This window comes from Polypterus senegalus, chromosome 4 (assembly GCF_016835505.1).
Source record: "Polypterus senegalus isolate Bchr_013 chromosome 4, ASM1683550v1, whole genome shotgun sequence".
Lineage (NCBI taxonomy): Eukaryota > Metazoa > Chordata > Cladistia > Polypteriformes > Polypteridae > Polypterus > Polypterus senegalus.
Window position 1 is genome coordinate 203,577,031 of NC_053157.1, and position 72,089 is coordinate 203,649,119.

The 72,089-nt window shown below is 39.5% G+C and overlaps 1 long non-coding RNA gene and 1 pseudogene across 3 annotated transcripts; both read right to left on the reverse strand.

Annotated features, from left to right (window-relative positions):
* Window positions 1–2,881: 2,881 nt before the first annotated feature.
* Window positions 2,882–50,785, reverse strand: LOC120527922. Of its 3 annotated transcripts, none has more exons than XR_005633435.1 (4): window positions 49,941–50,785; window positions 35,865–35,907; window positions 14,026–14,111; window positions 2,882–3,291 (listed from the first exon to the last, which is right to left on the reverse strand). It is a non-coding gene; the product is annotated as an uncharacterized LOC120527922 (long non-coding RNA). The 3 variants fall into 3 exon arrangements; XR_005633433.1 differs by having other exon boundaries at window positions 2,882–3,294; XR_005633434.1 differs by lacking the exon at window positions 2,882–3,291 and adding an exon at window positions 5,015–6,352 and having other exon boundaries at window positions 49,941–50,784.
* A 7,002-nt stretch (window positions 50,786–57,787) lies between these two features.
* LOC120527923 lies at window positions 57,788–59,634 on the reverse strand (annotated as a pseudogene).
* Window positions 59,635–72,089: the final 12,455 nt, after the last annotated feature.

Here is a 72,089-nt window from a genome sequence, read left to right on the forward strand (position 1 = left end):
CAAGCCTTGCAGAACAACCATGCGTTTGTATGACTATTATGAACATTTATATGATAAAAATAGAGCTGAATGACTAATATAGAAAATGTTATCACTGTGGAACAATGTGGACGGCTGGGGTCTTTGCCCGGCTAGGACGCCTTCTAGCTGGAAGACCTGGGGGAGCAAGCGTGGCCAGCGTGGCAGCCTCCCTGTGTTGCAACGGTGCCTAGGACTCCCGGAAGGGCTTCATTGGAATAGAGATTTGGTGCAGCCCTGTTGGGATCCATGGGTGCCACCAGGGGGTGCTACAGCTGTTCCTGAGCCTGTATGGGCGATTCTTTCATCACACCCAGAAGTGCCGCAGGAAGTAGGTCATCAAGCACCTGGAATACTTCTGGGTAACGTATAAAAGGAGCCAGCAGATACTACTTGGGGAGCCAGTATCAGGTGGAGGGTGGATGAAGCTTGCCAAGGAGTGGTGGAGAAAAGAAAAGAGAAGGAAAGGGTTGTGAAGTGTTTTGTGCTTTTGACTGTGTTGTGCCTGTGGGAAACGAGGAAGGTGTTTCCCACAAGGTGAAGAAAATTTGAGTTTTGTGTCTGTCTGTGTCAGGTTGGGTGGCTGGCATGCCCCTATAGAAGTCACAATACAAAAACACAACTGTGAGTAGTTAATCGACTTGCCTTTTTTCATAATATAAATAGTTGAAAGCTAATAAAATGCATATTAAAATAATATTACTTACCTTGGTAATTAAAAAGCTATAAGTCTCTGGAGTTCAGTTTCAAGTTCAATTTCATGTGACGAATCTTTAATGGTTGAATTTTCCAAGTCATCTAATCCCAAAACAAGATCATAGGAAGATTATCTCAGCAGCGTCCGATGCAGGAGAAGTCCTAACCCTGAGCAGGGCACCAGTCTTTTGCAGGGTGAACATTCGTGCATCTCTACCGATTCATACCGGGGTAATTTATAGCCAGCAATCAACTGAAAGCACACCTTGACCACAAATATTTCAGATGAGGGTGGAGAAACTGGACTATGCAGAACTAATTCTTTCAGGCAGGTGAGGCTTGTCCATACTTTTATTCCACAACCTTTTTCAAGGTATGCACATGCACATTTAAACATTAACATTGTATGTTGTGCTGCTGTCAAAATAAAAGCAATCCATGATGGATACATACTTTTTTTAACATAATAACAAAAATACCCAATCAAATGAAACTAACATAAAAAGTACCACAGTATGTTCTGAAGGCACTTGACAAACTCAACACTAACCTCTCATCTGGCTACTTCTTTTGACACTAAGTAAGTGACTACAAATGAAATTGCACAATGAATCAAAATTCTCCCACACTACAGTTCTCAGATCACAACCAGAATGAAAAACCTACGGTAATCAACTCATTCTCCCCTCTGCCAAAACTGATCCCTGTTTATAATGTGGGCCTCCTGCAAAAGTACTATATCTGCCTTTAATAACATAAGATATAACACTTAATATCATGACGGGGACCTTTACTATTCCAGCCCAGAAAATGTTTTAATTGCCTGGGGTTCAAATACAGTTTTTATGTTTCTTTTCTCATATTTTATGCATTTTATGTTAACAGTGTTGATTTTTTAGTTTCTTAATATCAATGTGTATTGTGTTATGTTCTGTATGTCTTGTGGGTGGTCCCCCAAGTGACAAGGCCACCTGCTCATCATCACAGGAGTCTGCCCTCAGCCCTACAAAGGCTGATGAAGGACTCTCTAGCAGTTTATTGAATACTCTTGTGGTGGTTGTAAGCTCTCCTGTGTCAACTACTTTTTTGATTATACTGTTTTCTTTTGTTTTTTTTGCTTTTTGTGACCCTTTTGCTCTTTTTTTAATTTCATCTCTGGAAATTTGTATTTGTACTGGTATTGCTCCAGATTTCCTATTCTGAATGGTGCAGAAATTCTTACAGAGCCTTTATGAAAAATTAATATTTAAATTTTAATTTCTTCATTGCCATTTGTGTGACTGTTTTACCCCCTATAGTGGCCATATTGAGTATTTTCAGGACTTTACTGTGCTTTGGGACTCTCTAGTTCATAACAATACTATTTCTACCTTTAAAAATATTTTGATATTAGATATTAGATGGATATTCAATTTTAGCTTTGTTACCTGTTCATATCTGTCACTGCCAGGCATTGCAACTAAATAACTGCTAAAGTAGAGTTGGAAAAGACAAAAAATAATAATTTTCTCTCTTTTCCTTCTCCTAACGCACACACCCATACCTTCCCCTGACCATAAATATTTTTAAAAACACCACAGTGTTATAACTTGAATTGAGCACAGTGTACAAGTAGCTGATAAACCTCTGGAGAACCACTGTTCAACGAATAGGACCAAAAAGTAATGATGTGCTATGTGGCTTAGAAAAGTGTGCAGAGTCTTTCCAGAAAGTTGCTTCACTAATTATGATGAGAGAACCCTACTTCACTGTGAGTTTGGCAAAATCACTGAAATGTTTTTCGAGAACTTTGCTAAACTTCCCGAAATACATTGAAGTCAATGGGGGAAAGGAGAAACTGGAGTGAGAGACTTATAATGGTGCAATAGTATTTTTCATTGTCTTTGAGGATTAGGGAAGCATGTGTCGACTATGTTGGACTGATTATTGTGGCCAAAAGTGTGATCTGAGCAGTGAGGAAAGCAGTGCTAACCACTACACCTAAATTGTCTCAAACAGCAAAAGACTCAGACAGAATGATAATCACAAACAAAATGCAACAAATTACCACAAACTAGCAATTAGTAAAAAAAAAGACATAATGTACTTGTGTGAATTTGCAAAAAGAGGCCAAATGGCAAATGTAACAGGCATATTTCAAAGAATAATTAGAAATAATATACACGGATTTCTTTGCTACATAGCTCAATGGTCAAATATCTTCAAAGCACATTCATTTTAGCGATTGTTGCAATCAGTGTCCTTGAACACTCACTCCAAAAGGATGTTTTATGGTGTGAAAGATAGAAAGGAAGAGACAACACTCTTACAAAGGTTTGGGGTTTTCCTGCCCCGTATAGTGTGAGGACCGCTCGTCTTATCAAAACTTTTGTATGCATAAAGAATACAGCCAGGGTGACATGTTGGTATAACAGGTGGATTTATATAGTGGACGGTCAGGAAGTACAAAGGTTGATGGGAAAAAATTCCAAGGGACGTCTGGGTGATGTAGGAGCGTGGAACCAGAAGTAATGTCATCAGACAGGGAAGGGGGTCGCTTATAAACACGGAAGGGAACTCAAGTGCGTGACTTCTTTCCTGCTAAACAAAAGAAAGAGGAGTTAGCGCTCTGCTCCAAACCTGTTCCCTGCGAGATATCACACTCCATTGAGCCGTTCAGCTGCTCCCTACTCGCTCGTGTGTGACAATGGATATAGCCACCAGATGACGTTTGAAACATTTGTTATAAAAAGTGTATCCTCAACTTGCAGGACAGCATTTATGTTAGCCTGGACTCTTGCAGTTCTTGGGTCCACTGGGAATTTGCCTCATCCTAAAATTACTATTATAGGTACTGTATAAGCAGTTCTAAGTAAAAGTCAGGCAGCAATCATTGGAAAAAAATACACAGAAGAAAAAACAAAAACCTAATCCTTGTCCTAATCTAATCTGGACCATTTGATTACGTTGTCATACACAGTGGGTACGGAAAGTATTCAGACCCCCTTCAATTTTTCACTCTTTGTTATATTGCAGCCATTTGCTAAAATCATTTAAATTAATTTTTTTCCTCATTAATGTACACACAGCACCCCATATTGACAGACAAAAAAAATGATTTTTGAAATCCTTTGCAGATTTATTAAAAAAGAAAAACTGAAATATCACATGGTCTTAAGTATTCAGACTCTTTGCTCAGTATTTAGTAGAAGCACCCTTTTGAGCTAATACAGCCATGAGTCTTCTTGGGAAATATGCAACAAGTTTTTCACACCTGGATTTGGGGATTCTCTGACAGTCCTCCTTGCAGATCCTCTCTAGTTCTGTCAGGTTGGATGGTAAACGTTGGTGGACAGCCATTTTTAGGTCTCTCCAGAGATGCTCAATTGGGTTTAAGTCAGGGCTCTGGCTGGGCCATTCAAGAACAGTCACAGAGTTGTTGTGAAGCCACTTCTTCATTATTTTAGCTGTGTGCTTAGGGTCATTGTCTTGTTGGAAGGTAAACCTTTGGCCCAGTCTGAGGTCCTTAGCAGTCTGGAGAAGGTTTTTGTCCTGGATATCCCTGTACTTGGCCGCATTCATCTTTCCCTCGATTGCAACCAGTCGTCCTGTCCCTGCAGCTGAAAAACACTCCCACAGCATGATGCTGCCACCGCCATGCTTCACTGTGGGGACTGTATTGGACAAGTGATGAGCAGCACCTGGTTGTCTCCACACATACCGCTTAGAATTAAGGCCGAAAAGTTCTATCTTGGTCTCATCAGACCAGAGAATCTTATTTCTCACCATCTCAGAGTCCTTCAGGTGTCTTTTAGCAAACTCCATGCGGGCTGCCATGTGTCTTGCCTCTCCTCAGTGTGTGGAGACAACCAGGCACTGCTCATCACTTTAATCCTGCTGAAGGTTGCAGAGAACCGAAGCCCCATCCATCAGCAACAGGTGCGCGCAAAGTTTGCGATACCCACAACAGAATTAGTCGTATTTATTGTCCTTTCATTCACCCATCCATCCAGTGGGGAAGCTGGACAAGAGTTGTTTATTGTTGTGCATAATTTTAGTCGCTTGTTTTTACAGGGAATGTGGGCAATTTCTACAGTGTCTAATTTGTGTCGAAGACATTGATTTACAGTTCATTGACGTTGTAATTTGGGTCACTATGGGTAAATGCACCATGAGCATGTGAAAAGAACCATATAAATAAAATGTATTACTACTACTACTACTACTACTACTACTACTACTACTACTACTACTACTACTACTATAATAATAATAATAATAGTAATGATAATAATAGTACTAATATGTGTGAGCGAGTAGCACCTGTGTTGATGACGCTCCCGACCATGGCTGTCCCGGGACGGGTGTTGCGTATTCGAAAGCTGTCAAATTGTATGTGTTCAAAATGTATGTGTGTGTGTATGTATTGTCACACATGAGCATCAGAGCACCTCCTTATTGTCTCTGTCGTATGTTAAGCCACCAGGCCATGTATAGCCGCACTAACCCGGACACAGACAAGCAGGAGACAGATTTTGCCACACAACCGTTTATTTAAAATTGGGGAGCGTTTAACCCTGCTCGTCACAGCACAGTGCACCAATCACCAGACACCCAATAGACAGTTCAATCCTTTCCTTGCCCCCAGTACTTCTCCCTTCATTCCTTGTCAGGTTTTGTCCTATTCCTCCTGACTCTGACCCATAAATGGTGGGAACTGACCCCTTTTATAGGACCCCCGGAAGAACTCCAGGTGCCCAAAGAGCTCCTTCTGACCACACTTCCGGGTGCAGAAGTGTGGCCAAATAAGGTCCTGAAAAGGTCTATGCGTCCCCTGGCAAAAGGTTTGAGCTCCCATAACCAGTGGCCCTGCTGGAAACCAAGGGGACTGCCTTATATTGGCCCGGGAGTGAAACTGTCCCAAAAATACTCTCTCCCCTAGTCCTTCCACACTCTAGGCATTCCGGCCGGGCAAGAGTTCTGGCTGCCTGCCACACATGCTATTTAATAACCTGCTGGAACAACTCTATTGCTAACATTATCTTCTCCTTCTCTCCCTGCAGCATCGAGAAACTGCCCAGTCAGGGCATTTGACTCTGTCTCTTCCAGTCCCAAGATTTGCTACAAGGACAAACCAGTAGACAGAGCTCCTGATAGAAAGAAACCTCACAAGATGAGCATTATTTTGTTGTTGTCTGGTCTGAAACCAAGGGCAATTACACCAAGATTAGCATTACTTGATTAATTACAATAGACTTAATCTGAAATTTCAAAACCTAAGACACATAGCACCCATATTTGCTATATTAAGTCCTTCAGCAGTAACAGTGTTGAAGAAAGAGATTTCAATAATGAACAGATGAAACAGGCTAAATGACATTTAAATTGCTCACACACTATGAAAAACTAAAGGCACTTCTTCTGTTGTATTAATAGAGCCCATTTAAGACTCATCAGAAATTGCACTGACAAGTTTGCCACCGAGCTGAAGCTTTGCATTTTCTTTGACACTTTCTTTGTAGCCGGTTAAAGAGTGTGTTGCAGAATCTCCTCTGTAAAATTTAACATCAAGGAGACCACAGATCAGTTTTGGTGGTTGCTGATAGTTACACCCCAGCAATTCCATGCTGCTCCCCTCTATGTCTTCTGCAATTAGAACCTGAAAATACAAGTGGGATATGTTATCTCATTCATTTCTATTTATACAAATGCATTACAAGTCACTTGGCACAGTTTTGGGTTGTATCTTATTTGAATTGTCTTGATGCTGTGGCTTGATTGACTTGTTTTGAGGTTATGGGGCGTTTAAGTGAACTTGGGTCTGCGTTAAAGAGGTTAAAAGAGAGGTGAAAATTTGTCTGTAGAAAGTTTTCTGTCAGCTTGGAAAGAATATTCTTCACATTCCTCAGCTCCGTTTCCTTTACACACAAACAGCAAACAAAGTATATTTAATTTTCCAAATAATGGATTAGTTTTTATGATAGAAATTAATATACACATTACAGAATACCTTGCCTTGTTGTTAACTCCGAATAAGTAACTGGTTTTCAAAAGCTGGCTGCAAGCAAATGTGCAGCTAGGAGCAAATCAAAAAACCAGGCAAATACATACCTAAATTCTGTTTCATGTTCATTTGGAACTTAAGAGCAAGTACTGTTGTTTCTTGTTTTCTTTTTTTTTAATTATATTTGAAGAAAATAATATTCTATACAATCAATTTAAACGTATACAATGAAAAAAATAAGAATACATACAATCAAGTCGAACTTAACAAAGCAGAATCGCCAAAACAGCTTGGGCCAAATTAAAAAAAAAAGGAAAAAAAAAGAGGAAGAATGTCCTTTTCACCAATATAGATGCTTATTCTTTAATTTAATGACATATTACCCACTGATGTATAAAAAGTGGTGCCAGGAATCTTCCAGTTGAGCAAGATAAGTCTATACTGTGGTATAGGCAATTACAATCAATTTGTTCTTCTCGACTTTAAGCTCATCTTTGTGCATGTGGAGATAGAGTGTGTTCAGTGCTTTGCTGTCTTCCACTCCTTTTTTGAGATATTTCAGTGAAAGATTCTTTTCACAGCAATCCATGGGATCTTTGAAAGGGAGAGACTTTAATATATATTTTTTATATTGTTGCGATGCTGTCTTATTCTTCAAGACTGATCAGTATTTCTTCTGGAATAGAAGTGGGTGGAAGCTGTGAAAAATTGGGTAAGTTCCTTTTTTAGCAAAATTTCTGATTTGAAAGTTGTGGAAAAATTGTGTTGCTGTGAACTTAAATTTAAAGCATAATTGTTCATAAGATACACAAACATTATCTGTGTACAGTTCTCCAAATGTTTTAAGCCTGGGACATTTCCAAAGATTAAATACTGTACAATGTAGGTTTGAGAGGTTTGAAAAAATGGTGATTATCATGTAGAGGTGCAACAAATAAAAGCTTCTCTGTCTTAAGTGCGTTAAGTGCTTCCTGCACTGATTGATGGACAATTGGGTTATTACAATTCTGACAACAATTTGTATTTACTGCGGCACAAAGCAGGGCATAAAAAACAATGGTGATAAAGTGCACCTTTGTTGAGTATCACAGTTCTAGTGTGAAGTAGTTTGAGATAATGTTGTTAATACAGACAGAGGCTACTGGACTGGTATAAAGTAATTTTATCCATGCACATATATTTGAGTTAAAACTAAATTTGTTCAATGTGGTGAATAGGTAGCTCCATTCAACTCTGTCAAAGGCTTTTTCTCCATCTGATGTTTTAGATTTTATGGGTGAGTATATTACATTAAACAGACACAGAAGGTGTGAAGCTAAGTGTCTGTCTTTATTAAATCTGGTTTAGTCTTTGGTTTTACAAAAGGAAGCACTTTCTCAATCCTTCTAGCTAGACCAATTTCACTTCTGAATAATGATGTGAAGATACTCTCAAAAGGGCAAGGACTGTTAAACCACTAAAATTAATGAAAACAGATTTAAAACAAATATTAAGGAAAATAAATTTAAAACAAATATTCATTGGGAGTGGCAATCAGCCTTGGGTACCTCCCAGAGTAGAACTAATCCCTTCCAAAAAAGGCTTTAATCATATACATTCACTTTTGTACTGAAAAATTAAGTGGCACTTTCCTTCATAAAAAAGTGAGAGAACCATAGAGGGGAAACCACTTGATACCACTTGAAAAGGGTAGTTATTTTAGCTTTTTAGGAACTCAAGGTCCTCTTATTCCTTTCAGCTCCTAGAATTTACAAATTAAAGAACTTATTTGGTGGTCCCCTAGGGGACCCACTGTTTGAGAAGTAGTACAACTTGTAACTCCTACCCATTCTTCTGTATACCAGCCTTTGAGTTCCTTTTCCTTACCCCTGCCATTGCTGCCTAAGATCACCTGAACAACCAATATAGTTTACAGGCAGAGCTGATAGAGCTCTGTAGAACATACAAGGTTGCGACAGGATATATATATACAGTATGCATGCAAACCAACAGTAAATAATCATCAACCAATAGTTTGAACAAGTAAACCAACACACACAAATGTGTGATATATGGCCTACTTGGTTCCTCATACGCTTCATGCCACATGCAGACTTTTGAGGATTCTTCCTGATTGTTCCAAAAAAAAGATCTGAACTTTCAAAATTCTTGGCATCTGTTGGTTTACAGAAACTATAGCAATCATACTGAAAACAGCCAACAGAGCACAACAACCCCTCAATGCAAGACATGGGATGGAGTGGGAACTGGTGTGGGCAGAATCGGATGTCAGACCTCAACCTGGATTCAATTATGTTCCCCTCTCTGTGTAGATGGGATGGAGTACACCAACACACCCCAGCTGTTTTCCTGTCTTCCTGAAATAAAAACAAGTACTTTCTTCTTCTTTAGTTATCTGCCTTTTGATCACCAGCTTTTCCACTGCTTTTTTTTCATTTCTTGGTAGGATTTTCCCTCTTTCAAATAATATAACATGTCCTGCCTTGGCCTTCCTCTTGATTCTTTCCCTGCAGCTTACCTTCCACCATCAAAGAGCAATTCCACAGAGTCACAAGTAGGCCAATCGAGTTTAAACAACTGTGACTTTTTTGAGCAATAATAACTTATTAAAGGCTAGCCGGTTGAACAAGCTTTCTAACATCACCTGTTTTGTGGAGCCCTTTGCATTAAAAAAAGACAGACATCTCTGAATACCCTAGTTTTTCATAAGTTCAGTACCTCTATGCACATTAATGCCATTTTGACTAGGTGTTCTGTAATGTAATAAGGCAATGATATCACTTCTGCATTGCACTGTAGTTCATTTTGGCTGGTGGCATTTGCCATTGTGTACAGTAGTGCTTCTCATAACTATTTTCTTCCAAGGCCCCCTAAGCCAACACAAAAATCCTCCTGGCCCCCATTCCCCTCCAAATGAATTAAGTTTAAGGAATTAAGGAAAACTCATCCATTCATCCAGAACCCAACCCGCTATATCCTAACTACAGGGTCATGGGGGTCTGCTGGAGCCAATCCCAGCCAACACAGGGCGCAAGGCAGGAAACAAACCCCGGGAAGGGCGGCAGCCCTCCGCAGAGGAAAACACATTTAAAACAAATATTCATTGGGAGTGGCAATCAGCCAATCAGTGAGGCTCCTGGTGTAGAACTAATCCTTTCTGGATATTGCTTTAATCATATTCATTCACTTTTGTACTGAGACTAAGCTCTGTGTTTAGTAGACTGAAAAATTAAAATGCACTTTTCTTCACAAAAAAGTGAGGGAAGCACAGACAGGAAAAGAGGGGATACCACTAGGAAAGGAGAATAAAGGGTAGTTGTTCTAGACTTCTATGAACTCAAGGTCCTCATATCCCTGAAGAATATCACTTTCGGCTCTTAGAATTTACAAATCATAGCCCCTCCTTTGGTGGTCCCCATATGGTGTTTGAGAAGTGCTATAGCATTTCTGATTACTAGCTTTGTTTCCATGTCTTGTATTGTTTTTACTTATTTAGGTGGATTGCTGTTTGGCACTTGTAGTCACACTCATCCCTAAAGATGGTTACTCAACTGGATTTCATCCCTTGTAAAATGCTTTGGATAAAAGTCTCTGCTAATGAACAAATTGTATTACAGGGTTTCCTCATTTAAATTGGCTGTGTGGATGGATCACACATCTTTATCAAAATGAATGAATGAGACAATTGTGTTGTTGTTTCATATAAGTCAAAGTCAAAGTCAAAGTCAAAGTGATAGAGCATAAATAACAGTCAAACTGACATTGTGGTCTTTACTTATTACATGATTATTTTATTGCATTCACATTAACATTTTTAATCTAACAACATTGTATAATAACCCCTACATGAACATATGCTAAACACACATTAACTAAGAACCTTGGTTACTCAAACTCGGCTACTTCTGCAAATATACTTGCTGCTTAGCCAATCACAGCAGTTAGTGGACAAAATATCTGATATAATTATAACAATATAAACAGAAAATCTGTTCATGGCATCAGTGTGAAAGCCTAAGTTTCTATGCAGTATCGCCCCTACCCAAACTGGGGCTCTTAGCTATTCTTCTTGGCCACCCCCCACCCCTTCCTGAATCCACTACATTAGTATTTATTATAATAGCTTTAATTCTAAATACATAAATAAACAGATAAACAAAGAAGCAGTCATCACAAACTTTACTACAAGTTTTAATGTCAAATACAAAAACTTTTTTTTAAATGATGAAAATTTTAAATTGAATGTTTAAGGGTTTCTTCAGTTTCTTTACTGCATATTACCACAGCACATATCTACATATATTGAAGGCAAAGCCATCTATTAGGTAATCCAACGACAGCTTCTGTGCAAGGTCTGAGTTGATGGTGGCGATAGCCAAGCTGCTTATATATTCTTGTGCTATGGATAACCTCAAGTATGTCATGATGAGCATAAGTCTTGAAAAACTGGTAACTGGAAGGGTTGCTGCAATCTGGTGGGCAATATCAATGTATTTGTTTCCTTTATAAATAAAGATCCAATCCTCTGTAATAAAACCCCCTGTGTGCGTCTGTGACGATGTGGGTTCTGGCTCCACACTCCCTTTGATGTTTGGAAGCACTTGAACCCAACACCGTCGATAACGTAACCGAGTGAGCTAGTCAATGGAGGCAAACAAACATTTGAGCAAGGGGTGGTGCACAAAGTGAATAGCGCTTTTATTTAAAATTGTCCATCAAAACAAAACAGTGTTCCAATAAATAGTGCAGTTCATTCAATAAATAATCCAATAAAAGAACGTGGAGGTTAAAATCAATAAATAGAAAAAACAATCCTTTAAAACGAGAGGTTAAAAATCTTCTTTAGGAAGCAGTCTTAAAACAAAAAACAAGCTCGGTGTTTCTTTTAACATGCGACTCCCCTGCATCTCCCTGTCCAGGCTTCGTAACAGAGGAGCCACACTCTCTATGCAGCTGCCCTCCTACAACACACATTCGAGACTGGAGACCTTCCGATCCCTGGCTCCGGTATGGCACTCATCCCAGCCTCGGAGAACTTGGTTTCCACCAACGGCCAGGTCGCCCACGTTGGGGATTCCAACCACCAAGTCTCCCGACTTCCGCTGCCTTTCCGCGGCCTCTCTGCGGCCAGTCGCCTTCCCTTGGTCACTCCCGCTACATAATCGCTCAGCGGGAGCGACATCCAACTCAAACGCCTGGGTGTAGGCCCAACACCCCAGGCCCTCGCAGCTGCCCACGATCGCGCAATTGCGCGCTCTCCACACGCACGCACCGCCTGCTTCCTCGCTCCCTGTAACCTCCGTCTTCTTTTCTTCTCTCTCTTTTCTCCTCTTTCCATTTTTTCCCCCAAAACCGACTCGCGCTTCTTTTTAAATGACGAGGGCCACAGCAGCTGCAGCATTAGCCATGGGACAATCACGAATGTGGGCAGTTCCTCACCTGTGCACTTGGTGAGAAACGCCCACACCCTATGGATCGCCCCACGACTCGCTATGGCCCAACGTCCCCTCGCTAAACCGCGAGCACGGTGATCATTTATTTAAAATGAAATGGCCTTTGCTCAATGAGCTGTGGACCCACTATACCACAGCGTCCATGTGTCTGTGTGTGTGTGTTTTCTTGTGAAGTGAACATGCGTGGGGCTGTATGTGTTCAGTCTCTCCCTGTGCATTCCCTGTGCAGAGAGAGTGAGAGAGAGACACACACACACACACACACAGGCGTGTGAGAGAGACACACAGGTGCGTGAGAGAAACACACACACACACACAGGCGTGCAAGAGAAACACACACACACAGGCTCGCGAGAGAGACAGACACACACACACACACAGGCTCGCGAGAGAGACAGACACACACACACACACAGGCGGCACGTGCATTGTTGCAATGTTACTTTTCTTGGTTGTTTATTAAATTACGGATTTTTCAAATGTTATTTTTTTTCCCTGTGCTTAAAACTCACAAAAAAAAGTGTTTTTAGCAAGCGGTTCGTAGCAGTATAGCGCAAACTCTTACAGTGTTAGTTTTCTCTGTTGTTCAAGGTTTTCTCAGTGTTATGCAATGTTTTTACATTTAGTTTACTATTACGCTGTGCATTCTATGGTATTATTAACTATATTTGTGCTTAAAAACTTAAAAAAATATATATTTACATACAGTTCGTATGGTCTGGAACGGATTAATTGTATTTACATACAATTCTATGGGGGAAATTACTTCAGTTCACGACCAAATCAGGTTACGACCAGAGTTTTGGAACAAATTATTTTTGTGAACTTAGCTTCCACTGTATTACTGTCAGAGAAAATTACAGGCATTTTACGGAAATACAAACCAGTATTACTGTGAGAGAAAATTAAAGGCACACGATACAGTGATTCATATTACAGCCACATACAAGGTCCCTTGCCATTTAATATAGACTGCTCCTACTAATGTTTATGCACTACTGTTCTAGCGCCCGTTATTGTAACGGGCTTAATGTCTAGTTAGTAATAATAATATCAATGATGGTCAAGGCTATCAGTGTGCTGTTACTCTTTGTTACTTGATACAGCCAACAGTATCACATAATACAACAACAAAAACAATTTTAATACTACCACTGCTAATAATAATAAAAAAATACTACTACTACTACTACTACTAATAATAATAATCAAGATAATAATATAAAATGCACCCACTACTACTATTAATAACAATAACATAAATTACTACTTTGAATTATAATAAAATGTAAACTTGCTTAATGCAGTAGATACAGGGTCAAAATGAAGCTGAAAATTAATATATTTTAAAAATGAACTTATGAATATATCACCTACACTTATGCATTTGTCTAAACGTTATTTTGTCATTTGAAAGATAGCAAAAAGACATTAACTTAATCAGCAGTTTTAGCTGCCAATAAAAAGAACCAACAATTGAAGTTAATCTGAGCTAATTGTTCTTTTTGGATGTCATAGTTGGTTTAATGGTGATTTTCCATAATTCAGCTAATAACTAACTAGTAAGTGTGTGTTGTTGTATTAAGGACACATTTGTAAATGTCACCAACACTCGGACCAATTCATATGTTGATTAACATTAGCAGACTTTAACAAATGGTAGAGCCCCTGAGGTCTATATGACGATAACAAATAATCCACAACCATGAATCAGCTAGGCACTGTAACATCAGATAATTTCTGTTAAACTATTACGCATAATGCTGCAGTTACCCCATTGTTACTTCAGTAAACAGGTAACTGCAGTGTAGCTGTAAATGATGTAACGTTAGGCAGCTTACTGGAAGCTTGACAAAGTTAGATTTCTAAACACACCTGCAAATGCTGCACAAGCTGCTTCTTCATTCCTTCATTTTTTTCTTTTCTCTGCTTCTGACTGGTATTGACTTGAAGCCATATCTCTGAAAAATTATCACAAAATGATTGTCAATAATCTTAATTTTATAATTCATGAAACAGCTAAAAGACCAATAAAGTTAAGCTGTGGACCTCCAGAGCTCTGCTCAGTTGATGAAGTTGTCACTATGCATTATACATCAGTGACATTATGTGATAAATTCAATTACACTATGATTTAGATTAGGGCTTTGGGAGGATTTATCTCACTTAAGTCAAGTACACCAAGTAACAAAAACATGTAATCCAATTGGCTGTCCATCAAAAACCCTGAATCATGGAGGTCTGCGCCACCCACAAGAGGCCTCTTCACATCAGTCTTCTGATCACAGGCTCTATGCACAGTGTGTGACCTGCATTTAGAAAGGGGTGCCTCTGTGTGCACGTCAAATTCTCTTTTACAAATATATATGTATCCTGTTTCCTATGTTTAAGATGTTTCTGATGACATGCACATACAAATGTTGCGGTCAAGTATCCAGAGTGTCAGGTCTGAATAGGGTAAATTACCATTCAAAGATTTGAAACTGTTCCAAGTCTTCTTTTCAAATTTGTACTTAAAAGTAATGAAGCTTTTAAGATCATTCAGACTCAGACTACGAATGCAATGAATATACTTTAATTACTCTGATCTACAGGCTGTCAAATAAACAAACTAAACAAAAGGCAGGGCAGAATCAGGTGGGGCCAAGATGGGAGCCTGGCCTTAGGTATCCTTCATGGCTTGGAAAGCGCACTGTTCTTCTGGTCCCCAGTGGAAATACTGGCGTTTCTTTGTTAGCTGGTGAGGGGTGAAGCCACTATAGCGAACCTGGAAACAAAACGCTGGTAGTAGAATGCCAATCTGAGGAATCCACAGATTTGCCATACGTTAACTGGGGTCGGCCAGTAATGGATCACTTGTGTCTTGCTGTCTTCTGTGGCCCCCTCCCTTTCACTTACTCGGTGCCCCAAGTATGTGACTTTTTGGCGGAGCAATTGGCACTTATCAGGTTTGTAGCTTAAGTCCTGCTTCCCGCAATTTTGCTAGTATGGTTCTAAGGGAGTGCAAAGCAGCTTCAAACTTGTAATCGCCAAAACCCACCCCCGGTTGAAAATACAATTTTTTCCTTGGCTTCCAGGGCCAACTCCACCAGCCAGTAGCCACTTCTTAAATCCAGCGTGGAAAACCAATGCGACCCAGACACCAGATCAAGGGCCTCATCGATTTTAGGAAGCGGATACAAATCTTTTCGCGTAAGTGCATTGAAACTGCAGTAATCAACACAAAAACGCCATTCTCCCGATTTCTTTTTAACCAAAACAACAGGGTAGCACCAAGGAGAATCTGATGGCTCGATAATTCCAGAATTCAACATCTTGAGTACCAACCGATCTGCCTCAATCTGTCATGCCAGGGGAATGTGCTATGGATATTGTTTAATCGGGCATGCATATCCTGTGTCAGTGTGATGGTGGATGAGGTCAGTTCGGCCAATGTCCTTAGAAAAGGTGGCAAAACAGTCTCCGAATTCCTCCAATACATTCTTAAGTCGTTGTCACTGAGGTTCCTTTAATCCCTGGCAGCTTCTTTCCCAGAGTCCTTCCAGAGTATTGTTCTATTGACCACCATTATTGCTCGCAGGGGTGGGGGAGGCTCCCAGTTGATTGAGAGCGGGGAGACGGTTCCGACTGAAGCTGACAGCCCATCAATTGACAGGGTGCACTGCCAGGCATCAACAGGGTCCCGTGGCCGAAGTCAATCTGAGCCTGGGTTTTATTCAAAAAGTCTACAACCAAGATGCAAGCTTCTCTAATTTTTGCTACACAAATGGGGAATGTCCAAACAAGTCCTCCTATTCTTAGAAGAGTGGTGGTCCGGCCCTCCATCATAACATGCTTGTCCATGGCACTAACAAATTGCCTGGGAATAGCTTGTAGGCAGCAGTTTTTAGAAAGCAGATTGTGTTGCAGTACAGTAGACATAGCCCCAATATCTATCAAAGCCTTCACATCAGTGTACCAAATTCGAATAGGCAAATGACAATAATCTTCACAGCCTAGCTGTCCTAAAAGGATCACCAACTCGTCCCGGCCTGCATTTATTGTTGGTCCCGCTTACTCCGAACCCAGGCTGTTTTCTGCCATTTCTCTGGAGCCCAAAATAGTTGCTGGATGGAAAGGACAAAATCAACGAAGGTGCCTGGGTTGGCCACACTGCTACCAAGTAGGGGGTGTAGCGGCCAAAGTTGATGCTCTCACAAGGTTTAGCCCCACCAGGGGAGTTCTTCCTGAGGGCTCCTCTCCCAGGCACAACACATGGTCGTGCAGTAGCTTTCCTTGGCACAGCCTTTCCTGTTCCCTCTCGCAACTGTTCCGTATAGGCCGATTCCACCTCACATACCAATTCGAACACTACAGCACGCTTAAGCGCCTCTTCTAGAGTTGCTAGTCTGGCAAGTTGAGCATCGTGGCAGTGCGCTTTAGGCTCAAGATCACGGAGAAATGCATCACGTGCCAATTCATTCCGGACCCCGCGGGGGAAAATGTGCATAGGCTTGCCCCACCAGTCCTAGCACTTCCGTAGCAAACATTCCTAGACGTTCTCCAGACCTCCGAGTTTGTTCATGCAGTTGCCATTGCAGTCCTAATATGGTTTCTCTCCACCTGAAAAAAACGCTAAATGGCCTTCTAAAGCAGTCCTAAGCTCGTTAAATCCTCCAGCGGAACATCATCAAGGGATGCAGTTTGCATACCAGGAGAAGGTGGGAGCGGAGGATGCCATCATCTACATGCTACACCAATCCTTCTCCCACTTGGACAGAGGCAGTGGTGCAGTAAGAATTATGTTTCTGGACTTCTCTAGCGCCTTCAGCACCATCCAACCTTTGCTCCTTAGGGACAAGCTGAAAGAGATGTGTGTAGATTCATACCTGGTGGCATGGATCGTGGACTGTCTTACAGACAGACCTCAGTATGTGCGTCTCGGGAACTGCAAGTCTGACATTGTGGGCAGCAGCACAGGAGCGCCGCAGGGGTCTGTACTTTCTCCGGTCCTGTTCAGCCTATATACATCAGACTTCCAATACAACTTGGAGTCCTGCCATGTGCAAAATTTTGCTGATGACACTGCTATCGTGGGCTGCATCAGGAGTGGGCAGGAGGAGGAGTATAGGAACCTAATCAAGGACTTTGTTAAATGGTGCGACTCAGACCACCTACAACTGAAAACCAAAAAAAACAAAGAGATGGTGGTGGATTTTAGGAGGCCCAGGCCCCTCCTGGACCCCGTGATTATCAGAGCTGACTGTGTGCAGAGAGTGCAGACCTATAAATACCTGGGAGTGCAGCTAGATGATAAACTGAACTGAAAAAATGAACTGAAAAAATGATCAGAACAGTCTGACACCACCCTTGTTGCAAAAACTGTGGAAGTCAATAAGCCACAATATTATAATTTAACAAAAGGAGGTCTTTAACAGCATTAATGCTGATCCAGACCTTTACATTAATAATGAATACCAGTTAAAGCAGTCTCCAGTTTTTTTTTTATAGCTGACCATTGAATTGATCTTTTCCAATATAATGGCCATTATTGAGCTCTCCCAATCTACAAACTTTTATTACTTTTATTAAATCATCCCAAAGGTTTATAAAACCATTTAGCTGGGATTCTTCAGTCTTATTAGCAATGTTTAGAGCCCATTTAACTTCACTTTCTGGAATGTCAGGCTGTAGATGAATCAAGGTGTCACTGTAGTTATCTTTGCCACTTGAGTTCTTCCTGTATAGTTGTTCTGTATATTCCTGCCACCCCATCTTGATTTCTTCTAATTCTGTAAGGTTATTTTCATCTTTGTCTTTTACCATATTCATTTTTGCACAATATATTTCTTTGACACCACTGAGCTTATTAAATATCTCTGGTAGCATCAAATTTTTGACATTGTCATTTTTAGATATGCCTCCTTATTTTGTTTCGTGGATTGCTGTGTTAAGGTGGGCACGTGTATTATGATCTCCATTGGCTTTTGCTTCCCATTTCTCAACAACATCCATGACCTCTGCAGACAGACATTTTGAATTTCTTGATCTTTTTGTTCTGGATATTTTTGTTGTCACTGACTTTTGTCCAAAGTTCTTCTGGCATTCTGGCTTCCAGGTTTAAACCATTAAATCTGTTCTTTACATCAACATATTCCCACACAGCACGTTCTGTCTCTTCCTATTGAACAGAAGGGTTGGGGTACCAGTTGGTAAACCCCATTAAATAATAATGGTGAAAGAAGGGAAAACAAATGGCACACTAGGGTACAAAAGGTAACTGTTATTTAGCCACTCAAAACAAAGATGTGGGATTGATCCTTCCAGCTTACTCACTGGTCCTGTTATGAATATCGCCTTCCAGTGTTTCTGTGAAATTTTAACCCAGGAGGGGTGGAAGCCACAGGAAGGAAACAAAAGCAGAGTCATATCATCTGACTGGTGCGTGTAGGAACTGTGAATGGAAAAGCAAGAGGTAATTCAAAAGTGACTAGTTAGCATTTTAACACTAAACCCCCCCCCTAAAAAATGATTTCCTTTGATTACCTTATTTTTCCTGACACCTGTGAGGAAACGCATATGGTGTTATCAGTGCAGCAGGTGCCCGCCTTTGTTTTGCAAATGTATCATTTAGAAGCGCTGAACCTGCACTTGCCAATCCCTCATTTAGTCAGCCGTTTGTCCCACCTGACACTTAAACTCTGTTTGGCACCTCCTGCTCGAATCCTTTCACTTACAGCTCAACTCTGCATTGAAGATTTTATATGGCAAAGACTTGTAAGGACATTTATACAGTAAGTAATGATGTATCATTATTTGAAAATGCATATATTTCACGCCTTCCATGTCTACAATGATCTGTGTAAATGTATGAAAAGCAAGAAATGTTAGATATTGTAGACACAAAGAAAATGTATGTGTTTTATAAATTGACCATCGTGCTTCTGTGACGTCAACCGTCATACAGCCATAAATTGTTTAGCATTAACTTTTCAGTAGGTCTGTTTGTTGCAAGACATGTATTTATTACATGCAGTATGACTGCTTGAAAGTGAAACACACACACACATCTGCATGCAAATGTCGTTATTTGGGGACGCTATTTGGACTTCACAGTCACAGTAAGGACGCAAGGGTGCTTTTATCCAAGAATAAAATGAATAAATTGTTCAAATGACTTCTTAATGTGAAGCAGGGTTAGAACGTGACATGATCTCAATATATACTCTATAAATGTACCACAAAAATGAAAACAAAATAATAACCGTGGCAGATGGGAGGGAGCGTGTATGTGTTTTGTGAGTTTTGCACCAGTATTAGCCAGTGACAGTGATGTGAAGAAGTTGCCTTTTCTTAATAAGGAGTTGCATTGAATGTGGACTTTTCGAGTGTCTTTGCATCTTTATTTCTGAAGAGGGCCTGCATTCTATTGAAAAGCTACAGATCACTTTGCATATAAACCCTTCAGTGGCTACCAGTTGTCTCACAGGGGAGGACTTTCCTAGAATATAGTTATGGAACCATTTCTGGACAAGGGCAGAAGCGTAACCTGACAACTTTTTCACATCGCTGTCACTGGCTAATAGACTGCGGCATCTTTCACAAAACCCCTTCGTGCCATCCTCCGATCTGACACTTTTTTATTCATTCAGAAACGACTCCATATATCAAGCTTATTTCATGTTGAGGCAAATATAACGACACTGAATGTATTTTTAGGGCTGAACTGTTACAAGTATCATAAATTTACATAGACTGTTAGACTCTGATCAAATGCATATTTTTATTTTATGCATGAAAGTGTTTTGTAAATATTATAGCAGTCTATTAGCCAGGAACAGCGATATGAAGTTGTCTGTTACGCTTCAGTGTTGAAGATAAAACGGTTGTATTAGATATGATAAACTCATTTGCTTTATGTCTACATGACATCTACAAAACCTAACAGTTCTTGTTTCACGGATCGTTGTAGACATGGAACACACCTTAAATGTGTTTCAAGTAATGATATATCATTACGTAAGTCTTCTTACAAGTCTTTGCCATATAAAATCTTCTATGCATACTTGACTTGTAAATGAGAGTGTAAGTGGCAGGAGAGGCAAATGGCTGGTTGAATGGGGTATGGGTGGGTGGAGGTTCAGCACTGCTGTTGACACATTTGCAAAACAAAGGCTGTTATTTACAAGCAGTTGCTGCACTGATAAAGAGACGATTTTCCTTGTGTGTGGTTGGGGTAAGTAAGCATTTCAGGGAGAATTAAATTTTTTTCACAGGCGTTGGGAATTCTAGTGTTAAAGAAATACTCCCCTTTTAGATTATAATTGTCCTAGAACTGCTGGCTTCCAACACAATGATTACTGGCAGCATTGAGGCACAAAGCAATATAAGTCAATCATTAGAGGCAACACATTGACTCCAAGGCTGGACAACATGATCAAACTGGTGGGGACACCAAATGCTACCACAAAATTATGAGACGAGAAAACAAATCAAAATGATTAATTACAACATCAGAAAAAAAACAATTTTATGGCGATAATAGGCCATTCAGCCCTATTTTGGGGGGTTAACCTTATGTTTGTGCAATATTTACCCTGAAGTTTACAACTATGTTCTCATGTTCATGGTGAATGCATTTTAAAATAACAGTAGCTACTGTGCTAGTTCTTTTCATAATGTATCAACATGGGTGTGCTGGACAGGGTGGATTGGCTTTAACACTTTGGGCAAGAAGTGACCACATCTGCCACACTCTACTCCAGTTCTGAGAGCTGACCCACATGCAGGGTCAACATCTGAGAGTCTCTGGTGGCCATGCCCCCAAGCCATTGGATTCTCTTAGTGTCCTAGCTGCACCTGCTTCCAGCACTGCTCACAAAGTGACTTTTATGGCCAGCTTCTGTAGGTAGCCTTGTGTCATCTGCCAGTGCTCATCCACCTTAGGAATGTGTCCATCTCAGTTTCAGACCTTGGGTGCTACAATAATTTAAATTTCAGTCATGTCATTTTTTAATCTTTGTTTGCTTAACTGCTACTTATAGCTTTGAAGGTATGTTTTCCTTAATATAGTTCTGTCAGTAAAATTGTCCAACTTTTTAGTGTTCTAGTAACTATAACAGAAAATTTTATATGAGAAATTAGTGGATCAATTAAGATCTCAAAATGCAAGATTATTTGAATGTTTAGGGTACTTAAAAAAAAATTAAACACTTTATACAGAAAAACATTTTTTTCAGTTGTTACATTTATATTTGTCGCTTGTATCTAAAGTGACGTACAAAAGCAGTCAACTAATCGAGTAAATATCAGTCTGGGAGACTGTTGAGGAACAGGTGGTATAGGACAAGCTTACAAAATTGATCACCACAAGTGAACCAAAATACAAAGCTAGTCACAATTCTTCAAATGGAGATGGGCAGCTCGTTCCATGAGCTAGGAGCTGCACGTGAGAAGTCTGGATTGAGATTTGAGGCCATGCACAGGTGGAATCGCTAGATGCTATTCATCACCAGACCTCAGTTGTAGAAGGGGTATAAGACCTCACAAGGGTCGCCATATTATTGGTGATGACCCATTGACTACTCTTTAGGCAAGCATCAACAGATTTGACCTTAATCTCTGCTGCTACAGTGAGCCAATGTAATAATCTGAAAAGAGAGTAGTGACATGTGGCCATCTCAGCTGGTTGAATGCTAGATATGCTGCTGCATTTAAAATTGTCTGCAGTGGTTATGTGATCTATGCTGGTACTCTTGCCAGGGGAGAGTTGCAGTAGTCCAGCCATGATAAGACCAAAGCCTGCTGCATACTGCAACAGGAAATGTCTGTTCTTGAGGATGTTTTATATAGTTAATCTGACTGAGAGGCTGTTGTAGCATTGTGAAGAACAGCTATCTTCGATCATCACTCTGAGGTTGCATATGAACTTGGCAGATGTTAGCTATAAGCTGAGCTGAACAGAGAATGGGTGCTGAATACATAGACAATTTAGGATAAGAAGTTCCGTCTTTGTCAGGTTAAGATGGAGGTGGTACCTTTTCATCCAGGTTGCAATATCAGTGAAACATGCAGAGATTATACCTGATATCGTGGTCCTTTGAAAGGAGCAACAGGTACCGGTTTGCATCATCAGAATAGCACTTGTTACCAGACTTGGGTTCATGGATCCTGGGCCAAGTAGAAGTTAGTGTTGTTATAGAGGTTAGGAACACTCACTGCCGCATTGCCGCACCCACCACACGACAAACCAACTCAGGATCCCAGATTAGGACCCAAGTGCCTTCATGCGACCGGTGATACTTCAGCACCACACTAGTTCAGATGGAGTGGAACAGTGTGAGGTTTTTTATGGTGGCTGGAGTGCCAATTCTGCCACCAAACCCCAAACTTTTCCCTGCAGGTTGGAGGGCCAACATGCAGGGATGGATGCAGATTAACCTCATAACCAGGATGGAGCAATTGCAGGTGCCTTGCTCAAGTGCCCAACAGAGCAGAGTCCCTTTCATCATTTACGGGATTCCAACCAGCAATCTTCCAATTGCCAGTGCAGATCCCTAGCCTCAGAGCCACCACTCCGCCCTGTTGTCATAGGGGGCAGCCAAAATGATATGATGATGCCAAAAGCATTCTGCAAGCAGCAGTTAGGAGTCTCCGACCATACTATTTTTTCTGATTTACCCAGAGGCATATACATCACCTGTTTCAGTCTCTGCCTAGATCAACATGATGTTCAGTTAAACAGTTTTCTGAACAATAGGGTGTGTATTAGTTTTCTTTTCTTTTCTGAACAATAGTGTAAACACATGTTCTTTGATTACACAATAGAATTGTTGTCAGCTATTTGAAAATTTGCCTTTTCACTTTATATCCCAGTCTCAAATAAAAGGTGCTTGTTGTCATCTCTTGGCTTTACTGTACATTTATTATGTGTTTTTCCTTAAACACACAGAAATCTCCTTTTCTTTAAAACACCAATTTATACTCAATTACAAATTGATAAGAAACTGTGGGACAGGATGATAGGACCTAGTGAGGAGGTGTATAGAGAGAAGAGAAGGCCATCACTGATCCTTCGGGCACCCCCATGTTTACCTGGTGCATCCTAGACAGCTCTTCTCACCAGAACACATGATAGGATCTGTCCAAGAGGTGGACTCAAACCACCTGATAACAGTCCAAGTGATGCCAAAGTTCGAGAGGGTGGTAAGGAGGATCTGATGATTTGACTGCATTGGGGGAGAAAGAGATACAGTGGTGTGAAAAACTATTTGCCCCCTTCCTGATTTCTTATTCTTTTGCATGTTTGTCACACAAAATGTTTCTGATCATCAAACACATTTAACCATTAGTCAAATATAACACAAGTAAACAAAAAATGCAGTTTTTAAATGATGGTTTTATTATTTAGGGAAAAAAAAATCCAAACCTACATGGCCCTGTGTGAAAAAGTAATTGCCCCTTGTTAAAAATAACCTAACTGTGGTGTATCACACCTGAGTTCAATTTCCGTAGCCACCCCCAGGCCTGATTACTGCCACACCTGTTTCAATCAAGAAATCACTTAAATAGGAGCTGCCTGACACAGAGAAGTAGACCAAAAGCACCTCAAAAGCTAGACATCATGCCAAGATCCAAAGAAATTCAGGAACAAATGAGAACAGAAGTAATTGAGATCTATCAGTCTGGTAAAGGTTATAAAGCCATTTCTAAAGCTTTGGGACTCCAGCGAACCACAGTGGGAGCCATTATCCACAAATGGCAAAAACATGGAACAGAGAATGGGTGCTGAATACATAGACAATTTAGGAGTGGCCGGCCGACCAAAATTACCCCAAGAGCGCAGAGACGACTCATCCAAGAGGTCACAAAAGACCCCAGGACAACATCTAAAGAACTGCAGGCCTCACTTGCCTCAATTAAGGTCAGTGTTCATGACTCCACCATAAGAAAGAGACTGGGCAAAACGGCCTGCATGGCAGATTTCCAAGACGCAAACCACTGTTAAGCAAAAAGAACATTAGGGCTTGTCTCAATTTTGCTAAGAAACATCTCAATGATTGCCAAGACTTTTGGGAAAATACCTTGTGAACTGATGAGACAAAAGTTGAACTTTTTGGAAGGCAAATGTCCCGTTACATCTGGCATAAAAGGAACACAGCATTTCAGAAAAAGAACATCATACCAACAGTAAAATATGGTGGTGGTAGTGTGATGGTCTGGGGTTGTTTTGCTGCTTCAGGACCTGGAAGGCTAGCTGTGATAGATGGAACCATGAATTCTACTGTCTACCAAAAAATCCTGAAGGAGAAAGTCCGGCCATCTGTTCGTCAACTCAAGCTGAAGCGATCTTGGGTGCTGCAACAGGACAATGACCCAAAACACACCAGCAAATCCACCTCTGAATGGCTGAAGAAAAACAAAATGAAGACTTTGGAGTGGCCTAGTCAAAGTCCTGACCTGAATCCAATTGAGATGCTATGGTATAACCTTAAAAAGGCGGTTCATGCTAGAAAACCCTCAAATAAAGCTGAATTACAACAATTCTGCAAAGATGAGTGGGCCAAAATTCCTCCAGAGTGCTGTAAAAGACTCATTGCAAGTTATCGCAAATGCTTGATTGCATTTATTGCTGCTAAGGGTGGCCCAACCAGTTATTAGGTTCAGGGGGCAATTACTTGTTCACACAGGGCCATGTAGGTTTGGATTTTTTTTTCTCCCTAAATAATAAAAACCATCATTTAAAAACTGCATTTTCTGTTTACTTGTGTTATATTTGACTAATGGTTAAATGTGTTTGATGATCAGAAACATTTTGTGTGACAAACATGCAAAAGAATAAGAAATCAGGAAGGGGGCAAATAGTTTTTCACACCACTGTAGTTAGAAGGAGGAGGACAGGTGCCATGTTGGTAGTTCTACCCACCCATATCGCACTGGCTAGAGTAAGTAGAGCCCTCTCAGTGACATAACCCCTTTTGATGCCTCACTGTTTAGGGTCAAGCAGTCTCTTCTGCAGAAGAAATTACTTCATTATAGAGAAGGCACATTCCAGTATTTTGAATAGAAATAGGAGGACAATAATTGAAAGTAATATTTAACTAATCAAATCTGACTATTGAACCTTGAAGAAGAGAGTGATTGATTAGCTTTTGGTGGACTTTGCTTTTTTTTTTTTAAAGGTGCTACTCTGCATCTGTTGATCTTTATATGTCATATAATTAAAAATCCAGTGGTTTGAAGAAATGAAATTTTTACTCCCAGGTCACAAATTGGAGAATACTTCACATGTTTACTGTCCTTCTAAACGAGCATTGGACATATGATTTGAAAAGTTTGAAACCAATCTGCATTTTCATTAATTCATAAGCTGAATACAGTAACACACATTATGAAGAAAAAATGTCTATTTTAAGTAGTAATTTTTTCTAAGCAGGATTTGAGAGCCCCCTAGTGTTTAAATGCAAGATGGTCAGAGCTGATTGCTCCTTTTTCTAAAAGGATTTTCTGTATACCTGAGTTTATCATTCAACCAGGCCAGTGTGTTGTCTCATGAGTAATACTGTGTTGGTTGGGTGGGGATCTGAGTTGGGGGTGACAGTAATGTAACTTGCCTCAGGAAGCATTATTTAATGTACCAACTATGCAGTCAACTGTCATGCTTTTGCTGAAGTGTTTCATTTAATACTACTTTGTTGAGGTTCATATTTAATTCAATGACAAGACTGCTCGTAAAATAAAGTCAAGTCAATTGTAGTGACATGTTTACATAGTACAATGAAATTGGAACAACTGTAAAATAAAATACCATCAAAAGACACAAACAGAAGTGCACATAGCATACATCATGTATATAGGGTGGTCCAGATCTAATTATGCAATTTTCATTATGCTATAACTTATTCAGTTTAATACATAGAGAATTCAAAAAATTTCTTTTTGTTGCCAATAGATGGCAGCACCTGCTATGTATTCCAAAATGGCAAGGAGATGGTTGTCAGTCAAACAGCGGGTGCAATGTGTTCACCTTTTCATAATTGCATAATTAGATCTGGACCACCCTGTATAATCTATACAATATGCAGGTAAAATTCTGTTACAACAAATATCTTTACAACAAAATTGTCATTACAATGAAATATTTTTATGGTCCTGACATTTCCCCATATGACACGAGTCTATAGAAATCTTGTTACTATGAAATACATTCAGCAGATACTTTCGTTACAACGAAGTGCACAAAAGACCTTGAAATGCCTGAATGAATAATCCACAGAGCAGTTAGTTCTGTGGTCGTAGCTCAGTTGTGCACAACGATCCCCAAACAGAAACATTGTAAAAAAAAATTCTTTCTTCGAACTTTCCTCATACTGTTTTTTTTTTTTTTGCTGTTTTTGTTTTCGGTGGTTTTCAGTGATACCCTTTGCTTATTGTTCGTCAACATTTGAAAAACATCCATTGGAATTTAACTCATTGTCACCCTCCTATAGTAACGGCAGACACGAAAAAACGATAACAGTTCATATTAGAAAAAAAAAGTTACATTTTTGTGTCTCTCGATTCCGGCAAAAGAAAAAAAGACGCTGCCAGTGAATTCAAAATTTTGCCATTGACACTGTGAAGAAAAATCTTGGGTTGCAAATGTATGTGAACTGCTGCATTTGAAGACACTGAAAAAGCAGTTTTTATGTGGTTCAGTGATGCTCGTTCAAGAAACATTCCTATTAATGTGGCACTCATTCAAGAAAATGTGAGGTTTCTAAACACTCTTGGGACCTCCTCCAACTGGACAACACACCAAAGAACGTCCCAAAGTGCGATCACCGCGTCTGTGGAAGACTGTTTATCCATTGCCGGGGCAATAGCAAGCTCACAGCTCTGGTATGGCTCTTCACTAAAGCAAACAGAAAAGATCTCGATGGGTGATGCAAGGAACAATGTAAATGCAGGGAATTTCAAATAATAAAGCTGGTTTTGCTAAAGTACTGAGACTCAGCCTCGTATTTTGGGGTGCAAGACAGGGACTTCTAGTGTGACCCCGATCTTTTAGGATTCGCTTCTGTGGTGCTTCACTGCAGTGCTGTGAGCCTGTGGTTGCCCTGCCCTGGCAACGGACAAACAATCTTCCACAGACATGGCCATCGTACTTGGGGACGCACCTCAGTGTTTTTCCCGTTGGATGGGGTGGGATCCCAAAAGAGTTCAGAAACCTCACAATATGAAGAAGAAGAAAAGGATGATTCGGCTTCTGATTGATACCTGTGCTGCCTACAACATGCTTTCACATTTAGATAATGTTCGTGTTGAAATCCTGCCACCCAATTGCACGGCAGTGCTTCAGCCATTGGATTTGGGCATCAAGTGTATTATTGCAAGGAAATGCTGAGAAACATTCTTGTCATCATAACCTGTAGACAGGAGAAGATTAAAATGAACACGAAAGAAGCTCTTGAAATGAATGCAAATGCCTAGGCACAAGTTAAAGAAAGTACTATAGTGACAAATACAGAATCTCGTTACTACGAAATTTTCATTACAACAAAATATTTTTTAGGTCCCTGGCAGTTTGTTGTAATGGAATTGTTGTAACGGAATATAACCTGTATAATTAATTTTTAATATTGTTTGGAATTACATGCTTTTCTTCACGTTCCTTTTCTATATATCAAATATAAATAAAGGTTAAGGTTGAGGTAAGCCACTATGTCTCCTTGCCACACATTTTACAAACAATTTTTAAATCATGTGCAAACATGAGATTGGATTGATGTAAATGTAAATGCAGTAAAGGAACTGATCACCAGAAGGAATTGGGGAGATTCTGACATGAAGCAGCAGATTCTGGCATATTGATTGCAGGGTCTTTTGCTACCCTGACTGACTTGACCAAGAGCTGTGCAGTCTTTGCTAACGAGTTCAAGTCAAGTGCGCAATTCTGCCATCAAGTATAAGATATTAGTGGGTGGATTCTGGTGCAGTGCCAGCTGCTTTGGGGAGCGAATGGCTGCAACTTCTGGCTGGAGCAGGTTAGGCCAGAGACAGACTGTCATTCCAAACAGTGTCGGACTGAGTAATACAGCCACATCTGGGCGGACTGATTAAGATCCAACTTGGAGAAATCTGCCCAGTTGAGGTCCCGAGTGTATTATGGTACCTGGAATGGAAATGGCGTCATTTTGCCTTGAAGTATAAATTATTAATGCGTGGATTCTGGTGAGGTTGGCTGCAATTTCTGACCCAAATTGCTCAAAATAGAGCTGGCCAGTCATTCCAAACAGAGTGGGATATATCTGGGATGACTGATAAGGATCTGGTTTGAGGAAATCTGTCCACGTGTGGCCCGAGTGTATTTGGCTAGCTGGGTTTTTTGGTATTCGAATGCTAAATGAAGTAGAAAAGCTGGTAATACTGAAGTATCATTTTAATTATATTTCTGAAGAAGAGAAACATCTTATTTGTAATCGAGCAACACCAGGCCTAATGCTTTCCCAAACAGTGAGGGCAAGAAGTACTCTTTTTTTTTCCCCAAAGCCTAATCTCTCATAAAGCTTCTTCCCTTCAAGTTGGATCACAGATGTGCACACCACTGCACTTTGGAAGCCATTTGCCTGGGCAAGATCAATGAGATCTCTGCAGAGGACTTTCCCCGGATACCCTTGCCCCTGTATCACATTCAAACAGCCAAGCATTTGAAATCCAAGGCTCCCACCAACTCTTTAAAAGGCAGTGCTGTGATGGTTCCCACTACTTTCCCATTGCACTCTGTTACCCAAAAGCAAGAATCACTGGTTTCCATGTAGGTTTTTTGATATCCAACAGGTCATCTTTTAAGGCTACTTCAGTCCAACACTGATATGCTGTGCGATTCACTGCCAAGACTGTTAAGGCAAGTACTACTGAAGATAACAAAAAGGAGGCAGAATTCAGGAAAAAGAAGCAGAAGACAGAGAGCAGAGCCAACTGTATCCCGGGCTGCTGGAGAGCACATCTGAACAATGTTGAGGAATGTTCATTCTGGCCACTGATTAAAACCTTCAGTTCTTCGTAATCTTTGTCTTCAAATCTTCTAATCCAGTAGTCCTTCATTGTTCAAGATCTAATGTACAGTATAAAACAGTAAAAAGTCACTAACAGAACTTAAAGGACATCTCTTAGACCCTCAATCTCAGTAGAGGTGCTCCAAATGGTTGTATGTTATCCCCACTCCTTTACTCATTACACATCAATGCCTGCACATGCAGACTGGGTAAGAATATTCCGGTTTGTTGAAGACACTGCTCTTGTGGAGCTCTCCACCAAAGTGCAACATGTCTGTGTAGTGACAGCTAGCTTAACTGTTGAAATGGTACCAGCATATCCACTCCAAAACAGACATGCCAACATATACTGTACACAGGCGAAAAAAGGAAATGGGACTTAGTAAAAACAAATCAAGAGACATCTGACTGGTAATATAGCAAGAGTGTGTCATGTGATTTAAAAACTGGAGGTATATGATCATTTTGCTTAGTTGCAGTTGGCACCCTTTCTGCAGTGTTTTATGTAGTAAGTGATTGATTCAGAAAGCATACCTATGTCACAATAAAAGTACAAAGTACAGCTTCAAAACCCTCCTTAATTTTGCAGTATTGCAAAACTGAAAAAGGGGATTTTGAAAAGTGATAAATGTTAAACATGGTAAATGTTTGATAAATTAAGCAAAATTTGAAATTCAAGCCTTCTGAAGTAAGTTATTTAATTATTGCTATACTATTCACAGTGTGGCAACCCACAAAAAGAACTTTTGCTTATTTTTGAATTTAAAGTCAAATTATTATTCATTCACTGTTTTACATCAACTTTGGGAAATGTGATCATATTTCTTGCTAAAGTGTTAAGAAGGATTTTAGACAATTTTATCATGTTGAAAGTGTATGTTTAAACTATTTTAATTGTATTTTACTCGTACTTCTGATCTCTATTAACAGCATGTCTAACCACAAAAACAGGAGATTCTAGTAGGGACAGCAGGCCTAAAGTTAAATTAGACTTCCCTCTGTAAAATGGTCAATTTAGCAAGATAAAAGGTTAGAACTTTACATGTTAATCTGGTCATTTTCTAGATTTTCCACATGCATAAAACTGAAGCTCTTGTCTTGAACCATCGATTATGTTCATGCCTGCACACCTTGTGATCATGTACTTAAATGGTCTGTCAAAATGACATTGGCCAGAGAAAGGCTAGGGTTGTGTCACTTCACCCCTGAAAAGCTTTTGAATGGTTGATCAACTCAGGAAGAGATAGTGAAGAGCCAGGAATTCGGAGAAGGAAAAACATAGCCATCATGATGACACGTGCTGTGAGAGTAACAATGTAAACCCAAATCCACACACTTTGGGAGTGTTGGACAGCTTCATCTATGACAACTCCTGAGATATTCCAGGTTGTATCATTGATATTTCCTCACTCATTTACTTTTTATTTGCTCTCACTTTTTGGCACTTAATATTTTTGAATGTAAAAAACTATAATGAAAGAACAAAAGTATACTACGTGCTCCTCTTACTTTCTTGTTCCTCTGGCTTGCTTCTTAGGGAACAGAGGAAAGAGGAGACATCATCTGATAGAAGAAGTTAAGCACAGTAGTAGTCAGTCTTAGGTGAAGTTGGATTTTCTAAGACCTAGCTGCAGGAGTGTTGGCTGTGGCTTGTGTCTCTTTCGTAACGAAGTCAGTAGAAAAATAAGAGAGCAGAGTGGGAGGAAATCTGTGTGGGTCTGCCTAATAAAGAATCTGGATGTAGGAGCAGAAGTATCTAATGTTTTAGGATATGGTCCCCACCAAACCGCTCCACAGTAAAGAACTGAATGTTGCAAATTTAAGAAATAGCAACAAAGCATAGCATAACACTGCAACCTCTGCTAGGAACTGCAGGTGCGAAGATGAGATGAGACCTAACTTAATATAAAGAGCTCTCCATGTTTGGGACAAAGACACATTTTTCTTTGAATTACTCCTCTGCTTCAGAGTTTACAAATCAAATAATTCAGGCGTGGCTAAAAAGCACATTGCAGACTTTAGTTTAAGGGAATTTGTATACATTTTGCTCACAGCATGTAGAAATTACACTTTTTATACGATCCCCCGATTTCAGGGCACCATAATATATGAGACATCACAATGGTAGGTATATTAAAGCAAGGTATACTTAGTACTTGTTTGCATAACCCATGCATGCAATGACTGCTTGAAGTCTGCAATTCATAGACATCACCAACTCCTGAGTATCTTCTCTGGTGATGCTCTGCCAAATGTCTAACGCAGCCATCTTAAGTTCCTTCTTGTTTGGAGACTTGTCCCCTTAAGTTTTCTTTTCAATATATGGAAGGCATGTTTAATTGGATTTAAAATAGGTGACTGGCTTGTCCATTCAAGAATTTCCCATTTTTTTAGCTTTGAAAAACTCCTTTGTTGCCTTAGCAGTACATTTGGAATCATCTTTTTGTAGGTTGAAGAGCCATCCAAGGAGTTTGATAGATAGATAGATACTTTATTAATCCCAAGAGGAAATTCACAAAGGGGGAATTTATATTTGGAGGAATTTACTGGAGATGTTTCTATATAAGGCACCTCAACATTCATTATGCAACTACCATCAGCAGTTACAGTCATATGAAAAAGTTTGGGACGTTTGGGAACCCCTCTTAATTCTTTGGGGTTTTGTTTATCATTGACTGAGCTTTCAAAGTAGCAAGTTCCTTTTAATATAGGACATGCCTTATGGAACCAGTAGTATTTCAGCAGTGACATTACGTTTATTGGATTAACAGAAAATATGCAATTTGCTTCATAACAAAATTAGACAGGTGGATAAATTTGAGGAACCCAACAGAGATATTACATCAATATTTAGTTGAGCCTCCTTTTGCAAATATAACAGCCTCTAGACGCCTCCTATAGCCTTTGATGAGTGTCTGGATTCTGGATGGAGCTATTTTTGCCCATTCTTCCATACAAAATCTCTCCAGTTCAGTTAAATTTGATGGCTGCTGAGGATGGACAGCCTACTTCGATGATATTCAAGTCAGGGGACAGTGACGGCCATTACAGAACATTGTACTTCTCCTCTGCAGGAATGCCTTTATAGATTTTGAACTGCGTTTTGGGTCATTGTCTTGTTGGAATATCCAACCCCTGCATAACTTCAACTTTGTGACTGATGCTTGAAGTATTTCTTGATATTGGGTTGAATTCATCCAACCCTCGACTTTAACAAGGGCCCCAGTCCCTGAATTAGCCACACAGCCCCCCAGCATGATGGAACCACCACCAAATTTGACAGTAGGTAGCAGGTGCTTTTCTTGGAATGCGGTGTTCTTCTTCCGCCACGTCAAGCGCTTTTTGTTATGACCAAATAACTCAATTTTTGCCTCATCAGGCCAATGCACTTTGTTCCAAAATGAATCTGGCTTGTCTAAATGAGCATTTGCATACAACAAGCGACTCGGTTTGTGGCGTGAGTGCAGAAAGGGCTTATTTCTCATCACATGTTATTTGTGCAAATTGCACTAAATTGTAGAACGATGTACAGATACACCATCTGCAGCAAGATGTTCTTGCAGGTCTTTGGAGGTGATCTGTGGGTTGTCTGTAACCATTCTCACAATCCTGCGCATATGCCGCTCCTGTATTTTTCTTGGCCTGCCAGACCTGCTGGGTTTAACAGCAACTGTGCCTGTTTTTTACAAAAATAAGTTCTCAACTACAGCTTGTTAGACATTCACATAGTCAGTCACTTTATATCATATTAACCAAGGTTGGCTAATCATTTAAGAGACCTTCAGAGGGGAAATTACAAGAAAGTTAGAGATGTCTATATTGTGGTAAGCAGAGCAAAACATACACGTCTTAATTATACTGTGGTAAACAAAGCGAAATGTATACATTTCTAAAACACATTTAGACTCTGAGAGTAAGAAACGCCAATTAGTGGCATCTCTTTGGACCATGAATGGAAACCACAAAAACCGATGTCAGGATTACCTAAATGTACATACATGTAAGACTGCACATGGGCACGCAGTGTCAATAACAGGTTTGAAGTCCAAAACCTTCAGCGATACAACACACTGCCTGCTTGTAGTATTAACCCTTTATGGTATACAGAAAAGCACTTGGTTACAAACAACTTCTTAAACACTTGGTAAACCGATGGCATTGTAACTGATGCCTATTGGATTACGAAATTTCCCAGGTGAAACTGGGCAACACAACTAGTGTATATGTATACACTGCTGTGCACCTTGTAAGGAGTAGCCACTTCATAACAAAATTAGTTTTCTATGTTTTCTTCAAATTTTTATAAAATGCAGTCTGTGGACTCTATATGGCGTAAAGAGATACACCAGGATGCAGCTCGGTGTCAGCTCCACAGTGTCCAGTTATATACACGCATCCTGAGAATGTGCTCTTTAATAACTGAAGCCATAGTAAAACAACCAATACCTCCCTCACACTCATGCAAGAAATATTAAAACAATGAAATATGAGGCTTAATAAAGGGTACTGTTAGCTTGTGTTTAATGTGGCTTACGCTTCTGGATACAAACAACTGAAAAAAAAACTCATTGAACAGCACAATATCAAAGTGGGTTCTGAAAATGGCATGTACTGTACTGTTCAGGTGTGCAGGAGACATTGTCCTTGACATGAGCAGCAGGGGATGAATTACTGGTATTGAAATTCCATAGAGCACTTCCAGCCGTTTTATACTCCTGGAAAATTCCTGTGGCACCAGTAACCCTAACCCTAATTTCATGTACTTTTTCCATTTCCCAGAAGCAAGCAGATACCATTTACTCCCTTGGCAAATTAGGCACAATAAAGCAGGAAGCACTTTATTTATGAGCCTTATTAACTGTCAGCACATATTGGTATGAAATTCAGGTCAATATTATAATATTAGCACTTATCACATTTAAAACCCTTCTGTTTTTACATTTTACTTTAGTCTGTTATGAAATATAATCTATCCACTGCTGGCCATATTTCCAGCCAAATTACAGCTGAAAATATGCCTAGTGGTCCAAGATAATGAATGACGCTGTTGACGACTAGGGGGAGTGTTTGGACTGTAGATGTAGTTTTGCCACTGTTGATGTTTTCCACCTCAAAGTTTAACTTGTATCCATGTTGATCATTATATTGCGGGTATGGGGGGCTGGCTTGGTTTATCCCCTTAGAGCTTTGAGGCAGCCATACATAACAGCCCAAAAACTCGCACACTGACCAATCAAAAGTTTTGCCCACAGAACGCATTCAAAACTACCCCAGTTTGCTGTGAAAACCACACATCTGTCAACGCGGCTTCCAGTCATCGTATCACTATTTCTGTAATGTGCTAATCATTGTATCTTATCTATTATTGTCAAATTGATATTTTCCATGTATATGGATGTTTGGTCTAATCAAAGGAAAAATATTAGCATAATCTTGAAAAAATGAATATAATGCATTTTGAACAATTCAGATTTAAGTAAGGTGGCAGCCATTTGTTTTGATGGCAGAACATCAACTCTGCCAGCTCATTCGCCATTGTACTTTTCTACTTGCACTTTTTCTTTGCTCTCCATTGTAAGTTTTTCTACTTACTACAATTGACTGTGAATTGTAGTTTAGGAATACATACATGATACAGGGCATGACTGATCAGGGTAGGGTGGGTATTATACAATTTAGAATCTGTTTTAAAAGTAGAAAAAATTGTTGTTTCATCAATAGCTGACCTTTTAAAGAATTTTCTTCATTTTGAAGGTTGATCTTATTAAACATTAAAGAATGTTGCCGTAGTTGCAGGTGAACTTTACACTTCTCACTTTAGAAGACTACTAAGGAATCTGTCACATTTGCTAAATGAATCTTGGCCCAGTGTACTAAAGTATAATCATCTATAGCAAATCGGGTTTATTGTATAGAGAGGATGGAAACATTTTTACTTGCATATCTGGCCAACATCCTTCACTTCATAACTTTTTAAATCACTACTTAACATATCATAGCACCAAAGATTCATTGTTATGCACAATGACTGTTTTAGTCCTTTGTTTAGTTTGTGTGGGTGTGTGTGACGAGAGAGCACATCTATATTCAATCTTCTTCAAGTTGAATATCCTCCCCATGAATGATGGATATACATAGATCCTTCTCATTGTAAATCCACATACCTCATAAAATTTCCTTGCATCATACCGGAAAGCAAATGTGCTTAACATTACAGTCTGGTAATCATTATCTGAGGCAAACTCTAAAACAGTTTTACAGAGAGCTCTTCCGATTCCTTGACATTGATTTTCCTTTTTCACATACATACGCTTCAGCTCTATGGCATCAATCAATTCATTTGATGGCACAGCTGCAACTGTGCCAACTACTTTGCCATTGTACTCTGCCACCCAGAAGCATGAATCCTTGGCTTCCATGTAGGTTTTCCTAATATCCAGCATATCACTGTTTAAAGCACTTTCAATTCGTGTATTGTAATACACAATAATGATATAATTCAACAATGACAACATCAGAAAGATGGACAAAAATGGCAAAATAAATGATTGGAACATGAGGTATAGCAGGCATGATACAGAAATGAAGGTGAGCTGTATGAATGGCTTTGAAAGCACATAAAAAAAGCTGTTTGGCCAATGACTACTGATGCCGCTGACAAACAATTGCCTCACAGTGTCATAATCCTCATTTTCATACCTTCGAATCTGAAAGGCTGACATTCCTTCTTTCCAAGACCTATCTGAAGAGAAATAAGAAAAACATGAAAATTAAAACGTGTGTCAGAATATGCTTAGAAATTACTTGCATTTTAAAATGTATGCATTCTGAAAAAGATTATGGGAGTAAAAGGCTAAGCATGGTTCTGAAGTTGCTCTGGAAACTCGAGTTTCTTTCTATCTTTCCAAAGATTTGCAGGAGAGCTTGCTCAGTGGTTCTGAATGATGTGCACCCAGTAATACACTGGTGGTGTCCTGGACCTGAGCCTGCTGGGATTATCCCCCCTTGACTGTATATTGGAATGAAGAGACTTGGAATATTGAATTAACATAGGGGACATTTTCATTAACCAAAATCTAATTTTAAAGCTCATAATTCAGTTTAGCATTGTACAGGTATGTCCAATTTGAATATTTAAGTATTTTAATTTTAAAGTCATTTTTGTTTTGTGCTCTTTGTGACAATCTTTACCCTAACCATGTCAGTGAGCCTATAATTTATTATTATTATTTTATTTATTTATTTATTTTTTAACTCTTTCAGTGAACTTATCTGATTAAAATTAAGTGTCTGGTCACAACTATATTCATTTTTTTTTGGACTTAAAATTTTATTCATCACCAAAAATAGCAAAGATTATCCCAAACCCATACATCTGCGATCATAAATTAGCATCCTGTACACTGGGTGGACCCAAGCCAGTCCTGGAACCCCATATGGGGTGAGGGTGGTTTGAGGAAGGATTTTAAACATTTTCACTTTAACTTTTGCTGTGTGAATTAGTTCATTTCTTACAATTCACACCAACCATTTTGTATTTCAACGCTTCTCAAAGGAATAAAAATTAGTAGTTTTGAATGAATCTATTGTGGTAATTAGTCAATCGTCATTTATTGATGCGGATTGTTATTTTTAGTTTTGTTTTGAGTCTCTATTCATAAATAAATGGAGCTTAAGATCCCAATAATGGCGGATATTCCACATGCAGTGCATTTACTTTGCAATAACATTTATAAATGCTGATTCAACTCAGAAGCATGAAGGTGAGAAACAGTAAAGAGCTTCTATGCAACACTGGATACAAATAACTTCTGCACAGAACACTAAAACAGACAAATACAGGATATACAAAGAATTTAAATAAAATAAGACAATAAACCAGAGTAAATAAATTACTAGAAGTATGTCTTAAACAAATAACATAATTTGAGATATAACACACAAACAAATTATAATCAGCCTAAGGTCAGAGAGGTAAATTGGAAAAAAGATGTGCAAGTTATATGCCATCCTGAACAGATGAGATTTAGTCTCTCTGTTATAATAAAATAAAAAATAAAAAAAATCTTTGGATGAGATGTGACTTTTGGAAGGAAGTTTCGCGAGATGGAGACTTTTAACATAAGATTCTTTCAAGTCACGCCCTACTTACTATTTTCAAACAAGACCACTGTTATCAGGGGCATTCAGGCACTTAGCCTGGACAGACAACAATCCATTAAAGGGCTTACTTATGAACACACATACATACGCACACTTACGAAGCTGTATTAAAAATTGGTCTAACAATTCTAAAATGTAAAATTTTAACAGGCGAGATCTTGATATACCATTTGTATTAAAATGTTTACAGTTTCCCGTGAGAATAGCTTGTGCTATGACAATTAACAATTCACAGGCACAAACATTCAAAAAAGTTGGTTTATTTATTAGAGAGAAAGAAACAATATTCACTCACAGGCAGTTATATGTTGTGTTGTCAAAATGTAAATCCCAACAAGGAATCAAAATTCAATGGGACCTTGAAAAGTTAATTCCAAATATTGTTTGAACTGAAATTTTAAAGTAAAAGTGAAAATAATGCAAATGTAAAAATTCCCATGAAAATAACACTCTCTTTAAATTGTACATCCTGTTAACCAAACCCGGGTGTTGGTAAGTAAATCCCACTTGTTTTTTTAAAAGAATGAATGGAGCTGGCTGGTGGAATTAATTTTGTGAGGTCATTCAAAGTCTGGGAGCTATAGCTGAAGGCCCTGTCGCACACAGAGCACCACACTTTGGGGCAAAACAAGAATGCCAGAATCAAAAGACCTTAGGTGGTGAACAGGAGCATAGTGATGGAGAAGATCACTGATGCAGTGCGATGCAAGGCCATTTAAAGCTTTGTAGGTTATTCATTTTAATTAAGGAAAACAGGACATTCCCAGTTCTCCATGATGCAAAGAAAACTGCTCACAAATCAGGCATCAAGCAAGAGTGGGCAATCAAAATAACGTTTTGTCTAGTAAACCACAAAAAGATTCAAATCAGTTGTCCCAGAGGCTGCAAACTCCGTCAAGGCCAATTCCAAAGTAATATATCCAAATTCAATACAAAAAGTAACCAGTTGCATCCATAAACTATACATACAGTAAGAGAATGTGAAGTGCAAAATGTGCAAGGTTTTTTTTTGCCCTTTTGTATCTATACTAATAAAAGGCAAAGCCCTCACTGACTGACTGACTGACTACTAATTCTCCAACTTCCCGTGTAGGCAGAAGGCTGAAATTTGGCAGGCTTATTCCTTATAGCTTACTTACAAAAGTTAAGCAGGTTTCATTTCGAAATTCTACACATAACGGTCGACAACGTTCGCCAGGTTGAACTCTCTTATTTATGGCCCCATCTTCACGAAATTTGGTAGGTGGCTTCCCTGCACTAACCGAAACTGATGTACGTACTTATTTCGGTGGTATGACGCCACTGTCCGCCACCAACGGTCTTTGTTACTTATGGGCCCATCTTCAAGAAATTTGGTACTCAGGCTCCCAACGCTAACTGAATCCTACTTACGTACATATATACGTCCATAGCCTGCAGCTCGGTCACCGTGTGAGGCGGGGTTGGGTCCCCCATCCCAACGCCTCCCACGTTGTTGGCTGCCTGCCTATATAAGTCCGTCACTCCGGTCTCTACATTCCCTTCCTTGCTTGCTTCGCCACGGGATTCACATCTCCCTGCGGATAACTGCAGCCCTTTTATTTAATCCACAGCTTCTCCGCTGTTTTATTGTTCATTTATATCCGGAAGAACATTGTGTCTTATGTATTGAATGACTGGGACAGGTTCAAGGTGTGAACTGATGACGGTACAAGAGATAATTATACTACACAGGAGCACTACAAGAATGAAATGCTTAAGCCCTTCACCTATTGTTCTGCATGCGAGTTGATGGCTGCCGCTGAATTGTTCGGTTGTCGCTTTCAAGTGTAACCGCCAATGCCTCTTAAACATCTTAGATTCACAGGTGACAATTCCAGTAGTAGACACTTTGATGTTTATGAATGTTTAAACTCTCAAAAGCTGGATGCGAAGTTATCGATGAAACTGGTTGTGCCGAATGTCACTTCCACACAAGTCCTGCAAATACTAACTTAATTGAAACAAACCATGAAACTAAAACCAATTATGACAGCAGCAATCCAAGCTGTGAGATTTGAGACAAGATTACTTTTCACATGGCCAACTGTACGTTGCATGCTCAAGAGTAAGCTCAGGGCACAGCTTGGACATATTACAACCGGAGGGTGGAACTGACAATGTGGTATACCGAGAGATCCTTAACAAATAATTATTGGTATATTTTCCCTCAGTTTAAAAAGGTTTAATTTTCTTCTTAATAAAAAATTTAAGGCAGTACTTTGCCACTGCGAAGCACGGGTATTTTGCTAGTTATTAATATGTAGCCTTTGTCAGAATGCCTCAAATCTTAGACTTACCACTGTTTATAAGGTATTGTGGTATATAACATCTCCCCACCTTCCCTTCTACATTTATAACCTCAGGCAATTAGGTGTAGTAAAAGTTTAACTTAATTAAGTTACAATTTTAAATAATGTATTATTGATAATATTCATAAATATGCAAAGCACATTTGAATATTGGCAACCATACAACCTGATAAATGGTGATGTGTAGTTTCAGGCAGCAAACAGACTTGTTAGTTACTTAAAATGTCTCTAGTTAAGGCATCAATATGGCTGCCGAGCTGTGCTCTTCATTGTGTTGTCCTTTTCAGTTCATGGTGTGTCAGATGGTCTTCCAGTTTGGCAATAAGGAGAGAGGGGGGTAAAGCAAGCAAATTTATAGATTGTCCAGCCCCTAGAGCCAATAGGGCATCATAGTGCTTAAAGGCTTCTGATGCAAGACAATTCCAAACAGCCATACTTCAGACCGATGGGGGGACAGAATACATTAACACCTGTTCTCCAAGCCATATGTTAAGGTAAAGCTTGGCAGTTAGGCAGCCTGGCTTTCCTGAGGGGGTTGACTGAGACCTCAGCAGAGAAATATTGGCCAAACTTGTTTGAGGCACTTCACTCAACCCTGTCATAAAATTACAAAGACTCATTTCTAAAAGGGGGGAAATGGGTTCTTAACCATCAAACCATTGCTGTTATTATCAATATTGTAACATTAATATTACATTGCTTTGTCGAAGTTACAAATATAGACTAAAAAAAATAAATAAAAATGTGTATCCTTCTGTGTTATACTTTTCCCCCCCATCACTGTTTTTTAACCAGGTTTCTGTTATTGCTATAATATAATTATGCTCCTCTACATACAACGCCAACTGATTGGTTTTATTTTTGATGCTTCTAGCTATTTTTAAATGAAGCCATTTTTAAATGTGTTACTCGTTTTACATTTACATTTAAACATTGGGTTAGAATTTAAATTACTATGCATTTTTATTTATACACTATTGTCCCTCCATGTACAGTTCTAAACCTAGCCTGTCCTAAACCTGCACCCCCATTCCCTAGTTTAAACAATTCTCGACTAACCTACTCACACTGTATGCCTCCCAAACACATTGGTGCCCCTCCAGTTCAGATGTAACTCATCACAGCAGAACAGGTCCCATCTGTTCGAGTGCCCCATAAACCTATACCCGTCTATCCTGCACCAAGATTTGAGCCACTTGTTAAGCCTTCTAATATCCTCAATTTTACCTGGACTGGTGCGTGGCAAAGAAAGAACTTCAGAGAAGACTGCCCTGTCCGTTCTAGTCCTCACCCTGGCACCTAACTCTTTGGATAGCAAAACTGACAGTCTACCCTTATGTCATTTGTTCCAACATGGGCAATGACAACTGGATTCACTCCCGCTCTGCCCAAGAGCCTATCCATCCTTCCAGGGAAGTTTCCCACCTGTGCACCCAGAAAGCAACAGACTGTAAAAAACACTCCGTCTCTGGAGCAAACCTGTGCTACCTCTTTCTTTATGATAATTGGTTTTAAGTTGGCCCGTTGGGGCTCCTTATCCCTGCTTACCACCTCAGAATCTTCAGAGATCTCGCTCAGCTTTGCAAGAAAGTGAAAATGGTCTGACACTTCGAATTCTGGGGTTGATGCCCCTTGGCAGCCTGCACCCTTTACCTTATGCCTTCTGACTGTGACCCACATCTCTCTACCTGTATGGTCTGGATTCTCCTCCCGTGCCACTTTAGTGGCGCACACAATCTCTCTAAAGGACACCTGGGCCAAGTCCTCTAATTCTCTTCTACAACACGTGCCAGACAACTCCTCCTCCATTTCAACAATGCTGAGCTCAAAGTACTGGATCAGCTGGCATTTCCTGCAGATGCAGCCCTCATAGAAGATTGGCTCTTCCAAGCTGTCATCTAAAAAGTCCAACATCCAACAGCAATTGCATTACATGGACCTCATTGTTAAAATTTATTTTATAAAACTGACTTTTTTTTTTTTTTAAATAAAATTAAGTTAAATGATTTAACTTAAATGGTAAAACAAAAAATGTAATTATAGGGTGGCACAGTGGAAGTGCTGCTGCCTCGCAGTAAGGAGTCCTGGTTTCACTTCCCTGGTCCTCCCTGTGTGGAGTTTGCATGTTCTCCCCGTGTCTGCGTGGGTTTCCTCCGGGTGCTCCGGTTTCCTCCCACAGTCCAAAGGCATGCAGGTTAGGTGCACTGGCGATCCTAAACATTGTCCCTAGTGTGCGCTTGGTGGGTGTGGGTATATGTGTGTGTGTGTGTGTGTGTGTGCCCTGTGCTGGCTGTGATTGGCTCCAGCAGACCACCGTGACCCTGTGTTAGGATATAGTGGGTTGGACAATGACTGACTGAAATAAATTACAGAGCTGCTATAGTTATTTTACTTCTTCTGGTCCCCCTAAGCTCCGGTAATCTTCTCCAACTTGGCTGCCTGCTGTTGTGTTTCTGTGAGGTTACTTTACTTTCCTCTGTCTGTTCTCCTAAATTAGCACGCCTCTTACTCCTTACATAGTCCTTATTCCTATGTACAGAGTGCAGTGAATGTCCTACTGAAATATCCAGCCAACATGCAGCACTTTGCCATTCTCTGGCACCATCTTAAACAAGAACATAAAGAAATATGGAAGTTCATTTCATTTAATAACAAACACAAATCAGCTTACCTGATATACCCATTACCCTCATTTCCAGTGGTTCCGTTATGCCCCCAGCTCCTTAAGTCTTGTAGAAAAAACCCTGACGTATTTTAATTATTATATATATATATAAAAAAATAAATAAATAAAATAAATAAATAAATAAATGATATACAGTAAGAAAAAGTGAATGATTAACTTCCTTAGTGTCATGTTTACCCCCGAAAAAATGTGCCAAAAAATTGAATCCCAAACAAGTAAAAATGTTGCATGTAAAATGTATATACTAGAACATCAACATTAATACAGCAGGGTAGTGGCCATTGCTGTACTGATGCAGATTTAGTACCCATCCTCTGTGTGACATGTTTTTAAACACTCACTAACTCAGTCACATTTGAAGCAGTAGAAGCCTGTTTTAATATGCACTTTTCTTATATTTTTTCTCTCTTTCTTGCACATGAGATGATAGGATGTCAGTCCTGAATTATGTGATTGATGCACCCATTGTGTTATTGTAGATAACCACAGTAGAAGACTTTGTGACTCCCAATTTTTACCCGGAAACATTGACAGTTGCTACCCAAAGAACAGTGTTTACAAGACTAATGTCTTTCTTGTCCTTCAACTTGAAAGTAAAGTTTTTTTCCCTTCTTTGTCACAAAGCTACTTGCACAATGGTGCAACTTGACCGGACCAGATTCGCTGGTGGTTTGGTTGTACAGTACCATACGCATCACTTTCACCATTTGTGTCAACGTCTGATGACCAATTCACATTGTTTTCATTATCGCCTGGTTCAACTAATGGTTCACTTTCAGTTTGTTTTAAAACCTGCTTTAAAGTTTCTCGTTTACCAAATTAACATCATTCTGGACCAAAATCTTTAAGTGCCTATCAGACAGCCTTGGTGTCACACTCCCTCCTAACCCATTAACAGCTGTGTTTGGAGAACTCCCAGATGGGCTTAAAGTGGAGAAGGACAAACAAATTGTGATTGCCTTTACTGCACTATCGGCACGCAGACTTATCTTGCTCAACTGGAAGAATCCTTACTCACCTCTTTTAGTCAGTGGGTAACTGATGTTTTATACTATTTGAAATTGGAAAAAAAAAAAAATCAAATTCTCAGTTAGAGGATCGGTACAGAAATTTAAATCCTGGAAGGATCTAAATCAATAATATTTTAGAATAAGCTTTTAAAGCACTAAGGAAGCAGATTCTCCCCCCTTTTCTTTTTCTTCTCCATTTATATTTATTCACTTATTAATTCATCTATTTACTTATTTTTACTAGCTTTAAGTTTTACTCTGCTGGCTTAGCTCTCTTTCTCAGGTGTGGGGTTGATTTGTTTTCAATCTTATGTTTGTATAAATTGATTTATTTGTATGGATTGTTGTGTGATTTCAATAAAATAAAATAAATAAAAAAAAAAAAAAAAAAGTGTTTCTCATTTACACACCATTGTGTTTTGGTTGCGGCACTACCCTACTTATGAATATTACTGATTTACCTTAGATTGAAAAAATGTTTTTTCATCTACTAGATGGCAGCAAAAAACACTGTCCCAAGAGTCATTCGGACTTTACATTGTAATGATGATCATTAAACATCATCCAGAGTCTGAATCTGGTTAACTGTAATAACACAGAATTCATGCCCGGGGTTAACACCAAGGAGGTTAATGTAGCAAGTATTATCACTGTGGAACAATGTGATATCAAATACATAATAGCAGCTCAATGTGATATCAAATACATAATAGCAGTTATGAGTAAGTTTTTGACTTACTTTTTGTATAATATGAATATTTGGAAGCTAATAAAATGCATATTAAAACAATATTACTTACCTTGTTAGTTAATAAAGCTAAAAATCTTTGAATTCAGTTCCAAGTTGTTCTATTTCATGTGACTGTTCTTTAAGGGTTGAATCATCATTTTTTTTTCTAAATCACCTAATCCCAAAACAAGATCATGAGAAGACTTATTTCTGCAGTCTCTTGCAGGGTGAACATTCGTGCATCTGTACTGATTTACGCTGGGGTAATTTATAGCCACCAATCAACTTTAACCACAAATATTTCAAGTGATGGTGAAGAAACTGGATTATCCAGTTAACTTATTCTTGCAGATAGGTGAGGCCTGTTCATACTTTAATTCCACAACCTCTCTCAGGGAATGCACATGCACATTTTAACATGAACATTGCATGTTATGCTGCTGTCAAAATAAAAGCACTCCATGATGGACAACAAAGGAGCAGTCAGTCAGTCATTTTTTAACCAACTTAGTCCTGAACTGGTCTCTGGGCATATATATATATATATATACATATATATATATATATATACACATACATACATACACACATATACATATATACACACACACACACATACAGTGGTGTGAAAAAACGATTTGCCCCCTTCCTGATTTCTTATTCTTTTGCATGTTTGTCACACAAAATGTTTCTGATCATCAAACACATTTAACCATTAGTCAAATAACACAAGTAAACAGAAAATGCAGTTTTTAAATGATGGTTTTTATTATTTAGGGAGAAAAAAAAAATCCAAACCTACATGGCCCTGTGTGAAAAAGTAATTGCCCCCTGAACCTAATAACTGGTTGGGCCACACTTAGCAGCAATAACTGCAATCAAGCGTTTGCGATAACTTGCATTGAGTCTTTTACAGCGCTCTGGAGGAATTTTGGCCCACTCATCTTTGCAGAATTGTTGTAATTCAGCTTTATTTGAGGGTTTTCTAGCATGAACCGCCTTTTTAAGGTTATACCATAGCATCTCAATTGGATTCAGGTCAGGACTTTGACTAGGCCACTCCAAAGTCTTCATTTTGTTTTTCTTCAGCCATTCAGAGGTGGATTTGCTGGTGTGTTTTGGGTCATTGTCCTGTTGCAGCACCCAAGATCGCTTCATCTTGAGTTGACGAAATGATGGCCGGACATTCTCCTTCAGGATTTTTTGGTAGACAGTAGAATTCATGGTTCCATCTATCACAGCAAGCCTTCCAGGTCCTGAAGCAGCAAACCAACCCCAGACCATCACACTACCACCACCATATTTTACTGTTGGTATGATGTTCTTTTCTGAAATGCTGTGTTCCTTTTACGTCAGATGTAACGGGACATTTGCCTTCCAAAAAGTTCAACTTTTGTCTCATCAGTCCACAAGGTATTTTCCCAAAAGTCTTGGCAATCATTGAGATGTTTCTTAGCAAAATTGAGACGAGCCCTAATGTTCTTTTGCTTAACAGTGGTTTGTGTCTTGGAAATCTGCCATGCAGGCCATTTTTGCCCAGTCTCTTTGTTATGGTGGAGTTGTGAACACTGACCTTAATTGAGGCAAGTGAGGCCTGCAGTTCTTTAGACGTTGTCCTGGGGTCTTTGTGACCTCTCGGATGAGTCGTCTCTGCGCTCTTGGGGTAATTTTGGTCGGCCGCCACTCCTGGGAAGGTTCACCACTGTTCCATGTTTTACCATTTGTGGATAATGGCTCTCACTGTGGTTCGCTGGAGTCCCAAAGCTTTAGAAATGGCTTTATAACCTTTACCAGACTGATAGATCTCAATTACTTCTGTTCTCATTTGTTCCTGAATTTCTTTGGATCTTGGCATGATGTCTAGCTTTTGAGGTGCTTTTGGTCTACTTCTCTGTGTCAGGCAGCTCCTATTTAAGTGATTTCTTGATTGAAACAGGTGTGGCAGTAATCAGGCCTGGGGTGGCTACGGAAATTGAACTCGGGTGTGATACACCACAGTTAAGTTATTTTTACAAGGGGCAATTACTTTTTCACACAGGGCCATGTAGGTTTGGATTTTTTTCTCCCTAAATAATAAAACCATCATTTAAAACTGCATTTTTGTTTACTTGTGTTATATTTGACTAATGGTTAAATGTGTTTGATGATCAGAAACATTTTGTGTGACAAACATGCAAAAGAATAAGAAATCAGGAAGGGGCAAATAGTTTTTCACACCACTGTATATATATATATATATATATATATATATATATATATATATTATTATTATTATTATATACATAATATATATATCTCCAGTTCTACAAAGATATTATCAAGTTTATTAAGCTAAGGCCAATCTACAATGCATCATCAAAGCTTGTGAAAAGATCACAGGTTGTAACTTACAACAAATTGAAGTCATATATCAGTCCAGGGTAAGGAAGAGGGCAGCAAAAATCATTGCTGATCCGACTCAACCAGGGCATCACCTAATCCAAAGACTTCCTTCCCTTTGGCAAATGCCTTTGTTCAGTGAATGCTAAAACATCATGTCATCTAAACAGTTTTTTTTTTCCACGTGGAGCTATTCTGACAAAATCAGGTCTGAGCTTCTACTCACTATCTATGTATACCTGCACACTAGACTGCCTGGATATTTTAATCCTATTAGCTCTATTTTTTGTATTGCCCTTGTATGCTGCATTATATTTTATATTTAATGTTGTTATATTTACCTTTTGTATTCTGCTGTACTTGAATGTTGCACTAATACCATCAAGACAAATTCCTAGTACACATTTGTGTTCCTGGGCAACAAAGGGAATTCTGAAACTCTATATAAATAGTAAAAAAAAAAAAATTTTCAGCATAGTTTCACAGAGTCACATTTTGTTTCCTTCTTGTGGAAGGAGATGGCTCCTTTAGGGCTTGTTTCAGATGGTAGCTTAAGCACATGGCTAATTATGTCTGCAAATTAGCCATGCAGTGTCACTCTGCCTGCTCAAAGGGATCAGTGGTCTTGGTAGTACTGGTAATATTCCTATTATGGCTATTAATATATTCCTTAATTGAAAATTATGCAATTTTTTTAAATTTTTTTTTATTAATGTCCAATCCAGGTTTAACATGTTCAAAAGGGCATTCATTAATGGTGAGGCTTTTCATTAAATGTCCAGGCTAACAAAATTATTTGTTTTAGCGATCAATACAAACAATGTGCTTGAAGATTTGTTCCAAAAGGATTTTATATGAATGTAGCCCCTGACGGACAGTATGAAACATTTCATGTTAAAACCTTGCAGGACAGTATTTATGTTAGCCTGGCCTTGCAGTTCTTGAATCCAACATAGTCACTGCACCTTACAATAGTTGTAGAACAGGGGTGCCCACACTTTTTCGGCTTGCAAGCTACCTTTAAAAATCATACATACAAAACCCAGTATCAGAGGTGGGTAGTAACGAGTTACATTTACTTGAGTAACTTTTTTTTTTTTTAAAAAAAAAACATCGCACTTTTACTTGAGTACTTTGTGAAGAAGAAACGCTACTCTTGCTCCTCTACATTGGGCATCACTCCAATCGTTACTTTTTTTCCCCCCCATTAGATAAAGTCTGACAGACAATTTTCGTGAGTGCGGGATGACCAGTGTGTTAGAAGAAAATAGATCTCAGACTGGTCGCCCTGTGTTTTTTTTTTTTTTTATATATAAATGCAATGCAATCTACCGGCACTCCTTTTCCGATCTACCGGTTGATCGCGATCGACGAATTGGGCACCCCTGTGATAGACTAACATCCATCCATTATCCAACCCGTAAATCCTAACACAGGGTCACGGGGGCCGGAGCCAATCCCAGGGCGCAAATCAGGAAACAAACCCCGGGCAGTGTGCCAGCCCACCGCTGGGCGCACACACAATGGACAATTTAAAATCGCCAATGCACCTAACCTGCATGTCTGTTTAAAAAAAAAAAAAAAAATGTGAATGCAACGCGATCTACCCGCACTCCCTTTCCGATCTATTGGGCACCCCTGTTGTAGAATGTTTTACTGGTACTTGCACCTGGATTGAGCAGAGTCTCTTCAGATTTTTCTTACTGATGCAGTTCCCCTTAAAGCTCTTCATTACATTAAAAAAATCTCAAATCTCAAATTCTAGGCTCTTATTGTCTGGGATGACTTGAGGACTACCCAGGCAATCTTGGTTCAGTTTCACGTTCTTTAACGTCTTACTAAGTTGAAAGACTTTCATCCTCCCATTATAAAAATCGTTTTACCGAGAACGACGTATCATTAAATACACTTTAACGAACAATTTTTATTTCTGCTTGTACTTATAAGGCTGACGCCATTTCCTCACGATATATGAGCGATCGTCTTTGTTGAAAAGTGAAAAAGCAAGCTGCCCTCCGTCTTACAACTTTGCCACACACAGGCTACCATAAAGGCTCGTATTAAAATACAAATAAATCGTGAAGCGAGCCTTTCACGTTAGTAGTTACCTTGTTTTCCACTTATTTGTGAAAATGAAGGGTTGACACACTTCAGCCGGAAGAAAGATTATTAATATAAAGAAAAACAAGGAACTTACCCATTTAGGTTACCCTGCCATTCGAAGAGCGCCTGCGCGAAAATGAATCCCTCTTGGTATGCATCAGCGCGCTGTCTAACCTGCTTTGTTCGAAACGGCGTTACTGAGAAACCTGTGTCAGCTACACAGATCGGTTTTATTTTTAATGTAGTATGTGCTACAGGCAAATCACAAAAGCTTTTAGAATTGTAAATTAAATGGAATGTTTCTTATTATATTTACTTTAATCCAGATGAAGGATGCAGATCGCCAATGTCCATCCATCAGCAATAGCTGCACATACCGAACAGAAGCTCCGAACTGCGATGCCCACCATGGGATGTGGAGAAATTGTCAATCAATATATCCATCCATCCATTTTTAAAGCAACTTATTCTGAGCGAAGAATCTAGGCAAGAGTCTTTAATTAAATTATTGAGTGAATCAATTTAATCGCTTGTTTTTTTAGGGTAATGTGGGCAATTTCTGCAGCGTCTGATTCATGGCAAAGGCGTTTATTTAATGTTCTTTGACGGCGTAAATTGGGTCACTATGGGTAAATGTGGATGTGTGAGCGACGATGACGCTCCCGACCTTGGCTGAACCGGGACAGGTGTTGCTTATTCGAAAGCTGCCAAACAGGCCTGTACACTTTTTACTAATCCAGTCGTGGAAGTACTCGGGCACAGTCTGCAGGTTTGCTGTCAAGAATGCGTTCCTTATGCAAATATACTAATTTTATGTACATTTACTGTCCAGAGCCATTGTAACTATAGCAAATAGTAATGAAAATGGTTAATATAAACAATTAATTGATACTGACATCTAAAACACTGCTTAAATGGAAGTGTACTGTACATACATCTATATTTATTTTCAAAATTTTTTACTATGAAAATGCACAGTTAATGTAATGTGTTTCACGTGATTTTTTTTTCAATGTGTTTTGGTCAAGAGCCGCTAAGATTCACACCGTCAATGTGATGGCGATTTATTTATTTTAGTGGAGGATTACCAGGGACAACCCCAGCCTTGGAACAACACACACACACACACACACACACACAGTACTACAGAGACCAAATAAAGCACACTGGGAACCTTAAACAATTAAGAATATAATGAAATTAAATGAAAACAATGATACCATCCCTGACCCTTTCGGCGATATTAAATTTAACATATAAACACAATAAACACACAGCAAAGTCCATGAAAAAACCAAGCCAGATGAAATGAGAGGTGACGAGATTAAATCCAGCGATCTGTATGTTGAAAAGGAAGGGAAAACACAGTCCTACCGGTAGCTGCTGAAAGGATAACGACGGATCGATGGACGGTTCAGGAGCGCTCCTCTCTTCCGGGAAAGCCAATGAATTCCAACACAGTCCTCAGTGCACAAGTAGAAAGACGATCCAGACCCCAACAAATAACAGCAGGCAGCACGACAGATAAACGTTAACACACAATAAAACAAAATAAACTTTTTTCTTCTTTCTTTGACACCTGCCCTCCTTTTAAACCCCACTGGCCACCTTTGACCCCCAACTGCCCATGCAAGGACTGCTGGGAGATGCAGTTCTAACTACTAGTAGCATTGCTACAATTGTATTCACCTATTTTACCCCAAATTTTATATCCATTTCAGTTTTGATGGTCCCTAAAGTCTTTCTCCTGTCCACCTCACTATTTTGTCACTTATTCTTTCTGTCTGCAGCTCTCTGTGTGAATGAAAACTTTACAATATCAAAAAAAAAACTTCCTTCAGTGTCCCAGTAGCCAGGATTTCACTTTTAACTGTCATTGTACCATACAAATGAAAATACTGCCTTACAACTCCACTGATTATAAGGTACATTTTTCAATACAGTATTTTGTTGTGAAAAATCACAGTTAATCCCTGTGAAATGCTGGCAGTTTTTTTTCCGTTATCCTCTTCTTCGTGATCACTATATGTGTCATTTTCTTCTTGATTTTTACAACTAACCTTACAAAGGACCCATTTAGTGTCATGTTTGCATGCTCCCTCTCCTTCTTCCTTTTTCTTTTCTTACACCCACTGTAACAGTTTGTTCTTAAACTTCTTAAACAAAATAACAATTCTTCAATGGCAATTTACAGGGTTTTGTCATTCCTCCTGGAATCATTGCTTAAAAAAGGACCATTTTATTCTGAGAAAGTTTTTTTGAATACAAATGTGTTCCTTCGGGCATTAAGAAGGTTCCTAATGCGGTGCTCAGGGTTGCCAGATATCAGATGAAATTGTAATCTAAAGTATCCTTAGAAATAGCACAAAAGTAGCCCAAATGTAATTGCCAGTAGCATCATACCATCTGATTCAGTCTGCGGTGGGTTGGCGCCCTGCCCGCAATTGGTTCCTGCCTTGCACCCTGTGTTGGCTGGGATTGGCTCCAGCAGACCCCCGTGACCCTGTGTTCGGATTCAACGGGTTGGAAAATGGATGGATGGATCTGATTCAGTTTATAATATTCAAATACAATTCAAATGCTCGATACCAGGGTATATTTGTTGTGGTTTGTATTGTAGATTTTTCTCCTAAACTGATGTTGCAGCTTTATAATACATTTCCACTCACAGGATGGCAACGTATTGCATGCTGTTTAGCACAATCCATCTTCTTAATTCATTTATCTAGGGCATGATCGGGGGCAGCTGGAGCCCTTCCTTACTAATCAATGGAACAATATCTGGACAGGGCAACAGTTCATAGCATGGTGAACACACAGACACACATACTACAGCCAGTTTGAGAAATGGCAAGTGCCTTTGGACTGTGGGAGGAAACCCACACGGATGCTGGGAGAATGTGGAAACTCCACATGGAGAGGCTAACCCACGTCTCCTTGTTACAAGTCAGCAAGGCCATCACTGTGCTGCCCCTTTAGTAAGAATTTCACTGTACTCGTGACAGTAAATGACCATATGAGCCTATAACCATACTAAAAACATAAAATGCTATGGTACTGAGTTCCTTTACTGCAGTTTCAACCGTTATACAAAAGTCAGCTACAAATTAGTGCTTACTAATAGTATTGTAACATACTGAGAGTTTTATTAACTTTTCTAAAACTTTTGTTTTTCCTTTTCACAGTCTTGCAGTATCTTTCTGAATGTCTAGTTCACTTGCTGACTAGCATTAACACTAATTAATCATTTTTCCTTTTTTTTATACCTTACTGTTTCTCTTTCTTGACAGTTAGTTTGCCCTTGAGATGTTTCATTATTTTAAAAGCCTTTTATTTTAATTCATATTTACTTCTACTGTCTTTAACTTGCAACTGTACTGACCTGCTGTAACACTTGTTACACTGAATGAGGTTTAGACATCTGTGACCTGTCTGATTGGGTCTGATTGTTTGTTTTTTTAATTTTAATTTTTTCCTGCACAGGTGCTAAGCTAGTTGTGAGTTTAGAGAAGTCTGTGGAGAAGTTACTTGTACAGTATGTACATTCAGAAGTAGCATTGACAAGGCAGACCTCTGCAGAAGTCACAGAAAGGAAAGTAGCTGCAAATACCATGAAGTCCATAAGTAAACAACCAGTGTTGTAGCGATGAACGCTGGCCTGGTGTTGTAGTAGAGAATTGGCAGACCTGGGGCCTTACGTATAAACGGTGCGTACGCACAGAAATCTTGCGTAAGAACTTTTCCACGTTCAAATCGCGATGTATAAAAGCTACACTTGGTGTAAAGCCACGCACTTTTCCACGGTACCTCATACCTTGTCGTACGCTAGTTCTCCGCTCGGTTTTGCAGACTGGCGGCACCCAGCGTCAAAGCAATGGTACTGTTCCTGTGTGGTTACTCATTATTTTCCTGAAACTAACCGCATATTGTTTATTAGTGTAACGCATCTGATTGTAATTAACTTGTAACAATATAATGGTCCAGGGAATAGCCATAGTATTCCAAATACCATAACTGCTTTAGCTCTCTTTACTTTACTGCTCTTTACTCTCACTGCACCTTCTTCTTCTCCTTCTTTCAGCTCCTCCCGTTAGGAGTTTCCATATTACTCTCACTGCAGCACTCGGAGTATTTATATCACTGTATCGGAGTGTGAATCACAGCAGCAGCTGATCGGAAAGAGAATTATCGGTATACAGCTTCAAGCACACGCTGCCTCAGCCACGGCAAAACGTTTCAAAGCCTTTCTTGTACGGACGCGTATTTACATATGATGACGATATCATTTTTGAGGTGAAATGCAGCAAAATATGTTTATAATATTATACAGATAAAACTTTAACTTCATTTAAATAATCCATATTCTTCACTGGGAGTGTCGTGAAGGATAGAATAATTAAACATGTACTTCGAAGATATTTCAATGTTACGTTTTGAAGAATTGGCACTCTAAGCTTACAGATGGCTTAACTTCTATTACAGAGCTGATTGTGTGGTGATTGGGTATTTGGGGAAAGAAAAGCAAGGACTGCAGTGGCGGCTACACCAATATAGCCTATAAACAGTACTGTACACCACTTACATAGTGGAAGTGCCAGGAACACGCGACGCACCGCGTAAAGTATATACCCGGCCTAAGCTGGCAGCTGGTGACTAGTGATGGGAGGACCGGCTCTTTTGTCTCGGTTCCCTTAGAAAAGCCGGCTCTTATGGCTCCTAAACGGCTCTTTATTTAGTATCACTCGGAGCCTTCTATTTTAGCCTAATTTAGCAATTAGGAATGGTTTGTGTGTTGGTAAGCAGTTTTTATTCAGTGTTTTCATAAAAGCATTATTTTTATGCATTCATACATTATCCAACCCGCTGTATGCTAACATAGGGTCATGGGGGCTGCTGTAGCCAATCCCAGCAAACACAGGGCGCAAGGCAGGAACAACCCTCGGGCAGGGTGCCAGCCGACCTCAGGGCACACACACTAGGGACAATTTAGGAATGCCAGTGCACCTAACCTGTATGTCTTTGGACTGTGGGAGGAAACCTACGCAGACACGAGGAGAAAATGCAAACTCCACACTGGGAGGACCCGGGAAGCAAATCCAGGTCTCATTACTGCGTATTGGTTGCAAAAATACACAGTTACTATTGTTTAACATTTTAATCAAACCTTTAAATGAAATTGAACACAGAACAGAATAAATAAAGGCAAAAGTCTTAACATTATGACATTTTAGATAAAGGATTTTAGTGCAGGGTGGCATACAGAAATTGCAGGTGCCTCAGCTTGGATAGGCTGATGCGATTTCTCCTCTCCGTGATTATTTGTCCTGTTTTTGAGAAGATTCCTTGTGAAGGGACAGATGTTGCGATAATGCAGAGCCTTCCTACTATTAGCTTACTTAAGCGTGTAATTTACATAAATCTAGAAGATTCCACCAGGTGGCAGTGTGAGAATTATCATCACGTAAGAAAACTGGCTTTGCTGTGATTGCCAGAAACATCCATTCACTTCCAAGGACACCTTTCCACAATATCTCTGGAAAGGATGGATATTTAAAGATTGCATCCATCAATACAGGGATGCGACCATTCCAGCTAGGATCAGGCGCGAGGCAGAAAAAATCCCTGGACGGGGCATCAGTTTATTGCAAGGTATATACAAGCACACACGTACAATTTAATGGATGTTTTGGGCAATTCACAACACAGTAATGCCAAATATTGTTTTCTCTCCATGATGATAACTCGCTTTGCCATCCGGTGGAATAATCTAGATTTACATAAAGTATGCGTGCAAGTATACAAAGACAAGCCTGTGTTGCCTGTGATGCCGGAGTACCGCTGACTTCAAGAGTGCCATTCTGGCTCCTTCCTCCCTGATTTAAGCTTTGTGCGCTCGTCTGTCTCGTGTTCCTCTTTGCACATTTCTGCTGTAGCTCGCTTTGATTTTTGGTGTCTTTTCTGGCTGGTCGTGTGGGTGCTGGTGTCTCCGAGGCTCACTAAGCGCTTCGAGGACGTGACTTAAAACATGCATCTGAGACAACCTGACACTGGCTTTTGGGAGCTCTCAGACTGTATCTATCAATAGTGTGTACAGCTTGTTCTTGAGCACAAGTGAGCAGCTATCTCCCAGGGATGATCGTCCCTGGAAGTCCTGGTTTGACTACTCTAACTGTGACCTTGTCTTCCTCATTTTATTTCCTCTATGCACTTCATGCTTTATATACTTATCATATCACACTTTGGACATTTCTTTGCAGTTTATTAATATAACAGGCACACTTATCTCCAGTTATTTGCTTTGATAACTTTATACTTATCACTAACTCAATGTGGTGCAATGCTGAAAATTACCTCTTACAGTATCTTACTTATAGTGCAATATTACTTTATTCTGGAAGATTTAAATCCGTTTCACACTATACTGTTATATGGTTGTATTGTCTATTTAAGGTTTGTTTCTGTTGCACCTTGTTGTATGCTGCACTGGGTTTCATGGAGATACGTTGTCTCATCACTAAGTATGTGTACATAGTTGCTAATGAGAAAGTAACCTTGACCTTGAATATTTAGTGTGGTGTGGGGGTTAAGGCTTTGGACCAAGGACTTCAAAACCTTGAGGTTGTGCGTTCATATCCAGATAACGTGTGACCATAAGCAAATAACTTCACCTGTCTGTTCTCCAATAAGAAAAACAAAAATGTATCTCAAATATTGGAGAAAAGTGTCAGCCAAGTAAGAAATATTAGATCACTGGAACTGCTTGGTCTTAAAGGATCATTTTTGTGTTTTTCCTAATGACCACCATAACCCACTCTCACCTCAGAGTACTGCACCCTCCACCCATCCTTCTGCTGATACCAGCATAGGAGAGACATCCGCACCCACAATTACAGCAGCCCAGGTAAGCAGAGAGCTGAGGAGACTTTGTGGCAGCAAAGCAGTGGGTCCAGATGGAGTATCGCCACGACTGCTGAAGGCCTGTGTGTTGGAGCTGGGGAGTCCTCTACAGCGCATCTTCAACCTGAGCCTAAAACAGGGGAGAGTCCCGAGGCTTTGGAAAACATCTTGCATCACCCCAGTCCCAAAGGCATCACATCCTAATGAGCTGAACGACTTCTGGTCTGTCGCTCTGATATCACATGTGATGAAGACCATGGACTGGCTGCTGCTTCACCACCTGAGGCCACAGGTCCGCCACGCCCTGGACCCTCTGCAGTTTGTATACTAGGAGAAGTTGGGAGAGGAGGATGCCATCATCTACAGTATATGCTACACCAATCCCTCTCCCACTTGGACAGAGGAAGTGGTGCTGTAAGAATTATGTCTCTGGACTTCTCTAGCGCCTTCAACACCATCCAACTTCTGTTCCTTAAGAATAAGCTGATAGAGATGGGAGTAGATTCATACCTGGTGGCATGGATTGTGGACTACCTTACAGACAGACCTCAATATGTGCGTCTCGGGTATTGCAGGTCTGACATTGTGGTCAGCAACACAGGAGCACTGCAGGGGACTGTACTTTCTCCGGTCCTGTTCAGCCTATATACATCGGACTTCCAGTACAACTCAGAGTCCTGCCACGTGCAAAAGTTCGCTGATGACACTGCTATCATGGGCTGCATCAGGAGTGGGCAGGAGGAGGAGTATAGGAACCTAATCAAGGACTTTGTTAAATGGTGAGACTCAAACCACTTACACCTGAACACAAGCAAAACCAAGTAGCTGGTGGTGGATTTTAGGAGACCGAGGCCCCTCCTCGACCCTGCGTTTATCAGAGGTGACTGTGTGCAGAGGGTGCAGACCTATAAATACCTGGGAGTGCAGCTGGATGACAAATTGGACTGGACTGCCAATACTGATGCTATTTGCAAGAGAGGACAGAGCCGACTATACTTCCTTAGAAGGCTGGTGTCCTTCAATATCTGCAATAAGATGCTGCTGTGGTGTGCTGGGGAGGTAGCATAAAGAAGAAGGATACCTTACGCCTGGACAAACTGGTGAGGAAGGCAGGCTCTATTGTAGGCACGGAGCTGGACAGTTTGACATCTGTGGCAGAGCTACGGGCGCTGAGCAGACTCATGTCAATCATGGAGAATCGACTGCATCCACTGAACAGGATCATCTCCAGACAGAGGTGCAGCTTCAGCTGTGTGTGATATTGAGTGAGTCAGTCAATTTTTCATTGTGTAATATATGAACAAGCTTATTGTCCAGAACAATAAATAACCAATTTGTATTATTAAGCAACATTATATAGTTATGTTAGAGTATACAGGTTGCCTACATTTTCTTAAGCCTGAAATTTTGCAATTAAATATAAGGTCAACCCCCTATTTAGGGGGCATGGGGCTGGACTTCAAGGTACCTAACATGGTTATGCATGGTGGAGGCCACACTAACAAGGTCTCAAGTGTATTAAAAAGGGCATTTTAAAGCATATACAGAGTTGACATTGCTATTAAGCTTGCCACTTACCTTAGTGTCTCTGTGCTCACAAGCATCTCACCATGGTAGCTAGTTACAGCTAACATAAAAGACTCCATCTTGTAACTTGATCAAGGCCATGTGCCTGAGATGAAGCTTTCTGTTTGGCTGACTGTGTGTGTCTCTGTTTCTCTGTGGTCACGTTCTTCTTTCTGTATTCAGAAAAGTGTTTTGTTTGCCTGGTTTATGTGAAAAATACATGAATTTATAAAATAAAAGATTGTAGTTGCTTTGCTGAAACTGCTGTTGTCAGTGAACAAAAAGCTATCACCAGGGTGTTGGGGAAAGTTTCCTTCCTAAGCCGTGCTTAAATTGAGATGCTACGCTTATCTGTGGCGATTTTGGCTCCAACAAAGGAAGCTGCATTTGGCAACCGAGGAACAGTAGCTAATTGTTATGTCTTGGTCTGCTCCGTATCAGGCTATAGATGAAGCTTAGCGAGCGTTGAGGTTTGAGAGTTCATGAAATTCCCTCTCGAGAAGAAAGCCTTCAAAAAAGGTTTCACTGATTTTTTTTTTTATTATATATAATGTTGTTTAATTCTTATTTTTATTAAATCTTTCATGTTCATTAAGACGCAGTAAAGCATTATAACCTAAACTAAATATGCACTAACCATTTTTAGTTCATATAATGTTGCACTGTCGTTAGTTGCAAAATAGTAAAACATTAAAAGCTATAATAGTAATTGAAAACAAGAATTCATAATATTACATTTAAATTATAATGCCATTTGTCCCAGTGCCTTTTTTATCAGAGAGAAAAGGAAACATCTACTATGTATATAGTAATAATAAAATAATTTTAAAAGGGTGTGTTCTATAATATCTTCACTTATAAAAAGAACCAATTCTAAATCCATAAATATCTAACACTAAAGCAGTGCAGCAATGTGTGATGTAGAAGATAAAAATGTCACATGTCAACACCTAGGATCAGCCTTAGTGTGCTACTGATGTCACGTACTGTGTAGAGCTTTTAAACCAAAAATATTAGTAAGAAAATCCCTTGTCATTTTTTACATAAGTCATGACAGTATTTGTGTGTGTGTGTGTGTACTGTAAAATAACAAATAGTAACATATTAATAGATTCAATTGCATGCCTCAATTAAATGCACTTGACCTCTTTTAAATTTTATAATCTATTGTATTTTTCTCCACTAGTAAAATATTAAAAATACAAAATGGACATTTGGACTTTAGTATCTTGTCTAAATTTGCCATAGCTCTCCTTCTCAGAAGTGAATGTCATTTAATTTCATGTCTGCAGTCTTCTACACAAATCTTGGAGCGAATGAAAACAATCTCTTACTGCTTGCACTTCTTCTTCATCTATTAAAGAACTGACGGGGCTAGTTGACCTAATTTTGGTTTTCTTGTTGTTAAGCAGGAAGCCAACTTTTGATCCTTCTTTCACTTTCAGTCATTAGAGTAGTATCATCCAAATATCTTAAGGGTTTCTTCTGGCAATTTTGATTCCAGCATCTGAGTCTTCTAGACCAGCATTTTGTATAATGTACTCAGTACAGAGATTAAATAAGTAGGGTGACGGTATACAGACTTGTCACATTCCATTTCCTATCTTGAACCAGTTTCTTTCATGTTCAGTTCTTACAGTAGCTTCTTTTTCCGCATGTAGGTTCCTCATGAGGCAGATAAGATGACTTTGTATCTCCATTTCTTTAAGGACATGCCATAGTTTGTTATGATCCACACTGTCAGACTTTAGAGTAGTTAGTAAAACAGAAACAGATGTTTTTTTTTTCTGTAACTCCCTTGATTTCTCCATATATATATATTAGCAATTTGATCTCTGGTGCCCCGATCTGTACTAAATCCAGCTTGTATATCTGGCATTTCTGTCTATATACTGCTGAAGTCTTGCTTGCAGGATCTTTAGCATAACCTCACTTGCATCTGAAATGATGAAACCATTTGGTAGTTTGAGCATTCATTTCCTTCTTACGTATTGGGATATAAACTGATATTTTTCCAATCTAATGGCCATTATTGAGCTCTCCAAATCTTCTGGCAGATAGTAAGTAAAACTTAAAAAAAAAAAAAACCCTAATGGTTTTAAAATGTTTACCTGGTATTCTGTCACATACTGCAGTCTTTGTATAAGCAATGTTTAGAGCCCGTTTAACTTCATTTTCCAGAATGTCAGGCTCTAGATGAATCAAGGTGTCATTGTAGGTATCTTTGCTACTTGGGTACTTCCTGTAAAGTTCTTCTGTGTATTCCTGCCATTGCATCTTGATTTCATCTAATTCTGGAAGGTTATTTCCATCTTTGTCTTTTACTATATCCATTTTTGCACAAAATATTTCTTTGGCACCTCTGATCCTCTTGAAAAGGTCTGATAGCATCTTCAAATTTTTTACATTGTCATTTTAGATATGTCTTCCTTATCTTTACTTGCTATGTTCATTTAAAATAAGCGTCTGCTATACTAGTTCTTTTCATAATGGAACAACCCAGGTGTGTGAGAGACAGTGGATTGGCTTAGACCTTAATTAAAACTAGGGTGGCACGGTGGTGCAGCGGTAGCACTGCTGCCTCGCAGTTAGAAGACCCGGGTTCACTTCCCGGGTCCTCCCTGCATAGAGTTTGCATGTTCTCCCCGTGTCTGCGTGGGTTTCCTCCCACAATCCAAAGACATGCAGGTTAGGTGGATTGGTGATTCTAAATTGGCCCTAGTGTGTGTTTGTGTGTGTCCTGTGGTGGGTTGGCACCCTGCCTGGGATTGGCTCCAGCAGACCCCCGTGACCCTGTGTTTGAATTCAGCGGGTTGGAAAATGGATGGACGGATGGCTAAAGTTATGAGATTTCTTCCTGGATTAAATTTCTGAGAGCATTGGGACAGTTCTTATATATGCAGGCAGATCATTCCACCACTTCTGGTGTCTGTACTAAAAAAAATTTAACTCCCGCTGTAATTTTATTAAGCCTTGGATTTCTTATTTTAGTTGACTGGCACTGCGAGACCATGAAGTGTGCTATGTGCTCATATTTATCAAGAGCCTCACAGTAGGAAAACCAGTCCTAACTGGCTCAAAAGTCTCAGATTCATGCATATTTGTCTCTTCTCTTGAGAATAGGAATGATGCTGCACCCTAGTGTACAGGGGGAACACATGTCCGTCCCTCTGCCCATCCTCTACGGCAGCTTCTTGACTGGGAAAGGGGAGAACATTCAGCCCGGCTGGGCTGCTGAAACATCTCTCCTTAGGACCTCCTAGCCAGGTAAGGAAGCCTCCATCCCAGCTGGAATGCCAATCCATTCTTGCCTTCGATCACAATTTAATAAGATGAGACGAGGGGTAGAGCCAAGGCCATGCAAACCCACATGTTTAAGAAGGGCGAGTTTTAAATCAGCCTTATACTTAACTTGAAGCCAGTGTTGGGATTTGAGGACAGGAGTTATGTAGTTCTCCTTTCTAGTTCTAATAATCTTGCAGCATTCATTATGAATTAACTGAAAACTAAAAACTGAACCATTTGAACAGCCTGTGAAAAAGACATTGCAGTTATCAATTCTGCTAAAATAAACCCATGAGTAAACTTCTCTGTAACCTTCATAGTTAAAAAATTACCTGAATTTCCTTATACTTTTAAGCTGGAAAAACCTAAGTATAGATTTTCTTGGATCCATGAGGAAGCAGTGCTAACTGTTACACCACTAAGACATTCGTTATATCACACACGTTTACAATTTTTTTCAACTTTTGGAAGGGTTAATGTGTTTTTCTGTAACAGAACTAGAATTCGGGCGGCACGGTGGCGCAGTGGTAGCGCTGCCGCCTCTCAGTTAGGGGACCGGGATTTGATTCCCGGGTCCTCCCTGCGTGGAGTTTGCATGCTCTCCCCGTGTCTGCGTAGGTTTCCTTCCACAGTCCAAAGACATGCCGGTTAGGTGGATTGGCGATTCTAAATTGTCCCTAGTGTGTGATTGGTGTGTTTGTGTGTGTCCTGTGGTGGGCTGGCACCCTGCCCAGGATTGGTTCCTGCCTTGTGCCCTGTGTTGGCTGGGATTGGCTCCAGCAGACCCCCGTGACCCTGTGTTTGGATTCAGTGGGTTGGAAAATGGATGGATGGATGAAATAGAATTCGGAGACCCAAGTTAAACTGAAAATGATTGTTACCACTCATCACTTTGTTTGTATTTCTAACATCTGAAGGCTCTGTAGAGTGTGTGGATATAATCCAGAAAGCATATTTGCTGTAAAGGAAAACTAGCTATTTATTTTAACCATTTATATAAATGTACTATTTATTGTTAATTCAATTATATTATTTTTGAGTTTAAGAACACTTAAATATTTTCTGTGAGACCTAGTGTCACTTTTATCTTACTTTTGTATCTTTTTCTCTTTTTTAAGTAGCTTGGCAAAATAGTTTTGTAGAGGTTTGTAAGTCCCCATTAAAATACAGTCTTATTCCAGTATTAACAAAAATACACTCTGGAAAAGATAAATCCACCATAATGCTTAGAAAACATAATTAACAAACACATTTCTGGATGCACAATTTATGCAACAGACTTTTCTTTGTCCACACAAATATCATACCTATACTGAAATAAACTGAAGTTAATAATTCGATTCATAATTCCAGGCGCTGGACTTTCCCCATACTTTTGAAATCCTATGCTCTCGTATAATTTCTGAGCTTCATACTGGATGCACATTGTATTCAGCACTACAGCACGGTATTCCCGGGAACATGCAAAGTCGAGTGCTTTCAAGCAGAGGGCTCTGGCAATGCCGAAGCGTCTGTAACCCTTCTTTACATACACGTGGTCCAACTCCAGGGAACATGACTCTTCTTTGGATGGTGAAATAGAACACATGGCCACAAGCTGATTGTTGCATATCACCACATAGAAGCAAGAGTCTTTGCTTTGGAGAAAAGTTTTCCTTATGCTGAACAAGTCCTTTTTGATGGTTTGCTTAATGTACCATCTAAAGCCTAAGGAACATTTAATCCACTCTGCAGCTAAAAGAAGCAGAATCACAATGGTTGAGAAGACAATGGAGTGAGTGGTCACAAAGAGAACGGCGAATGTGCACACCAGGAACAGCTGGATGACAGAACTAGCCAGAAAGTACTTGACTCTTCTGTTAACATATTCAAGCAGCCCCCATGCATAAAACTCTTTTACAGTGTGATGATCCGATTCCTCAAATTTTCTGAAGAAGTAATTAGCCATAATGTCTGAAATGAAACAAATAATTAGTAAAGTACAGACAACCAGAACGCTCTTTTCAGTTTCATGACACCGCTGTCCTACTTGTCTGGTTATCTATCCACTTGTTTTGCTTACCTCAGGGATTGAGCTAATGAATCCTGTGGCACGTGAACTAGTTATCTTATGTTGTTTTCTTTTAGCATTAATCATTTTCTTTAACAATTGCTTATTATAGATACAAGTCCTGACTTTTAGAAAAATCATCCTAGCCTCAGTTAGACAAACTGTAACATTTTAAAGACCACAGCAGGGTTTCATAAACTTTGTAGGGCTCTATATGAAATGCATCTCATATTTATTTATGAATGCCCTTGCAACATGGTGTGGTTTCTGGTTAGATATTTTACTTTACTCAAGTGTCTTCTCTGGATGTGTTAAAGTAATGGATGTCATGGTCCAAGTCAGCTCTTTTTATTTTTGCTTCTTCAGGAGAAGCTTTAAATGGCACACTGACCCCCACCAACCCGTTTGTGCTGAGTGGAATCCTCACTGCCAGACCTGTACATAGTAACCTGGAGACACGAGAGAAAAGTGAGTGCTGGGGAAATATGGAGGAATTGGATAAAAAACATTGGATTGACATTGGGGGATAATGTTAAGGGGGGTCATTTGATTACTTATAGCAATGTCTGCATGCAAGACTGTCTCACGAAAAAATGCATTTCAGAAAACACCTAGGAATTGGGCGGCATTCATTTATGTATTTTTTGCATTTAACAATTCTCTTAAGACAAAAAAACTGTTACATAATGAAAACACTGCTATTTCTGATATTATCTTCTGTAGGGTTTGTTTGAACTGTGTAGTTTACAGCAATGTTGGCAGTTTAATTCTAATATTGTCAAAGTAATTCCATTAACATATTTCATTTCATTTAGACTACTTAAACAGAATAATATAAGTGCAATATTCAATGAAATTGAAGCATAATGATTATAGTATCTTTAAACATTTACCCACAATTCCCATTTATTGTATCTTCACTGATGTATGCATATAATGAAACTATCCAATCAATGCACGGTTTCAGAGCATTTTTTATTGGCAGACAGACTATGGAGAACGTTTTTTAGCAAGCCAAGAGCGAATGTCCTAGATCAAGGGTTCCCAAACTCAGTTCTGGGGACACACTGTGGCTGCAGGTTTTTGTTTTTAATTGGACTCCTGGGCTAACTAAGTGAACTGGTATTTCCCAGATTGTGTGTTTTGGGAACGATATAGAAATTTGAAAACTAAGTTTGGTAGTTTTTTTTTTTTTAATTAGAATGTAATAAGCTCTTACAGTATATGAGAATAATGTGTTTGTTTTTCTTTTTAACAATATTTTCATCTTGATTTTCATTCTGCCTTTCCAGGTGTTCTAATTGTTTTATTACTCCATTATTTACTAATTAGTGGGTCTCATGCCAAAGTAGTAGCAGCCTTTCACAATTCACAATGGAAGACGATAGTTTTAGTTAGCCCATTTGGCAGTTTGATTATAATTTAAATTAAAAACAGCTTTTAGCAATGCAGTCAAGAGCTATTGCTATTTTGATCATTTTATTTTGGCACGTCTGTGTGTTCCATTTGTTTACTGTGTTTATAAAAATTGCTTATGAACATTTTCAAATCAGTTAAATTTTTTGTCCGGCACCTCCTGACACACTGATATAAAAAAACGTTCACATCAAATATATCTTTTAAGTTATTTTGATGTCTACTTAACATGTTGAGCTTTTTGAGTTTCCTCCTATGTTTTGTCCTGCAGATCTGAACAAAAACACAAATTTTTAGGCCATTTATGGACCATATTTTGTGCAGAAAATAACACCTTTATGATAAAGAGTAAACCAATACGTTCAGCAGAGATGAATAGAAGGGCTTGAAGTTGTGCACACCACATCAACTGACCCCAAGGGTTCATCCCTAATGGGATGTGAGGGGTTAAAGTTACTCCTTTTCACAAAACTTAAAAAAATGTGGTTTGGTAATCTAGGCGTGTTGCTGATCATAAATATAATATTTTTAGTATTTGATTCATTACCGGTGGTCCTGGCACTCTAAAAATCAATCCCTAAAGGTTTAAAATGACAAATTTCAAACATAAGTGTGTGGGGTATTGTTTTAGACTATTTCAAGGTTGGTGATTATGAGTGTTATTTTTGATATTTTTTCCTTTAATAGAGATCTAGCCTTCTAAGGACATCTATCAGAATATTGAAAAATTATCCATTTCTATAACAGTCAAGAATAGTTAAGATTTTACACATTTAAATTGAAGTACACATTTTAATATTTCAAATATCAAACATGACTAATTCTTAGATAGATAGATAGATAGATAGATACTTTATTAATCCCAAGGGGAAATTCATATACTCCAGCAGAAGCATACTGATAAAGAACAATATTAAATTAAAGAGTGATAAAAATGAAAGTATAACAGCCAGACAATAATTATGTAAAATATTAACGATTACCCATGGTGGAATTGAAGAGTCGCATAGTGTACATTACAGTACTTCTACCTCATGAAGTAAATTATTACATATGAACACCACAAATTAGGGCAGCTTACACCAATTCAGATGTATTATGTTTGTTAGTAGACATTAAGCCCGTTACAATAATGGGCGCTAGAACAGCAGTGCATAAACATTAGTAGGAACAGACTATATTAAATGGCAAGGGCCTTGTATGTGGCTGTAATATGCATCACTGTATTATGTGCTGTGAATAAGGCGCTATATAAAGCGCCCAAGCCGGCACAGATTCACACTGAGGCACGTGTAAATTGAACAGAAATATTTTTTGTTTCTCTTTCCTCGTGGGCGCACGTCTTCCCCATGTCCCACAGGCCCAACACAGTCCCAAACACTTAAACACAGTTCAAACACTCTTCCCCTGTGGGGCATGTCTTCCCCGTGAACCCCACAGGTATAACACAGTCCCAAAGCACCTTACTTTAAACACAGCAATCCTTCCGCTTGCACCACCACTCCTCTCAGGCAAATTCTTCCTCCCGATTCTGGCCCAGAGTGGTGGTTGCTGGCTCCTTTTATGGCCCTCCTGGGAGTGCTCCGTTTGCTTGTTCACCTGTTCCCAATTGCACTTGGAATTGGGGCCAACGATTAAACCAGCTGGGTTTAACTATTTCTGCCACGCCCCCTGGCGGCCATCCAGGTCCCCACAGGGTTGGGGAGAACTCCATTTCCCATGAAACCCTGCAGGAAACCGAGGCATCATCAACCAGGGAGGCTGCCACCAATCATCCCGGGGGGAGGTACTGAGAAGTCCATGGCTGCTCCATATACAGCAGGGTCGTCCCTACCGGGCATGGGACCCGGCTGTCCATTACAGTGCCTTTAATTTTCTCTCGCAGTAATACAGTGGAACCTCGGTTCACGACCATAATTTGTTCCAAAACTGTTCATGAACTGAAGTAATTTCCACCATAGGATTGTATGTAAATACAATTAATCCGTTCCAGACTGTACGAACTGTATGTAAATATATATATTTTCTAAGTTTTTAAGCACAAATATAGTTAATTACACCATAGAATGCACAGCGTAATAGTAAACTAAATGTAAAAACATTGAATAACACTGAGAAAACCTTGAACAACAGAGAAAACTAACATTGAAAGAGATCGTGCTATAGCGCTACGAACCGCTTGCTATAATATTTTAATGAGTTTTAAGCACGGGGAAAAAAATGAACATTTGAAAAATCTCTAATTTAATAAACAACCAAGAAAAGTAACATTACAAGAATGCACGGGCGCGCCTGTGTGTGTGTCTATCTCGCGCGCCTGTGTTTGTGTCTCTCACGCACCTGTGTGTGTGTGTGTCTCTCTCTCTGTCCTATGACCTGCTTTTCTGTTTGTTCGAGACAGTTTGATTGGATGATTCAATCTGCCCCAACTGTATAGTCTTTTGTGTGATACTTACCTGGTTCAGTTTTTAAACAGGACAATGTCCACCGTTACATGGCAAGGTACTTGGCATGTAAAGTATGCATACCAACAGGAGCCTTCCCTGGCTACCCATATTCATAAACCTATCTCTGATACAGCATACATCAGAGACTCTGGTGATCACTGCCCATCTGCAGGAGTAAATTCCCAATGTTTAATTGTACATACTAGGGGGCACTATTTCATATGTTTGACATCCCTCCACAAAGTACTGTATTTCTGTTTGCCAAGCATGGTGTTTCCATATACCTGCAATGCCTCACGTAGGCTTCTTCTACACAAACACATATTTCTCGAGCTCGGGTTTTAAGAAACTGTTTTAGGGTACACGTTTTTTGGAGTCGCAGACAAGAGTCAAAGGGATACAGGAGCATAAATGTACAACCCTGCATGTCATTCATAACACCAACCTCCTTTAGCTGACCCAGATTCCAAAAAATAAATCAAAACAAAGGCAACATAATGATTGTACCACAGAAAACTTGAGGTCCAAGCCAGTATTAGCAAGATCATGTGCACGTTTTTATGAGGAAGAAAATCTTTGTATGGATTAAATGTCTGTAAAGGACAACATAACTGGTCAATGTTCTGCTGAACTGCTTTGCTGTTTGCTTCGATCAGTAAAAGTGCTGACTATCTTCCTGCCCCAGCTCACAATACATGAGTGGCAAAGACTGCTCTATGAAAATGTGAATTCAAAGAGCTGCCACACCTGCACTGTTATCCAGATCTGGCCCAGGGTGACTACCATCTTTTCAAGAGGGTCCTTGATATGTGATTACAAGATGAGGTGGTATCAGATATAGGTGGAGTATGTTGTAAATGTTGCCACATAAGACATGGTGCCTGATGTATGTGGCACAAACAGAAGACTGTTGGCATATGATGAGATCTGCTACTACATACTGGTGCAGTAGGGGATGGTATTCACTTTGTACTGTGGTGAATAAACATTATCATTAGCACCATGAATAGAGTATGATCCGTCCATCCGTTATCCAACCCCTTATATCCTAACTACAGGGTCACGGGGTCTGCTGGAGCCAATCCATTACTATGAAACATGGTAAAACAGGAAAAAACACATCTTACATTCCTTCCACATTTAATCCCACCTACGTCTGACTCCTACAGCAAAGGGGACTTGACCTGTTCACCAATCTGATAGGCTACCAATAGGGGGCACACTATGCTAATGATGAAGAGCGTTTCATGGGTGCAGGTAAAAGTATTGCCTTATACCCACAGTCGTAACACATTTGAAAATGTATATTAAAAGATGTCCTTTGGGTTAAATATTTGTCTTGCACCCAAGATAATAAAGTTGGAGAAACTAAAAAACCATAGTTGTTGAAAATGTAATCTTTAAGCATTTTGAAAAGAAAATGTATTACAAAGGACCTGAAGCATGTTTTTTACATTACACAACTTCTACTCAGAAGGGATGTCAAACCTGAGGACTACTTTTTGTCTGAAGGTGTCATATTGCTTGAGCAGGACTTTTAGGAGATGACAAATAATGTGACTTGATGATGGCTTTTTGAAACAATTTCACACTTCAAAAGTATTGTGAGCTAGCTGCATTCTGACAACTGATAACATGCTGCCTGACTGCACTGGGGCTGTACAAATACTTTGCAGGTACAGTGAGTTCAACTGCAATTTCCCTTTTCCATTTTGTCAGGGTATGTAAGACACAAAACATCAGAAAGATGAGCATCTCTTCAGTTTTGAACGCACACACTTTCCTTGTGGTATCATTGCATGCATTGTCCTTTTGGATGATTAAGTGGTTGTCAGCTCTCGCATACACACAGCTCCCCCTTCAGCTTAAGACAAAATCAAGCCCAGTTTTGACTCAACTGTCCCAGACTAGCTAAGATAATATAAAAGATGTCTGAAAGTGAAAAATCACTAGATAAATCATGTAGTGTGACAGGGCCTTTAGTTATCTATCGTTGCTGTTTAAAAAGAACGCAATAAAGATTATGGGAGTTGCTCTTTTCAAGTTGGCATGACTATTTAGGACATTATAGTTGCCATATTGACCATTTTCACACTCATTAGGGACATAAACGTACATGTTGGGGGATTGGGCATGACTCTTCATTTTGGGCTACTTTTCTTGAAATTGTGGACGATTTTTAAAAAAGTCTTTTTGCAGTTCCACACTCATTTAACTTATGAAAATATACACTTAAAAGGTGCCAGAGTGATTATTCATAGCGATGCAAAACAGGAACCATTTTGGTTTCCAAAAGATCCATCCACATGTAGGTTTCAGAAAGATGCTTTATTTATTAAATTTGTAACAGACTCTATACAGTAAATTACCATGAATAGATACAATCTAACAAATTTATAAATACAAATGGCTCTTGATTTTAAAAGGACTCTTTCTGTTTCCAGTAACACAAGATAAGTCAAGGTTTTCGTAATCTGTTAGGGTCCTTCAGCACACCACACATGAAAGATTTCTATTTTTTTTTCCTTCTATATATTAGGAAGTTTTTTCAAAGCACAAAGAACCAACTTTCTACATAAAGAACCCTTCCCAGAATGAAATGGTCCTAATACAATGGAGCACTTTAAAACACTGCCGAAAACACATCACTTTAACATGGCCTTCTCCTAACTTCACTTTAACTTAATCCTGATACTCTGTATATTCAATTCATCATAATAACTATTCATAGTGGCTCTAAAATCAGTACTGACCCCTACTTTTTCTTTTTCCAGTTTCTTTGTGGTGGCGGCCATGATGCTCCAACATTGATGGACTAAAAGCCAGAAGTCTACGTGACCATCATCATCAAGTCCTTCCACGAGAACCCTAAATCCAAAGAGGACTGTTTCATTTATGTTAGGTAGATTGCCCAGAGGGGACTGGGCGGTCTCGTGGTCTGGAACCCCTACAGATTTTATTTTTTTTCTCCAGCTTTTTTTTTTTTTGTTTTTTCTGTCCACCCTGGCCATCGGACCTTACTTATTCTATGTTAATTAATGTTGACTTATGTTTATTTTTTATTGTGTCTTCTATTTTTCTATTCTTCATTTTGTAAAGCACTGTGAGCTACATTTTTTTGTATGAAAATGTGCTATATAAATAAATAAATGTTGTTGTTGTCAGGCAATGACTCTATTATGTCAGCCAATAACATTCGTCCATCCATCCATTATCCAACCTACATATATCCTAACTACAGGGTCACGGGGGTCCGCTGGAGCCAATCCCAGCCAACACAGGGCGTAAGGCAGGAAACAAACCCTGGGCAGGGCGCCAGCCCACTGCAGGGCACGCACACACACACACACACACTAGGGACAATTTAGGATCGCCAATGTACCTAACCTGCATGTCTTTGGAGCGCCCAGAGGAAACCCACGCAGACACAGGGAGAACAAGCAAACTCCACCCAGGGAGGACCAATAACATTCATGTAAGAGCATAATTTAACACACCCACTTGCTGTCATCATAATTTCTTCCTTTGAAAATAAACAATGTACATGGAAATCTAAACCAAACAGTGAGTTAACAGTAAGGGAGATTTTACACAAAAACCATATAGCAGCTCAAAATAATACATCGTATTTTCTGTCTCTTTGTCTCCCTTAATTCCCAAACAGAAAACTCTTAAATTGAGACATTTTAAACTTTTTTGTCATTGAGCATGTTACAAATGGAGTGGTACCTGACCTCTGTCTGTTTACTGGGTTCTTCCATAGTACAATAGCTCCTTGGTTGTCACCATTGACTTTTGTACAGTTGTAACTTTTCCTGTTCATACCATTTAACAGCTGGATTAAACATATGTTTTCTTGTGTTGTGGCTGCTAACTCTATATACAGTATTCAGCCTTGCATGTGAGCAGTGCTACTGTACAAAATTCCCTGCTTTCTGCTGAACCTAGGCAAGACGCGCTCCACACGATTATTGCACATGCACAGCATTTTGTTCCTGAATTGCAAGGAGCTCACAGTCTCTGCCTGCTTGTTTGCGTTTTTTCAAGTTAAAGTTTGCTGTTACCTTTTTGTAACTGTGTGTTGTGGGTTACTGACAAAGAAAGTTGTTTCTTTTTTGCAGTGTTCACTGTAACTTAATATCTTAGCTAATGTTGCAACTTATTTTGATGTTTGGTGCAAGTATACAAAAGTGCTATTATGGCTATGTTTGCTGTTTGCAAATGAATATATTGTTCAGTCTGTGCAATGTTGACCTTTGGGGAGAGATGCGCTGTACTTTACTTTCTGTACTTCGCTCCAGGATTTTGAAATGTGTTGATTCTTGCAGTATTAAGCGTAAAGGTTTTTTTTTTTTGTAAACGTCTTGGGCATTACGCCGTACCTTTTATTCTGGTTAATAGTGCCACCTACTGGTTTGATTAAACAATACGTAAAGTTGAGTAATTGATGTTTAACATTTCTCTTCCTAAATACCATGGAACTCCATTTGTATTTGAAAACTTATTGTATTAATTTATTTCTGTTTAGATGCCACACATACACTTACGTATACACATCTATTAAATTACTTGAAGCAAGCAGGAAAAGGGTGTTCTCTACTCTCTGGTGTAGCTGCGGTTCTTTATTACCGAAGAATTAGGCCAGCAAGTGTACAATGAGCACAGTAACGTACAACTGTCCCTCACAAATAGGTCCTTCGAGCCGGATAGTACATAGGCTGTGCTATGGCTACATCTAGAGATTTTTACAGTCAGACAGACCACTAATCCTCATTAAAGTCACACACGGCGTGTGCCAGCTTACTTGGAGGATTTGTGATTGATCATCCACAGTCAAATGCAGGTGTGCCCACAAGAACATAAGTTACATATTCAAGCCCTAATTCATATGGGAGCTATTTCACACAGGTTCCTAATGTGAAGAGGGAGAGCATAAATTTCTTAGAGTCACGTTGGAGAGCTCTGAGTAATGAGATGAGGGAGCTTTGGATTGTTATGGACAGTGTTATGCAGGAAACTGAGGATTGCTTCCATTCCAAGAGTCCTGTGTCCCATTATCCACAACACAGGGTACAATCAATTTCTCAGCCAGCTCCTTACGTCAGTAAAGTAGTCCTCTCAGGTTCACAATCTTGTGGACAGTTGACTAGATTCTCTAAATCATATTCTTGGCCACAGTCAGCTCCTGTGCAGCCTGTGCCAGCTCCAGTGCACCCCCAGTTCCAGTCAGCTCCTGTGCAGACATTGTTTCAACCACTACCACAGTCCTCAATTTCTAATTTAATTCTGCATCAGCACTACCAAAGGCAGCCTCCTCTGCACATTTACTGACTCCTACTGATCCTAGTGTGCCTGGATTAATGGAAATGGCAATTGCATCATCATATGGCATACCAAAACCAAAGTAAGCAGTCTTTTCTTCAGGCAAAGAGAGAGACTTTCTCATGCTTAAGAAAGGATTGGACAGTATCCTTGGCCCTCATCGCCATTTAACTGAAAATTACAAGTACCAAATATTGCTGGATCATCTAGAGCAGTGATGGCGAACCATTTAGAAACCAAGTGCCCAAACTGCAATCCAAAACCCACTTATTTATCGCAAAGTGCCAACATGGCAATTTAACCTGAATACCACCTAAAACTGAACACCAGCATAACCAAGGAGCTGGTGGTGGATTTTAGGAGGCCCAGGCCCCTCATGGACCCCGTGATCATCAGAGGTGAGTGTGTGCAGAGGGTACAGACCTATAAATACCTGGGAGTGCAGCTGGATGGTAAATTGGACGGAACTGCCAATACTGATGCTCTGTCTGTCTATCTATCTACTGAGCTTTTAGTTTAGAAAAGCCACTCATACATTAA